At 34.1% G+C, this 72,089-nt stretch overlaps 1 protein-coding gene across 1 annotated transcript; it reads left to right on the forward strand.

Annotated features, from left to right (window-relative positions):
• Positions 1-20,449: 20,449 nt before the first annotated feature.
• On the forward strand, positions 20,450-21,029 carry LOC139891727 (uncharacterized). The gene is made up of 2 exons (XM_071874715.1): positions 20,450-20,820; positions 20,919-21,029. Exons 1-2 carry the CDS (start codon positions 20,472-20,474, stop codon positions 20,933-20,935), a joined length of 366 nt encoding a protein of 121 aa, XP_071730816.1. The 5' UTR covers positions 20,450-20,471; the 3' UTR covers positions 20,936-21,029.
• The last annotated feature ends 51,060 nt before the right edge of the window (positions 21,030-72,089 follow it).

The following is a 72,089-nucleotide window of genomic DNA, read 5'->3' on the forward strand; positions in this document are numbered from 1 at the left end:
ATGGAAGTTACGATGATATCTTAGAATATTTAAGATAAGAAGATGATGAAGAATATTGTCCGCAAGGGTTTTAGAGTAAGGAGCAAGGTATTTTCTACGGATTTTAGCAGACACCGAATCATTTGGATTCTTTGAAGGTAGATTTCATCCTTATCATTTGTCCACAGTCCCTTTCAGGGTTTGCTCAATCCGTTTTCCAGTTCCAAACCTTCTCTTTTTCTGTGCTTTGCTAACACAATATTCTTTATAATCAATTTTTGACTGTTATGGTTGTCTACAGTTTTTGCTGCTTCATTCAGCTTTTTCAAAACTTCATAGTACTGATTCGTAGGCTGGAGTGCTATTCCGGATTTCAGAATTATAATTCTAGGAAATAACGTTATATGTATATGCAGAAATGATGTGAGATTCAAGAGTAATTATTGATGCTTCATGGGGTTTGGTATGACAATTATTGTTACAAGATGTAGATGGGTACATGACAAGGTTTTATAATGATCTTTCAGAGAGATTTAAGTCAAAGAGCAATAAAGTTGCTGGAAAACTTACTACTAATGTGGTGGAATATAAAAGGTTCCCCAGTAACGATGGCGAAAAGACAACGTATATATCAAGGTTATAATAAGGCTACTCCAGATGAAAAGTCAAAGTTGTCTTTTTAGAGCTGTGACAAAATTTGCTATTTTGAAAAGGGATTGTAAAGTTATTTTAGGTAATAATAATGCTAAAGGATCTGACACGGATACGTGTTGAACCTTTGCTTAGGTTCAAGTGTCCTCCGAATGCATATCTATATGCATATATTCTTCGTATGTATCGTGTGATTGGTTCATTCTCTCGATTCTTCCTTAGTTGAGATGTTTTCAAGAATTTTGAAGGGTTTAGACGCAGATTGTCATCGTCAATATCCGTATAATGAATTCGTCATGAATCTTGAATGATACGAATATCTTTATGAGTTCTGTGAATGAAAGTGATGTTCTAGTATAGTTTGAATTTAAAGTATGATTTTGAAGGATGTAGGAATTTAAGATTGATGGCACTTCTTAAATCTTGACTTGGATTTTGATCTGTCAAAATCAAAATATGTAATTGAATTGGTATGGAAAATGGTTGCTTTAATTTTTTGAAATGATGTATATTGCTATGAAAGGAGAGAGTATAATTAACGATTATCGAAACATCATTGAAAATGTACAGTGTAACATATTAATGTGAACTTAAGTATTTCTCGGGTATTACCTACCCGTTAAAATAAAATTTCACAAGTAATATTTTGTACAAAAGAATTTTTATTACAGTCTTTATGAAAATATATGTATGTATATTTTCTTCAGATGTAATATAGATTTAATGAGTTAATATTATATTAATCTCATTTGGTTTACGGTTGGAACTAGAAATGAATAATCCCTAAAACTTTAGAGATTACATAATCGCCGCAGAATATTTCTTCAACATAAATGAAATAATGAATTAATACTTCATCACTCATTATTGTTGGTATCCCTCAGTGCCTGCGGTGCGTATGATGTTGATGCTCGTAATGCGGCTTGCGATGTTGAGGCTTGTGATGTTGTTGGTACTACTGGTGCTGGTGCTGGTAGTGGTTTGATGTGAGTATAGATGATGAGAATTTGTTTTGTTTTGTATTGTGAAAGAAGATGTTTAAAGTTTCTTGAATAAAAAGAGAGGCCAAGAGCTTTATAAAGGGAATGAAATGATGTAGGATGCACTTGCTAATGAATTTTGCTTTTCATAACATTAAATTTTTATTTTTTTTACGAAATTCACCATGCAATATACGGAGTAAAGGTAGGATAGCCTCAATAATATTAGTAATATTATACTCGTTGCGGCATATCCTGGAAAGGAGAGAGAAAATGGTGTTACGAACGGGTTCGCCGGTAAGTGCCTCATGTTCTCCACCGAGAGGTGAATTAGATTCATGAAACAGATCGCCTTCTTATTGTCTAAATTGATTAATTCGTCCACGAACCCACCCCCAATTCATCCAGAAGAGGTGATGACTAATTGGTTGGTTCATTACGGTTAGACTGCTCCCAGAGCTTAAATGAAATTCCATAACGGAATAGCTTTTAGAATTCGATGAACTCGAGCTTTGTGAAAAATCCGCCTTAGACGTTCAGAGGAATGACTGTTGATATGAAAAAGATTTAGGACTTAGATTGATATTCTTAATACATCATTTACATATGTATATTTAATACCAAAATCCCATAAGTTACAAAGGAATTTATGGAAGATGTCAGGCAAAGTCTGTAGTGACCCGAACTTTTCCATGTTTATATATATTAATTGAGATTGATATTTACATGATTAAATGTTTCCAACATGTTAAGCAATCAAACTTGTTAAGACTTGATTAATTGAAATACGTTTCATATAGACAATTGACCACCCAAGTTGACCGGTGATTCACGAACGTTAAAACTTGTAAAAACTATATGATGACATATATATGGATATATACATAGTTAACATGATACTATGATAAGTAAACATATCATTAAGTATATTAATAATGAACTAGATATGTAAAAAAAAGACTACTAACTTAATGATTTTTAAACGAGACATATATGTAACGATTATCGTTGTAAAGACATTTAATGTATATATATCATATTAAGAGATATTCATACATGATAATATCATGATAATATAATAATTTAAAATCTCATTTGATATTATAAACATTGGGTTAACAACATTTAACAAGATCGTTAACCTAAAGGTTTCAAAACAACACTTACATGTAACGACTAACGATGACTTAACGACTCAGTTAAAATGTATATACATGTAGTGTTTTAATATGTATTTATACACTTTTGAAAGACTTCAATACACTTATCAAAATACTTCTACTTAACAAAAATGCTTACAATGACATCCTCGTTCAGTTTCATCAACAATTTTACTCGTATGCACCCGTATTCGTACTCGTACAATACACAGCTTTTAGATGTATGTACTATTGGTATATACACTCCAAATGATCAGCTCTTAGCAGCCCATGTGAGTCACATAACACATGTGGGAACCATCATTTGGCAACTAGCATGAAATATCTCATAAAATTACAAAAATATGAGTAATCATTCATGACTTATTTACATGAAAACAAAATTACATATCCTTTATATCTAATCCATACACCAACGACCAAAAACACCTACAAACACTTTCATTCTTCAATTTTCTTCATCTAATTGATCTCTCTCAAGTTCTATCTTCAAGTTCTAAGTGTTCTTCATATATTCTATAAGTTCTAGTTACATAAAATCAAGAATACTTTCAAGTTTGCTAGCTCACTTCTAATCTTGTAAGGTGATCATCCAACCTCAAGAAATCTTTGTTTCTTACAGTAGGTTATCATTCTAATACAAGGTAATAATCATATTCAAACTTTGGTTCAATTTCTATAACTATAACAATCTTATTTCAAGTGATGATCTTACTTGAACTTGTTTTCGTGTCATCATTCTGCTTCAAGAACTTCGAGCCATCCAAGGATCCGTTGAAGCTAGATCCATTTTTCACTTTTCCAGTAGGTTTATCCAAGGAACTTAAGGTAGTAATGATGTTCATAACATCATTCAATTCATACATATAAAGCTATCTTATTCGAAGGTTTAAACTTGTAATCACTAGAACATAGTTTAGTTAATTCTAAACTTGTTCGCAAACAAAAGTTAATCCTTCTAACTTGACTTTTAAAATCAACTAAACACATGTTCTATATCTATATGATATGCTAACTTAATGATTTAAAACCTGGAGACACGAAAAACACCGTAAAACCGAATTTACGCCGTCGTAGTAACACCGCGGGCTGTTTTGGGTTAGTTAATTAAAAACTATGATAAACTTTGATTTAAAAGTTGTTATTCTGAGAAAATGATTTTTATTATGAACATGAAACTATATCCAAAAATTATGGTTAAACTCAAAGTGGAAGTATGTTTTCTAAAATAGTCATCTAGACGTCGTTCTTTCGACTGCAATGACTACCTTTACAAAAACGACTTGTAACTTATTTTTCCGACTATAAACCTATACTTTTTCTGTTTAGATTCATAAAATAGAGTTCAATATGAAACCATAGCAATTTGATTCACTCAAAACGGATTTAAAATGAAGAAGTTATGGGTAAAACAAGATTGGATAATTTTTCTCATTTTAGCTACGTGAAAATTTGTAACAAATCTATTCCAACCATAACTTAATCAACTTGTATTGTATATTATGTAATCTTGAGATACCATAGACACGTATACAATGTTTCGACCTATCATGTCGACACATCTATATATATTTCGGAACAACCATAGACACTCTATATGTGAATGTTGGAGTTAGCTATACAGGGTTGAGGTTGATTCCAAAATATATATAGTTTGAGTTGTGATCAATACTGAGATACGTATACACTGGGTCGTGGATTGATTCAAGATAATATTTATCGATTTATTTCTGTACATCTAACTGTGGACAACTAGTTGTAGGTTACTAACGAGGACAGCTGACTTAATAAACTTAAAACATCAAAATATATTAAAAGTGTTGTAAATATATTTTGAACATACTTTGATATATATGTATATATTGTTATAGGTTCGTGAATCAACCAGTGGCCAAGTCTTACTTTCCGACGAAGTAAAAATCTGTGAAAGTGAGTTATAGTCCCACTTTTAAAATCTAATATTTTTGGGATGAGAATACATGCAGGTTTTATAAATGATTTACAAAATAGACACAAGTACGTGAAACTACATTCTATGGTTGAATTATCGAAATTGAATATGCCCCTTTTTATTAAGTCTGGTAATCTAAGAATTAGGGAACAGACACCCTAATTGACACGAATCCTAAAGATAGATCTATCGGGCCCAACAAGCCCCATCCAAAGTACCGGATGCTTTAGTACTTCGAAATTTATATCATATCCGAAGGGTGTCCCGGAATGATGGGGATATTCTTATATATGCATCTTGTTAATGTCGGTTACCAGGTGTTCACCATATGAATGATTTTTATCTCTATGTATGGGATGTGTATTGAAATATGAAATCTTGTGGTCTATTATTATGATTTGATATATATAGGTTAAACCTATAACTCACCAACATTTTTGTTGACGTTTTAAGCATGTTTATTCTCAGGTGATTATTAAGAGCTTCCGCTGTCGCATACTTAAATAAGGACGAGATTTGGAGTCCATGCTTGTATGATATTGTGTAAAAACTGCATTCAAGAAACTTATTTTGTTGTAACATATTTGTATTGTAAACCATTATGTAATGGTCGTGTGTAAACAGGATATTTTAGATTATCATTATTTGATAATCTACGTAAAGCTTTTTAAAACCTTTATCTATGAAATAAAGGTTATGGTTTGTTTTAAAAAATGAATGCAGTCTTTGAAAAAAACGTCTCATATAGAGGTCAAAACCTCGCAACGAAATCAATTAATATGGAACGTTTTTAATCAATAAGAACGGGACATTTCAGTTGGTATCCGAGCGTTGGTCTTAGAGAACCAGAATTTTGCATTAGTGTGTCTTATCGAGTTTGTTAGGATGCATTAGTGAGTCTGGACTTCGACCGTGTTTACTTGAAAAATGATTGCTTAACAAATTTTGTTGGAAACTATATATTTTTAACATGTGAATAATATGTGATATATTAATCTCTTAACGCGTTTGATATTATGTGATAGATGTCTACCTCTAGAACAAGTCCCATTGACTCACCTAATAATAATGAAGAGTCAAATGTAAATTGGAATGATTCGTGGACTGATTCACAAGTTCCCGAAGAGGAACCGGAAGAAGAGTCGGAACCGGAAGAAGAATCGGAACCGGATGAAGAAATAGAACCGGTGGGGGAAATAATAAAACGGTTAAGTAAAAGAAAATCCTCAACCAACCGACCAAGGTTAATTATGGTCAATGGTGTTTCCGCTAAGGAAGCAAAATATTGGGAGGATTACCAATTCTCCGATGAATCGGATTCCGACGAGAATTCCGATGATGTTATAGAAATTACCCCATCTGAATTTAAAAAGGCAAAAGAAAATAATAAGGGAAAGGGCATAAAAATAGAGAAATCTAATTCCAACCCCGATGAACTTTATATGTATCGTCAACCCCCGAAGTCCTTAAGTTGTAACAATGACCCGGGAACCTCTAAACCACCAGGTTTTTCTAAACCAATGTGGAAAACGACGGCTCGTATTAGGGGAACATCATATATCCCTAGAAACTTGGCAAAACGAACCAAAACCGAAGAAGAAGAAACAAGCGAGTCGGAATAATATAGTTGTATTCGTGTGGTGTAATATATGTAATATAGTGTGCTTATGCTTTATGATATATGTAAAAATTGCTTGTATTAATAAGTATTTTTTTTTATGAATCTAACTCTTGTCTATTTTACAGTATAAAAACACAAAATGGATAGACAACCCAATATTTTAAGAGACCTACCCGGAGACATGATTGATGAAATCTTGTCTAGAGTCGGTCAGAATTCTTCGGCACAACTATTTAAGGCGAGATCAGTTTGTAAGACATTCGAAGAACGTTCCAAGAATGCCTTGGTTTATAAAAGGCTTTCGTTCGAAAGATGGGGGATATCACATTGGGAAATCCATAAGTTACGATGTGTTTACTTTGACGCATATATTCGGGGAACCCAAATGCTATTTTACGCAATGGGTTAAGAAATTATTTTGACTCAATATATCCGAATATTGGACTTCGTGATTTAGAAAAAGCGGCTAAAATGCAACATAAAGAAGCATGTTATGCTTACGGATTAGTAATGTTCGCTTCTCACCAAAGTGAGAACAAGAACATCGGCCTACAACTATTAAATAAAACGTTCCCATAATTGACGGAGTCGGTAATTGGGGTAAGAAATGAGGTTTTTAGATTGTTACGGGACTGTTGGACATTACGTAACCCTCGTCCCTTTGACGACGTTACAACACGCTGTCTTATCAACGGCCATAACGGTTATGTTCCACAAGACCAAGGATGGGAAGTAGTCCTAGTAAAACCAGAATGCATGACTTGTTTCTGGACGTATGAATTACGTGTCTTTATTGCCTTTGCTGAACGACTTGTGTACTAGCTAGAATTATCTTCACAACTATCTTGTATCAAAGTTATTGTGTGCTATATTTCATGCTTTATGTAAAATAAGCAGTATTGTAAGTTTGTAAAATATTGTATAAAAGTTTGAACGCGAAATATTATTATAATCAGTTTTTCATATAGAATTGTAGTAGTTGAATTGTATATTAGCTACTAAGTATGAACTTAACGGGTAGGTACTACCCGAATTTAAACTTATAAAACGCTAATATGAAGAAAAAGCTTTTATAAATGAGTTCATATTATGCTACGAAATACTATTAACTACTCTTAATATTCTGTATGATTAACTTGTTCCATTTGACTATTTTGAAGGAAATGGCACCGACTACTCGACACACCGTGAATATGAATGAAGAGGAATTCCGTACTTTTCTAGCTTCAAACATAGCCACAGTACAGGCTACGCTACATACCAACAATAACCTTGGATCTAGCAGTACAAGAAATCGTGTAGGATGCACCTACAAAGAATTCACTGCCTGCAAACCTTTGTAATTTGATGGAACCGAAGGACCGATCGGATTGAAACGGTGGACCGAGAAGGTCGAATCGGTGTTTGCCATAAGTAAGTGTACTGAAGAGGACAAAGTGAAGTACGCTACGCATACCTTCACAGGTTCTGCGTTAACATGGTGGAATACCTATCTAGAGCAAGTGGGACAAGACGATGCGTACGCACTACCGTGGTCAGCATTCAAGCACTTGATGAACGAGAAGTACCGTCCCAGAACCGAGGTCAATAAGCTCAAGACAGAACTTAGAGGGTTACGAACCCAAGGATTTGATATAACCACGTATGAAAGACGATTCACAGAATTGTGCCTATTGTGTCCGGAAGCGTTCGAAGATGAGGAAGAGAAGATCGACGCGTTTGTGAAAGGATTATCGGAAAGAATCCAAGAAGATATAAGTTCACACGAGCCCGCCTCCATACAACAGGCATGTAGAATGGCTCACAAACTAGTGAACCAGATTGAAGAAAGAATTAAAGAACAGACTGCTGAAGAGGCCAATGTGAAGCAAGTCAAAAGAAAGTGGGAGGAAAACGGTGATAAGAATCACCAATATAACAACAACAACAATTACAACAATAATCGCAACAATTATCCCAACAATCGCAACATCAATCGCAACTACAACAAACGGCCCAACAACAACAACAACAACAACAACAACAATCATCCCAACAACAATAATAACCGCAACAACAACAACAATCAGAAGCAGCTATGCCAAAGGTGTGAAAAGTATCACTCGGGGTTCTGCACCAAATTTTGCAATAAGTGTAAAAGAAATGGTCATAGCGCGGCGAAGTGTGAGGTCTACGAACCAGGGGTTAATAGAACGAAAGGAACAAATGGTGTCGGAACGAGTAATGGTGGAGCAAGTAGTGTCGGAGCAAGTTATGCCAATGTAGTTTGTTACAAATGTGGAAAACCGGGCCACATTATTAGAAATTGCCCGAACCAGGAGAACACGAATGGACAAGGCCGCGGAAGAGTTTTCAATATTAATGTGGTAGAGGCACAGGAAGACCCGGAGCTTGTTACGGGTACATTTCTTATTGACAATAAATCTGCTTACGTTTTATTTGATTCGGGTGCGGATAGGAGCTATATGAGTAGAGATTTTTGTGCTAAATTAAGTTGTCCATTGACGCCTTTGGATAGTAAATTTTTACTCGAATTAGCAAATGGTAAATTAATTTCAGCAGATAATATATGTCAGAATCGAGAAATTAAACTGGTTAGCGAAACATTTAAGATTGACTTGATACCAGTAGAGTTAGGGAGTTTTGATGTGATAATCGGTATGGACTGGTTGAAAGAAGTGAAAGCAGAGATCGTTTGTTACAAAAATGCAATTCGCATTATACGAGAAAAAGGAAAACCCTTAATGGTGTACGGAGAAAAGGGCAACACGAAGCTACATCTTATTAGTAATTTGAAGGCACAAAAACTAATAAGAAAAGGTTGCTATGCTGTTCTAGCACACGTGGAGAAAGTACAAACTGAAGAAAAGAGCATCAATGATGTTCCCATCGCAAAAGAATTTCCCGATGTATTTCCGAAAGAATTACCGGGATTACCCCCACATCGATCCGTTGAATTTCAAATAGATCTTGTACCAGGAGCTGCACCAATAGCTCGTGCTCCTTACAGACTCGCACCCAGCGAGATGAAAGAACTGCAAAGCCAATTACAAGAACTTTTAGAGCGTGGTTTCATTCGACCAAGCACATCACCGTGGGGAGCTCCTGTTTTGTTTGTCAAGAAGAAAGATGGTACATACAGGTTGTGTATCGACTACCGAGAGTTGAACAAACTTACCATCAAGAACCGCTACCCACTTTCGAGAAGCGACGACTTATTTGATCAACTACAAGGCTCGTCTGTTTATTCAAAGATTGACTTACGTTCTGGGTATCATCAAATGCGGGTGAAAGAAGATGATATTCCAAAGACTGCCTTCAGAACACGTTACGGTCATTACGAGTTTATGGTCATGCCGTTTGGTTTAACTAATGCACCAGCTGTGTTCATGGACCTTATGAACTGAGTGTGTGGACCATACCTTGACAAGTTTGTCATTGTTTTCATTGATGACATACTTATTTACTCAAAGAATGACCAAGAACACGGTGAACATTTGAGAAAGGTGTTAGAAGTATTGAGGAAGGAAGAATTGTACGCTAATTTTTCAAAGTGTGCATTTTGGTTGGAAGAAGTTCAATTCCTCGGTCACATAGTGAACAAAGAAGGTATTAAGGTGGATCCGGCAAAGATAGAAACTGTTGAAAAGTGGGAAACCCCGAAAACTCCAAAACACATACGCCAGTTTTTAGGACTAGCTGGTTACTACAGAAGGTTCATCCAAGACTTTTCCAGAATAGCAAAACCCTTGACTGCATTAACGCATAAAGGGAAGAAATTTGAATGGAATGATGAACAAGAGAAAGCGTTTCAGTTATTGAAGAAAAAGCTAACTACGGCACCTATATTGTCATTGCCTAAAGGGAATGATGATTTTGTGATTTATTGTGACGCATCAAAGCAAGGTCTCGGTTGTGTATTAATGCAACGAACGAAGGTGATTGCTTATGCGTCTAGACAATTGAAGATTCACGAACAAAATTATACGACGCATGATTTGGAATTAGGCGCGGTTGTTTTTGCATTAAAGACTTGGAGGCACTACTTATATGGGGTCAAAAGTATTATATATACCGACCACAAAAGTCTTCAACACATATTTAATCAGAAACAACTGAATATGAGGCAGCGTAGGTGGATTGAATTGTTGAATGATTACGACTTTGAGATTCGTTACCACCCGGGGAAGGCAAATGTGGTAGCCGATGCCTTGAGCAGGAAGGACAGAGAACCCATTCGAGTAAAATCTATGAATATAATGATTCATAATAACCTTACTACTCAAATAAAGGAGGCGCAACAAGGAGTTTTAAAAGAGGGAAATTTAAAGGATGAAATACCCAAGGGATCGGAGAAGCATCTTAATATTCGGGAAGACAGAACCCGGTATAAGGCTGAAAGGATTTGGGTACCAAAATTTGGAGATATGAGAGAAATGGTACTTAGAGAAGCTCATAAAACCAGATACTCAATACATCCTAGAACGGGGAAGATGTACAAGGATCTCAAGAAACATTTTTGGTGGCCGGGTATGAAAGCCGATGTTGCTAAATACGTAGGTGAATGTTTGACGTGTTCTAAGGTCAAAGCTGAGCATCAGAAACCATCAGGTCTACTTCAACAACCCGAAATCCCAGAATGGAAATGGGTAAACATTACCATGGATTTCATCACTAAATTTCCAAGGACTGCAAGTGGTTTAGATACTATTTGGGTAATAGTTGATCGTCTCACCAAATCAGCACACTTCCTGCCAATAAGAGAAGATGACATGATCGAGAAGTTAGCACGACTGTATTTGAAGGAAGTCGTCTCCAGACATGGAATACCAATCTCTATTATCTCTGATAGGGATGGTAGATTTATTTCAAGATTCTGGCAGACATTACAGCAAGCATTAGGAACTCGTCTAGACATGAGTACTGCCTATCATCCACAAACTGATGGGCAGAGTGAAAGGACGATACAAACGCTTGAAGACATGCTACGAGCATGTGTTATTGATTTCGGAAACAGTTGGGATCGACATCTACCGTTAGCAGAATTTTCCTACAACAACAGCTACCATTCAAGCATTGAGATGGCGCCGTTTGAAGCACTTTATGGTAGAAAGTGCAGGTCTCCGATTTGTTGGAGTGAAGTGGGGGATAGACAGATTACGGGTCCAGAGATTATACAAGAAACTACCGAGAAGATCATCCAAATTCAACAACGGTTGAAAACCGCCCAAAGTCGACAAAAGAGCTAGGCTGACATTAAAAGAAAAGATATAGAATTTGAAATTGGAGAGATGGTCATGCTTAAAGTTGTACCTTGGAAAGGCGTTGTTCGATTTGGTAAACGAGGGAAATTAAATCCAAGGTATATTGGACCATTCAAGATTATTGATCGTGTCGGACCAGTAGCTTACCGACTTGAGTTACCTCAACAACTCGAGGCTGTACATAACACTTTCCACGTCTCGAATTTGAAGAAATGTTTTGCTAAAGAAGATCTCACTATTCCGTTAGATGAAATCCAAATCAACGAAAAACTTCAATTCATCGAAGAACCCGTCGAAATAATGGATCGTGAGGTTAAAAGACTTAAGCAAAACAAGATACCAATTGTTAAGGTTCGATGGAATGCTCATAGAGGACCCGAGTTCACCTGGGAGCATGAAGATTAGATGAAGAAGAAATACCCGCATCTATTTCTAGAAGATTCATCAACACCTTCAACTGTTTAAAATTTCGGGACGAAATTTATTTAACGGGTAGGTACTGTAGTGACCCGAACTTTTCCATATTTATATATATTAATTGAGATTGATATTTACATGATTAAATGTTTCCAACATGTTAAGCAATCAAACTTGTTAAGACTTGATTAAGTGAAATATGTTTCATATAGACAATTGACCACCCAAGTTGACCGGTGATTCACGAACGTTAAAACTTGTAAAAACTATATGATGACATATATATGGATATATACATAGTTAACATGATACTATGATAAGTAAACATATCATTAAGTATATTAACAATGAACTACATATGTAAAAACAAGACTACTAACTTAATGATTTTTAAACGAGACATATATGTAACGATTATCGTTGTAAAGACATTTAATGTATATATATTATATTAAGATATATTCATACATGATAATATCATGATAATATAATAATTTAAAATCTCATTTGATATTATAAACATTGGGTTAACAACATTTAACAAGATCGTTAACCTAAAGGTTTCAAAACAACACTTACATGTAACGACTAATGATGATTAACGACTCAGTTAAAATGTATATACATGTAGTGTTTTAATATGTATTTATACACTTTTGAAAGACTTCAATACACTTATCAAAATACTTCTACTTAACAAAAATGCTTACAATTACATCCTCGTTCAGTTTCATCAACAATTTTACTCGTATGCACCCGTATTCGTACTCGTACAATACACAGCTTTTAGATGTATGTACTATTGGTATATACACTCCAATGATCAGCTCTTAGCAGCCCATGTGAGTCACCTAACACATGTGGAAACCATCATTTGGCAACTAGCATGAAATATCTCATAAAATTACAAAAATATGAGTAATCATTCATGACTTATTTACATGAAAACAAAATTACATATCCTTTATATCTAATCCATACACCAACGACCAAAAACAAATACAAACACTTTAATTCTTCAATTTTCTTCATCTAATTGATCTCTCTCAAGTTCTATCTTCAATTTATAAGTGTTCTTCATATAATCTACAAGTTCTAGTTACATAAAATCAAGAATACTTTCAAGTTTGCTAGCTCACTTCCAATCTTGTAAGGTGATCATCCAAACTTAAGAAATCTTTGTTTCTTACAGTAGGTTATCATTCTAATACAAGGTAATAATCATATTCAAACTTTGGTTCAATTTCTATAACTATAACAATCTTATTTCAAGTGATGATCTTACTTGAACTTGTTTTCGTGTCATGATTCTGCTTCAAGAACTTCGAGTCATCCAAGGATCCGTTGAAGCTAGATCCATTTTTCACTTTTCCAGTAGGTTTATCCAAGGAACTTAAGGTAGTAATGATGTTCATAACATCATTCAATTCATACATATAAAGTTATCTTATTCGAAGGTTTAAACTTGTAATCACTAGAACATAGTTTAGTTAATTCTAAACTTGTTCGCAAACAAAAGTTAATCCTTCTAACTTGACTTTTAAAATCAACTAAACACATGTTCTATATCTATATGATATGCTAACTTAATGATTTAAAACCTGGAGACACGAAAAACACCGTAAAACCGGATTTACGCCGTCGTAGTAACACCGCGGGCTGTTTTGGGTTAGTTAATTAAAAACTATGATAAAGTTTGATTTAAAAGTTGTTATTCTGAGAAAATGATTTTTATTATGAACATGAAACTATATCCAAAAATTATGGTTAAACTCAAAGTGGAAGTATGTTTTCTAAAATGGTCATCTAGACGTCGTTCTTTCGACTGAAATGACTACCTTTACAAAAACGACTTGTAACTTATTTTTCCAACTATAAACCAATAATTTTTCTGTTTAGATTCATAAAATAGAGTTCAATATGAAACCATAGCAATTTGATTCACTCAAAACGGATTTAAAATGAAGAAGTTATGGGTAAAACAAGATTGGATAATTTTTCTCATTTTAGCTACGTGAAAATTTGTAACAAATCTATTCCAACCATAACTTAATCAACTTGTATTGTATATTATGTAATCTTGAGATACCATAGACACGTATACAATGTTTCGACCTATCATGTCGACACATCTATATGTATTTCGGAACAACCATAGACACTCTATATGTGAATGTTGGAGTTAGCTATACAGGGTTGAGGTTGATTCCAAAATATATATAGTTTGAGTTGTGATCAATACTGAGATACGTATACACTGGGTCGTGGATTGATTCAAGATAATATTTATTGATTTATTTCTGTACATCTAAGTGTGGACAACTAGTTGTAGGTTACTAACGAGGACATCTGACTTAATAAACTTAAAACATCAAAATATATTAAAAGTGTTGTAAATATATTTTGAACATACTTTGATATATATGTATACATTGTTATAGGTTCGTGAATCAACCAGTGGCCAAGTCTTACTTCCCGACGAAGTAAAAATCTGTGAAAGTGAGTTATAGTCCCACTTTTAAAATCTAATATTTTTGGGATGATAATACATGCAGGTTTTATAAATGATTTACAAAATAGACACAAGTACGTGAAACTACATTATATGGTTGAATTATCGAAATCGAATATGCCCCTTTTTATTAAGTCTGGTAATCTAAGAATTAGGGAACAGACACCCTAATTGACGCGAATCCTAAAGATAGATCTATCGGGCCCAACAAGCCCCATCCAAAGTACCGGATGCTTTAGTACTTCAAAATTTATATCATATCCGAAGGGTGTCCCGGAATGATGGGGATATTCTTATATATGCATCTTGTTAATGTCGGTTACCAGGTGTTCACCATATGAATGATTTTTATCTCTATGTATGGGATGTGTATTGAAATATGAAATCTTGTGGTCTATTATTATGATTTGATATATATAGGTTAAACCTATAACTCACCAACATTTTTGTTGACGTTTTAAGCATGTTTATTCTCAGGTGATTATTAAGAGCTTCCGCTGTCGCATACTTAAATAAGGACGAGATTTGGAGTCCATGCTTGTATGATATTGTGTAAAAACTGCATTCAAGAAACTTATTTTGTTGTAACATATTTGTATTGTAAACCATTATGTAATGGTCGTGTGTAAACAGGATATTTTAGATTATCATTATTTGATAATCTACGTAAAGCTTTTTAAAACCTTTATCTATGAAATAAAGGTTATGGTTTGTTTTAAAAAATGAATGCAGTCTTTGAAAAAAACGTCTCATATAGAGGTCAAAACCTCGCAACGAAATCAATTAATATGGAACGTTTTTAATCAATAAGAACGGGACATTTCAAAGTCTACTGTGATAGATATGATAAGATATGAATATGTGTCTATACACTACCTCTGCAATAATTGCAGTAAGACGCGTCTAGACCTAAGATGTTAAACATGTAATTTCCAACAAGAATGATAAGCAAAACTTTTAATATGCAGATAAAGCCAAAGTCCAGACTCACTAATGCATCCTAACAACTATCAGTTAGACATATTAATGCAAGACCTGGTTCGCTAAGACCACCACTCTGATACCAACTGAAACGACCCGTCCATATTACTATAAACGCAGTACGTTCTCATTGGTCCCATAGTGAGGTATTTGACCTCTATATGATACGTTTTAGAAAATATTGCATTCTTTTCATAAAAAGCACATCATTATTATACATAATGCATGTTTTAAACACGTGGGCGATTATATAAGAAATAATCCCCAAAATACATCGGTTTCCAAATACTACACACGTGACGTAACAGTCAAATATAATACATGACAAAGATTTTATTGAATACAACACTTTATTTAAATAAAAGTACGAGACTCTATGCACAGCTTGCTCAGATAATGCAATAGCGAAAGACTTTCTTAAGGACCTGAGAATAAACATGCGTAAACAGTCAACACAAAGGTTGGTGAGATATATAGGTTTATCATCGATATAAATATAGACCACAAGATTTCATAGTTATAAATATATGTACACTCGCAAGTGTATAAAAGTATTCTATAAGTTATTGAGTGCTTCGGTAACCATACTTAACCATTAATGTGACATATTCCCTTTATTATGAAATCTCCCTACACTGTACCAAGTGTAGTAAAAACGAAGTACTATGCAACCGTTTACGATACTAGAGCGACTAGCCTAGTTGGGGTTGTCAAACCCGATAGATCTATCAATAGGATTCACGTATACATGTTCTTACAACATGTAAATATTAGTTACCAAGCTATTAGGGAAGATATTCAAATTGGTACAACTCAACGTAGAATATATTTTAAGTACTTGTGTCTATGGTGTAAAACATAAAATGCATGTATTCTCATCCCAAAATATTTATAGAATTTAAAAATGGGACTATATACTCACGGTAGTAAAAGTATATTAATAATAAGTTTTCAACTTATTAAAAATATGGCCGTCGTCCTTGGATTCACGAACCTATAATAATAATAACGATTCAGATAATAATATGACATATGAATAAAATAAAGTAAGTTCATAGAATACTTATATAATAATTTTTAACATTTTATGTTAGTAGTCCATTGGTAGAAGTCCAAAATAGTCCGAAAAGTCCAACAGTCCAATAATCGGTATATATATATATATATATATATATATATATATATATATATATATATATATATATATATATAATCTTAGAATTACCCCACGACATATTGTATACGTATTGTCTTTGCATCAAATCAGATACATATTGTATACGTATTATCTTAGAATTAACTAAGACGTATTATGTACGTATTGTCTTAGGATTTATCAAAACGTATTGTATACTTATTGTGTTAGGACGTACCAAGAATATTATTATACATATATACAATCACAGAATTAAGCAAGATTATAATATTTTGTTATACTACTGATAACATGTCTAAATATATATAGGATATAGGAAAAATTAACAAGGATATGGTTAATATAGTTTTTATAATATAAATTACGTCCATACAACGTTAAATTTAGCAGATTTTGTTTTGCTCGCTGAATATTCATTACAACTCCGTTTAAAGTGAATCAAATTGCTATGGATTCATTAAGAAGTAAATTTTACAAAACCAATTAGAAAAGTTCATCCTAAGTAGTAATTTTTAGAGCTTTACCCTCTTTTTGTGTCGGCGGATAGATTTGGAAAAATTCCGGCATCCACCCAATATATGATTTTTGATAAAATACTTCCACTTTGTCTAAAATTATGAAAAAAATACTGGAAGTCTTATTTACATATATTAACATATTTCCAAAGTCTTAGCCTCAAAATCTGAAGGTATTTCGTATGCCCGAGAGACATATTAAATTAACGTGGCTAACATGTTATGATCCAAGTCGGGTCATACCCAATAACAAACTTACCAACACCTTAAATGTATTTAATCTTAACGATTGGGTCGTTAAATAAATACGCGACACTTGAATTTTAGAAAAACGGTTTTCTAAAACATTATTACCTGAGATAAAATTATTTGGATAATTTATATGATAAGCATTCAATTATTAATAAGTTTAAGTAGTTATATTGTGATACATTTATAAAACAATTGTTTTATAAATGTAAGTAATAAAAGGGCATGGCATTATATGTTACAAGTTTAATTAAAAAAATGCAAGTGACAAATTTTGCAACACTCCCCATGGGGGACGGTTTTGTTGAGACCAAGGAGGTCTCACACATGCTCTTTTACTACTTTTAAGATGGCACAATATTACAAGAACATGCTTAACTTATATACTTATGCTTTGACTCAAGAAAGAAAGTAACATGCATTCAAACATTACCAAAAACAAGGAAAACACTCTCATTTCTTTTCTTGCTGCAGTCTGGCCGAAATTTTGAGAGTGAAGGGAGTGTTCTTGGGCTTGTTTGAAGGCTTATATTTCAAGTGTCAAAAATCCTAACCATAGTATTAGGTGTTGGGTACAAGTTTGGGGTATTACCTCTTGAGGTTTCATTGTTTTGAGACTCAATTCACCATCATCTCCTTCACTAGTTACTGCACCTTTTAAAAGTGCTGCTGGCCGATTTTTACAAAGAGAAGAAAAGGGCTTAAAGCTTGGTTTTAAGGGTGATTAAGGTCTAGCAACTTCAAGGTGCATTGGTACATTAAAGGGTTGGAGTTTTGCACACTTGTAGGTTCAAGTTGGAGCTCTTATCATCATCAACTTCATCAAACTTTCTGCCCATTTATTGCAGCCCTCAAACTTGCTTTGAGGAGGTATAACACTATTCTTTCTTGTTAATTAGTAAGTATAATTTCACAACTTGATCCATGGGATTTACATTTAAAATGGTTGAATGACTAACAAGTTAAATTTGATTTTACACGCTTCCGTTTATTATGATTCTTAAAAGGTTTTAAGATATATGAACTTGTTAAATCCCAACAATGGTATCTAGAGCCGAAGTTGTTGAAATATGCTTCGAATTGTTGTCTTTAAACCCACTATATTTGCATTCCAAGTACATGCATGAAAATGGAATACAAAAATTTTCGGGTTTGGGTGGGTTTGAGGAGATGGCCGAATTTTGGAGGTTCCAAAAGGGGTTTGGAACTTGCCATTTTGGTCAATTTTGGTTGCATGTTAATGTTCACAATCCTAGCCTTGACCTTGTGTTGCATGCATGTGTGTTTGGTTGATTTATGATTCATTTGGTATGTATTATTATTCATTCAAATGGCATGTAATAATTATTCAATTGGTTTGTAATAATTCATTCATTTGTTATGTAATTCATTTTATATTTGGTATGTAAAATAGAATAGGTTGTATTTCATTTTCTAGATAAAATGTATTAGGATACATATTTTGTAAAATGAAGATACAAGATGATGAAGACTTGAAGAACACAAGGAGCATATGGATGCAAGATTAAGTGGGAGATTTGAAATCTCCTACTTTGTATGATTAACCCTTACCCGGTGACATTTGTTTTCGGCTAAACAAATGTCCACCAAAATGGCTAGATTGTGAACATACTAATTTTGCATGTGTGGTTGTTTGTATGATTATTATTTTGTAGGTTTGGTTGATACAATTAATCACAAGATTACAACAAATAAAATGACAATTTAATGGGTTAAATTAGACGTACTAAGCACATGCAAAACGACAATTTAATTGGTTAAATTGAAAGCAACTAAAAACCTTAATAAATGGTTATTAAGAACAAGAAAAGGATAACGTATATAAAATGGTTTATATCAAGTAATTGGCTAAATTACAAGACATGAAATTGGTTTTTCATAAGTACCATACACTAAATGCATGTTAGTGAATGGCATAAAAGTTTTCTCAAAACTAGAATTAACGAAAACTCAAAATCCCTTTCACTAACAAGGTAAACAAGTTAAACGCCACCCTTTTGTGGAAACACTTAGACGTATTAGGAAACTCTTGATGGGATAAAGGTCACCTAACCGTCATGAGCGAACTAATATGAATAAGGTACACTTCGCATACATGTGGGATAAAGGTCACCTAACCACTTGTATGTTAAGTTTACACGTTTACACAAGTAGGACGACTTGATTTGGGAATCACGAACTTAGGGTCACCGAAGCATGAGGAACAAATAGGCGTTGATGGGATAAATATGCCATGCAAAAGGATTGCATGATCCCATACTCTAGAAGTTGCAAATGGATTGCAATTGTCATTTATTGACTACCTAGCTAAATCAAATTGCGGGATAAAGGTCACCTAACCAAAATTTGGTTTATCGTTGGATTCTAGAATTTAATAATTCAATTGGATTTAAAGGGTATTGAATGTTAAATTAAAATCGATACTTAAACGAACTTTGTTAATTTTGTAGATGGCCGCCAATAACAACAACAACATTCCTAACGCACCACTTAACCTAAACCACCTATCATTAAGGTCTCTCTTAGAGAAAGACAAACTCAACCATACAAACTTTATGGATTGGTTTCGCAATCTTCGGATTGTCCTCAAACAAGAGGATAAAATGTATGTGCTTGAGGACCCCATTCCCGATCAACCGGATGAGAATGATGTGGAGGCAATGGCCTCTTACGATAAGTATTGCCACGACTCCCTTCAAGTCTCATGCTTAATGCTTGGGACTATGATACTTGAACTCCAAAAGGATTTCGAACATCATAGTGCGTACGACATGATAACGCAATTGAAGGAGATGTTCCTTCAACAAGCGCGTGTCGAACGCTTCGAAACGGTTCGAGCGCTACATGCTTGTCGTATGGACGATACCCAATCGGTTTCATCTTATGTACTTAAGATGAAAAGCCTTATCGATCGTGCTAACTGTCTTAACCTAAACATATCTAATGAGTTAGCCACCAATCTTATCCTTAACTCCCTATCAAAAAGGTTTGATCAATTTGTAATTAATTACAATATGAATGGGATGGATAAGAGCATAGGTGAGCTTCACGGTATGCTTAGAACGGCGGAAACTAGCATGGGTAAAAGGGCTTTACCCGTGTTAGCAATCGATCAAAGTGGGTCCAAAGGTAACACCTCTAAGCCAAAGGTGGCTAAGAGAAAAGGACCCGCCCATCAAGGCAAAGGGAAGGGGAAGATGGTTACCCCAACCATCAACAAGGCTAAGAAGAAAAAGGTAGCCGAGAAGGCAAACCCCAAGGAAGACCCATGTTTCGGTTGCGGTGAGATGGGTCATTGGAAACGAAACTGTCCGGTTTATCTTAAGGAGTTGAAGGACAAGAGGGATGCAGGGCAAACCTCAGGTAATATATATATGGTATATATAGAGCTTAGTATTACTTCTTCTAATACATGGGTATTAGACACTGGATGTGGAACTCACATTTGCAATTCATTGCAGGGGTTCAAAAGAAGTAGCAAGCAAACGGGAACATCAAGTCTCTACATGGGTAATGGAGCCAAAGTGCAAGTGAAGGCTCAAGGAGACTTTGTGTTAAAGCTTCCAAGTGGTTTGGAACTTATTTTGAAAGATGTTTTGTATGCACCCGATTTATGTCGAAACATTATTTCCATTTCCCGTTTGAAACAATGTGGTTTTAATCTTAATTTTGTTAATGATGATATCCATATTTATTTAGATAATGTATTCTATTTCAAGGCTTCGCCTTCAAATGGAATTTATGAATTGGTTCATGATGACGCATCATGGAGCTCTATATACCATACAAGCACCAAGAAACTCAAAAGGGATTTGAGTGATTCCTACTTATGGCATTGTCGCCTTGGTCACATAAACAAGAACCGAATGCATACACTTCAAAGGAATGGACTTTTGAAATCAAATGAAATGGATTCATTTGATGTATGCGAATCTTGTTTACAAGGCAAGATGACTAAAGCACCTTTCAAAGGGACTTATGAAAGGGCTAAAGATTTATTGGGATTAATACATTCGGATGTATGTGAACCCTTTAAACCCATAACTAGGAATGGTGAAAGATACTTTATTACTTTCATTGATGACTTTAGTCGTTTCGGATATGTCTACTTATTAAGACACAAGGACGAAACGTTTGAAGCATTCAAAGAATATCAAAACGAAGTACAAAATCAACTCAATAGGACAATTAAGGTACTACGTACCGATAGAGGAGGTGAATACCTAAGCGATGCCTTCCAAGATCATCTTAGGAGTTGTGGGATTATCTCACAACTTACTCCACCCGGAACACCCCAACTTAATGGAGTTTCCGAAAGGAGGAACCGAACCCTAATGGATATGGTTCGATCTATGATGGCAAGAAGCTCGTTGCCTCTATCATTTTGGGGTTATTGTCTAAGCTCCGCGGCTTGTATTTTAAATATGGCCCCAACCAAGAAAGTGGAACGAACTCCTCACGAGATGTGGTTTGGTAAACCTCCATCTCTATCATACTTAAAGGTATGGGGATGTGAAGCTTATCCTAAGCGTTACGTCCCTAATAAGTTGAATGCTCGATCCACGAAGTGTATCTTCATAGGATATCCCAAGGATGATATGGGATACTATTTCTATGATCCATCCGAGCAGAATGTATTTATTGCTCGGAAGGCGGAATTCCTTGAAACTAAGTTCCTAATGGAAGGAAATAGTGAAAGGAAGATAGATCTTGAAGAGGTTCAAGATCAAGTAGATGATACACAATTGGTTGACACTAGCACTCAACATGAAAATGTTGATAGTGATCAAATGGATGATCAAAATACACAAGACATTCGTAGATCTGGTAGGATTAGCAATCCTCCTGAGAGATATGGGTTTCTCATAGATGGTTGCTATACGGTTGATTTGGATGAACCAACAAACTACCAAGATGCTTTATCAAGGATTGATAAAGATAAATGGCAGGAAGCCATGAACGCCGAGATGCAATCCATGTATGAAAACCAAGTGTGGGAACTTGTTGAGCAACCTCCTAGCTCTAAGCTAGTTGATTGCAAATGGCTTTTCAAAATGAAAACCGACATACATGGAAACTTAGATACATATAAAGCTAGACTTGTTGCAAAAGGTTTCACTCAAACTCAAGGGGTTGATTATGATGAAACTTTCTCGCCTGTGGCAATGCTAAAGTCTATTAGGATATTATTTGCCATTGCTGCTCACTACGACTATGAAATATGGCAAATGGATGTCAAAACCGCTTTCCTAAATGGATATCTTATGGAAGATGTCTATATGGTCCAGCCTGAAGGTTTTGTTGATCCAAAATATCCTAAAAGTGTATGCAAGTTAAAGAAGTCAATCTACGGATTGAAACAAGCATCTAGAATGTGGAATCATCGTTTTAATGAGGAAGCCGAGAAATTTGGCTTCATTAAAAATGGTGATGAAGCTTGTGTATATAAGAAAGCTAGTGGGAGCACTATCATGTTCCTTGTACTATATGTGGATGATATATTATTATTTGGGAATGATATTACCACAATGCAAGGAGTCAAAACTTGGCTAAAGAGTTGCTTCTCCATTAAGGATCTTGGAGATGCACAATACATATTGGGGATAGGGATCTATAGGAATAGATCCAAGAGATTGATAGGTTTAAGTCAAAGTACATACATTGATAAAATCTTGAAAAGGTTCAAGATGGAAAACTCTAAGAGAGGTTTGGTACCTATTCAAAAAGGAACCGTTCTCAGTTCATCTCAGTGTCCTACCATGAAAGATGAACAAGAGAGAATGAAGAAAGTCCCATACGCATCTGCTATTGGGTCTATCATGTATGCAATGATATGTACTAGACCGGATGTGTCATGCGCTCTAAGCTTGACAAGTAGATACCAGAATAACCCAGGAAATAGTCATTGGATTGCTGTTAAAAGCATATTGAAATACCTTAGGAGGACTAAGGATATGTTTCTAATATATGGGTCTGGTGAGGAGGAACTCGCTGTAAAAGGTTACGTGGACGCGAGTTTCCAAACTGATCGAGATGACTCTCGATCACAATCCGGTTATGTCTTCATGTTAAATGGTGGTGCGGTCTCTTGGAAGAGTTCGAAACAGGAAGTTGTTGCGTTATCCACTACAGAGTCGGAGTACATTGCCGCCTCACTGGCAGCTCAGGAAGCTGCATGGATGAAGAAATTCATCGACGACTTAGGAGTGGTCCCTTCCATTCAGGACCCTCTTGAGATCTTTTGTGACAATGAGGGTGCGATTGCTCAAATCAAGGAACCTCGTGCTCATCAAAAGACTCGTCACATTGAGCGGAGATTCAACTACATAAGGGATGAAGTTGAAAAAGGAAAGATATGTATTCGCAAAGTTCATACAGATCATAATGTTGCAGATCCACTCACGAAGCTTTTACATGGGCCAAAACATGAGGGACATGTTTGTGCATTAGGGCTTCGATATTCTAGTGATTGGATATGATCTATTTTATGTATTGTACCGGAACGAAATTATTCAAACTCATTAATATAACTATGGTGTTAATTTATTTGAGTTATGTTCCTATTTTGCATATTTCATCCATGAATAAGCAACTATTCTAAATTTCCGTAGTCGATCACATTTGTGGGAACAAGTGTGAGGTTTAGACTATTATGAACTTTGATTGGTATACATTCATAGGTTGAATGTGGGGCAAGGTTGCAACCAAGGTTCATAGATATTTGTGGGAAACAAATATTGGAAGACCCGCTCTCAAGAATTACTGTATAGAGCCTTTGTGGTTGATCACATGTAATCTTGAGTAAAGGCGAATATCATTGTATCCTCTGACCTGAGATACATATTGGGTTCGGATATTCACCAAGTACTGTGCCTTGATTCTTTCCTTCGCTATTCTGAAACATGGTAGTACATAAGGAAGAACTCAGGTATATTACAAAGTGTATATCTAGGACGTATGTAGTCAAGATGGAATTTGTCCCTCTTATTCATTGAGAGTCAGATGTCTAAGGCCTGAAAAGTTAAATCTATAAGAGAGTGATCACTCTGTATCTCTTGGATTTAACATGACATCTAGGACGAAAGGAAATAATGAAAGATTCACCTAATCATATTCGAGATGGGAACTCGAAAAGGATGATGTTATTGAATGGCACAAAGTCATAACATATTAGGGGTGATGGACGGTGTGTTAGGCTGTATCCATCACTTGCATTAATTTCTTATGTTTCTCGTGCAAGTGGGAGATTGAAGGTATTTCGTATACCCGAGAGACATATTAAATTAACGTGGCTAACATGTTATGATCCAAGTCGGGTCATACCCAATAACAAACTTACCAACACCTTAAATGTATTTAATCTTAACGATTGGGTCGTTAAATAAATACGCGACACTTGAATTTTAGAAAAACGGTTTTCTAAAACATTATTACCTGAGATAAAATTATTTGGATAATTTATATGATAAGCATTCAATTATTAATAAGTTTAAGTAGTTATATTGTGATACATTTATAAAACAATTGTTTTATAAATGTAAGTAATAAAAGGGCATGGCATTATATGTTACAAGTTTAATTAAAAAAATGCAAGTGACAAATTTTGCAACACTCCCCATGGGGGACGGTTTTGTTGAGACCAAGGAGGTCTCACACATGCTCTTTTACTACTTTTAAGATGGCACAATATTACAAGAACATGCTTAACTTATATACTTATGCTTTGACTCAAGAAAGAAAGTAACATGCATTCAAACATTACCAAAAACAAGGAAAACACTCTCATTTCTTTTCTTGCTGCAGTCTGGCCGAAATTTTGAGAGTGAAGGGAGTGTTCTTGGGCTTGTTTGAAGGCTTATATTTCAAGTGTCAAAAATCCTAACCATAGTATTAGGTGTTGGGTACAAGTTTGGGGTATTACCTCTTGAGGTTTCATTGTTTTGAGACTCAATTCACCATCATCTCCTTCACTAGTTACTGCACCTTTTAAAAGTGCTGCTGGCCGATTTTTACAAAGAGAAGAAAAGGGCTTAAAGCTTGGTTTTAAGGGTGATTAAGGTCTAGCAACTTCAAGGTGCATTGGTACATTAAAGGGTTGGAGTTTTGCACACTTGTAGGTTCAAGTTGGAGCTCTTATCATCATCAACTTCATCAAACTTTCTGCCCATTTATTGCAGCCCTCAAACTTGCTTTGAGGAGGTATAACACTATTCTTTCTTGTTAATTAGTAAGTATAATTTCACAACTTGATCCATGGGATTTACATTTAAAATGGTTGAATGACTAACAAGTTAAATTTGATTTTACACGCTTCCATTTATTATGATTCTTAAAAGGTTTTAAGATATATGAACTTGTTAAATCCCAACAAAATCAAAGTGTCAGATAGGTTTTTAATTCTCAACCCAAAACAGCCCGCTTTTTACCGAATGGAGATTAAAGGATATATGTTAAGTTTCAAGGTGTTCTTCATATGTATAAGTTATAAGTTCTTATATTAACTTAATATAACATCATAATACATATAAATAAGTATTATTAGAGTTAAGTTAGAAAGATTATATTAGTTTTTCAAACAAGTTTGGTGTTCACCAAAACAAGTTCTAGTTTTTACAAGTTTTATAAGTATAATAAGATAGCAACTATACAAGGAATTGAACAAGGATTTTGAGAAGTATTTTACCTTGATTATGAAGAGGAAAGTTACTGAGATTAAAGTATGATATGAGAGCATTCAAGTGTGTGTTTTTAGTTTAAGAAAATGTGGAGTAAAAATGACTTAAAATGGTCCTTATTTATAAGCTTATAATTTTGGCTTTTAGTGAAAATATCTAAGATAAGTTAAATTGTATTAAGTCATGGATGACATATTAAATTGATTAGGTCATGGATGACATATTACACAAATAATTGCATATTTCTATTGGTATATACCAATAGTAAATACTTCTAGAAGCTGTGTATAATACGGGTAAAAATACCGTATGAATGCGAGTAAAATTCTTGAAGAAATTGAACGAAAATACGAGTATAGCTATCCTTTTTATGTATTGGTATATTATAAAGTGTATTCAATACTTGTAAGGATGTATTTACACTTGTAATACATTATATATAAATACATTTTAACATAAGTTAATAACGTCGTTTAAATAGTAATATATATATTGTTTGAAAACTCTTTAAATTAGTAGTATGAAAATATATATATATAATACTTTGTTAATATACTTAATGAGATATTTAATTATCATATTTTCAAGTTAAATATATATATAAATCCATATATATACACAATAATTAAACAATTAAATCAAGTTATGACGTCTGAATCGTCGGAATAAAAGGGTGACCAAAAGCTTGTGTAAAACTCTTTCCGGAGGTTCAAGATTTATTAAAATACATTGCTTATCAAGTTGGAATTATATAAAGATTAAGTTTAAATTTGGTCAGAAATTTCCGGGTCGTCACAAAGAGTCTAGCTCTTTAGCATTTAGATCTTGTTATATCTTCTAGATTCAAACTTGGATTTGAATCCTTCAAGAACATGGAAGATTCAAGCTTTCTAGCTTTGAATCTTCACTTATTTTGTTAGATCTAAATCTTGTAGCCTTTAATCTCTTTATTTTGTTGTAATGATTCAAACTTGTGTTTGTAATCTTCATGTAACTTGAAGATCTAGCTTCATGCTTCAAGGATCTTCAAGAACAACCAAGATTCAAGCTTTCTAGCTTTGAGTCTTCATTTCTTTTGTTGGATCTAAGTTTTCTAACTTATGATCTCATTATTTTGTTATAAAGATCAAAACTTGTGTTTATGATCTTCATGTAACTTGAAGATCTAAGCTTTATGCTTCAAGATCTTCAAGAACACCAAAGATTCAAGCTTTCTAGCTTTGTAATCTCATAACTTGTGTGAAAAGGATCCAAGCTCTCTAGCTTACGGTTTTATTACTTTATTTGATCAGATTGTGTTCATACTTGTTTGATTGAAGGAAAATTTGTAGCTTTAGTTGTAAATAGAACTTGTATTTGTGTTAAGACTAAGAATATGATGTAACCTTGGTTCATCATCCTTCGAAAACTCTTAAGTGAGGTGTATTCTTACTTGGTCTTAACATATTGTGTGTTGATGATTGAATCTTGGTCGAAGTGATGCTAACACACCAATGAGTTGTACACTTGAAGCTACAAGCATCAAGGATGAGAACCGTGATGAGCATCAAGCACCAAGAATCCCACCGGAGCACTTGTTTACTGTTTTTAGGGGTCTGATCAGAATCCTAGACTTCGGAAAAATTGATTTTCAGATAGTTCGTTTCGAGTAGATGACTTTTCGTTTATGCCTCGCCTAAATCTGATATACGGTTTAGGATTTATAGCCTTCCGAAAAGTACTGCGCCTTTGTAACGTTGTGCTGAAATTTCTGACCTACTCGCACTTAAACCATCGCCACGGTCAAACAAAGACGAGTTAGGTTCTGAAAATTTGTCAGCTTTTAGAGGACTCACATACACAGCCTTGTCCACTGACTACGCATCTTTTCGATTTGTATAGAGGTCATAACAGCTGTCCAAAGTCAGCCTTTTATTTCGATCTCTATTCTTGTTAAACTTACCTTAGCTTTGATGAATGATGATGATGTTGATGATGACACTTAATCGTAATTTATTCACTTTCAAACTTTCGGGGACAAGATACTGACCTAGTGACCTTTGACTTAGGTTGACGACCTTTCGGACCGACTTACTACCTGCATACATTCATATCGACTTTTACGGCTTATTCACTGTGAGTTATAGAATCCCTTTACTATTTTTACTATTTTTGGGACCGAGAATACAAGCGATTTTTACGTTTTACATACTAGACACGAGTACTTAAACTTTATATATGTGTGGGTTACAAAACGGCACAAAGATTCCCCTTAGCTCAGTAACGTTTAATCATTGGTTTCCTAACCGTGAACGCGAATCTTAGATATGGATCCATAGGGTTTGATAACCCCACTCGGGCTAGTCGCGCTAGCAGAAAATGGGTGTTTAATACTTCGAGGACAAACACACTCGCCAAGTGCACTTTTAGAGGGTGATATACATACGTTAAGTCTAGTTACCGGGTGCCCACGGTTAAGCATATACTTTTCATACAGATTTAAACTGCTGGTTGAAGCACCGAAATCTCGTGGTCTACATTACTTTACTGATTACAAACTATAGCTCACCAACATTCGTGCTGACTTTTAAGCATGTATTTCTTAGGTGCTTAGACGATGTTGCTTTCGCTATTAAAATTGATGTCTTGGTGTTATAGACTTGCTATTATGGACCTGCTGTGTTAGATTTCCGCTGCATTACTTAGAGATGTCTCAATCATGAAACTTTTATCTTGCATTCGTAACTTATGTTATTTCAAAACAATGGCTTTGTAACGACCTTTGGGTCACATACTTATGTTAACGCTTCTATTCATAGGAAGCATGTTATCTTTTGTAAAACGCTATCTTTTTATGAATGCAAAACTGGTTTTTAAATAGCATATAGTGTTTGACCTTGTAATGATCCTGTTGTTGATGAACCGTACACGATGGTTTTGTACGAGGCGTCACATTTAGTATCAGAGCATTGGTTGTAGGGAATTAGGTTGCATTAGTGAGTCTAGACCAGACCTAGTAGGATTCACTAATAGGACTAATCTACAACTTGCTCATTTACTTGTTACTGCTTACTGCCGTATGATCTTGCTGCATGCTACTGCTTACCCTTACTGCTATGTGAACTTGCTGTATGCTATTGCTTATCCTCGTTACTGCATGCTATTGTCTGCTTTCGATTGCATGTTACTTTGTTTAGTACTATTGTTATTGCCATGCTATGTACTGCGGTACACGATCTAGGTTGCTGTAGTGCCTGATTACGTGCTTGCTATATGTCTTACTGACATGAAAAAAGTAAGTTTTCCTTGTTCAGATGTCGGTCATGGATGTCGGACATGTCGCCCATGATCTTTGACTTCGAGAGTGACTCAGATACGTCTGCTACCTTCCCTACGATTATTGCTGATTCACCGCTACCCACTGGCGACTCCGACGATTCTTCATCCGGAGATAGAAGATACGCGCTTGACCTGATGGACGTCTTAGAAGGAGACGAGGATCCAGAGGAGATTCCAGCTCCACCCAGCCCTAGACTCCCAGGGCCACAGCACCATTCCGGTGATGCTGTGATTCCTGGCGGAAATGGAGACGGTCCTTTCCGTAACGAGCATCGACTTATGACCTCTAGCCAGACGTTTTCTCCCGCTCTGATGATCCTGCATTACCTTCCGACGATTCAGACGGTTCATCATCCGATGACTCCAATGAGGAGGATCCCGAGGAGGATTCTGAGGAGGACCCTGAGGAGGAGCCCGTGCAGCTGCCCTCTACCCCGCTGAAGAAGCGGTACCGTTTTGATAGTACTATTATTCTAGGGGTTCACAGAGGTAGACCGTTCATGGACGCACATGGACAGTTGGTTAGGGTCACAGCCCGTAAGTGGATCATACCGTATCCTGCCGATCCATTCGTGCGTAAGACCGCCCGCACTGTGCCATCTACACCTGCATCATCTGAACCATCTGCACCACCGGTGCCACCTGCACCATCTGCACCACCTGCCCTACCAGCATCCCCCATCGTCGAGGAAATGACGAGGGAAGTGCATGCCCTCCGTGCTCGGGTAACTAAGCTCGAGGATCAGATGTCCCACCTGATGGACATCATTTACCCACCTTCGCCCTAGGACTATTGTATTAGTTTTCCTTATGTATTCCGTTTATAGTTTCCTATTTTTCATTAATGTAATGTACGAACCTCATGCCATTGTACGTAACTTTCTTATTATGAATGGAATTAATGTTGCTTAATTGATGTACGACGTTTACTTTAAGTTATTACATATTAGCTTTTGGTGCTATCTGCTGCTGTTTGCCATACTTAGTTATCGTGTATTGTGTTGTTTCCGTACTGTTTACCTTATGCTATGACGTTACCGATTATGGGATTTTGACTTAAGTCGAAACTTTTACTTGGAAGATCGATGGCTAACAGAAGAGGTCCGAGAGAAATCCCCACCGCAGCTCAAATTGAGGAGATGATAGCTACTCGAGTAGCTGCGGCTATAGTGAATGTCAACCCTCCTCCAGCTCCACCGGCTAACCTAGCTGTTCAGAACGGGTGTACTTACAAGGAGTTCCAGAGCTGCAAGCCCCACAATTTCAGCGGAACAGAAGGGCCAGTTGGGCTGATGAGATGGTTTGAAAAGTTGGAATCTGTGTTCCGTGTGAGTAACAGCTCCGAAGGGAATAAGACTAAGTTCGCATACTGCACTCTATCGGATGGCGCTTTAATTTGTTAGAATACGCTCTTCCAGGCGCGAGGAATTGATGAAGCTTATGCTACACCATGGGAAGAGTTTAAGAGTTCCATGATCGAGGAGTACTGCCCCAGAACTGAAATTCAGAAAATGGAAGCGGAGTTTTGGGAACTGAAAGTTGTAGGAACTGATCTTGATGGCTATAACCGAAGGTACTTGGAGTAAGATTTGATGTGCCCCACAATGGTTACTCCAGAGTACAAATGAATGGAGAGGTATCTATGGGGACTCCCCAAGGGCATTCAAGGAAATGTCACTTCATCGAAACCAGTGAATGTCCCAGAAGCTATGCGTATGGCGCACACCCTGATGAATTAAATTACCCGCCAAGAGCCAGAGAAGGCGAAATCAGAATCGGGAACTAGTAATGGGAAACGTAAATGGGACAGAAACAAGGGAAAAGGTTTTGACCAGAACCCAGCTAAGAGGTATGAGAATTTCAAAGGGAACAACGACTGGAGGAATCCAAACCCGAATCCTAGCTCAAACCCTAACTAAAAGGGCACCCTTCCTCGGTGTAAGAGATGCTATAAGCATCATAATGGACAATGCAACGTAGTGTGTGAGAAGTGCAAAAGGATTGGACACGTTGGCAGAGAATGTAAGAGCACTGCCCCAGTTGTGAGGATAAACCCAAATGGACCAAGGAAGTGCTATGAGTGCAGTCAACAGGGCCACTTTAGGAATGAATGTCCCAACAAGAATGCAAGAGATGCTCGCGAGAATCCTAACTTGGTTACAAGTACATTCACTATCAATAAACTATTAGCTTCTATTCTGTTTGATACTGGTGCCGATAGGAGTTACGTATATAGACACTTTTGCTCTAAGATAGATTGGTCGTTAGTTCCTTTGTATGAGAGTATGCTTGATGAGGTAGCCAATGGAAAACATGAGAAAGTTGACCAAATTGGCCGAGGAGGTATTATAAACCTAGCTGGAGTGGATTTTGAAATTGATCTAATACCCATCAAATTGGGAAGCTTTGATGTGATAGTCAGTATGGACTGGTTGTCCAAAGTAAGAGCCGAAGTTATTTGTGGTGAGAAGATTCTCCGTATACCACGCGAGACTGGAGATCCACTGATTGTTTACGGAGAGAGATGTAGTCCGAAGTTGAACCTTATTAGTTTCTTGAAGGCACAAAAGGTTATGAAGAAGGGCCGTTTTGCTATTCTGGCACATGTGAAAAAGCTAGAAGTTGAAGAGAAGAGCGTGGATGATGTATGAATTATGAATGAATTTCCCAATGTCTTTTCAGAAGAGTTTCCTGGAATACCATCGCCGTGATCAGTGGAGTTTCAGATTGATCTAGTTCCAGGAGCTGCACCCGTAGCTCGCGCACCTTATCGACTTCCACCTTCCGAACTACAAGAGTTGCAGAGTCAACTGCAGGAATTGCTAGACCGAGGGTTTATCCAACCGAGTTCATCGCCTTAGGGCGCACCTGTTTTTTCGTGAAGAAGAAGGACGGATCTTTCCGCATGTGTATCGATTATCGAGAGCTGAACAAGTTAACGATCAAGAATCGGTATCCCCTTCCTAGAATTGACGATCTTTTCGACCAGCTGCAAGGATCCAGTGTTTACTTCAAGATCAATTTGCGATCAGGTTATCACCAGTTGAAGGTGAAGGAGAGCGATGTGCTAAGGACTGCGTTCCGAACTCGTTATGGTCATTACGAGTTTCTGGTGATGCCATTTGGCTTAACTAACACACCTGCCGTATTTATGGATCTCATGAATCGTGTATGCAAGCCATATCTGGACAAGTTTGTTATCGTCTTCATAGATGATATCCTCATCTATTCCAAAAGTGAAACAGAACATGAGCAACATCTTCAACTCGTGCTAGAACTCTTGAGACAAGAGCAACTTTATGCCAAATTCTCTAAGTGCGAATTTTGGTTGAAGGAAGTTCAATTTCTCGGTCATATCGTGAGCGATCAGGGTATCAAAGTCGATCCTGCAAGAGATCGAAGCTATCAGCAAGTGGGAAACCCTGACTACTCCGACTCATATCTGCCAATTCTTAGGCCTCACCGGTTATTACCGAAGGTTCATTGAAGGTTTCTCTCTGATTGCGCGTCCTTTGACTGAATTAACTCATAAGGGGAAGAAGTTCGTTTGGGAGACCGAGCAAGAGTCGGCATTCAAAACCCTGAAGCAGAAGTTGACCACCACACCTATTATGTCCCTTCCTAAAGGCAGTGATGACTTAGTTATGTATTGCGATGCTTCCCGACAAGGCTTTAGGTGTGTATTGATGCAATGGAAGAAGGTTATTGCTTACACCTCTCGACAACTAAAGATTCATGAGCGAAACTACACAACTCACAATCTCGAGCTTGGAGCCGTTGTGTTTTCACTCAAACTGTGAAGACACTATCTGTATGGAACTAAGAGCACTATCTTCACCGACCACAAAAGCCTCCAACACATCTTTGATCAGAAGCAACTGAATATGAGACAACGTTGATGGATCGGGACGTTGAACGACTATGATTGTGAACTTCGTTACCACCATGGCAAGGCAAATGTTGTAGCCGATGCCTTGAGCCGAAAAGAGAGAACGGTACCTCTTCGTATTCGTGCCTTGAACATCACCATTCAGAAAAACCTCAACAGTCAGATCCGCATAGCTCAAGATGAGGCTCTCAAGGAGGGGAATATTTCTCAAGAGCACTTGAATATTCTCGTTTCTCGATTTGAGGTCAAGGAGACTGGACTCCGATACTTTATCGGAAGAATCTGGGTGCCTAGTTATGGAGATTTACGGGCCTTATTCTAGACGAAGCCCATAAGTCAAGGTATTCAATTCATCCAGGAGCTGGTAAGATGTACCACGACCTCAAGGTTCAATATTGGTGGCCAAACCTCAAAAGGAATGTTGCAGCATATGTTGGAACGTGTTTAACTTATTCCAAGATCAAAGCCGAACATTAGAAGCCGTCTGGGATACTTCAACAACCTGAAATCCCGCAATGGAAGTAGAAAGGAATAACAATGGACTTCATCACGAAGCTACCGAAGACGGTAGGCGGTTATGATACCATCTGGGTTATCGTTGACCATCTTACTAAATCTGCACACTTCCTAGCCATGAAGGAAACTGATACGATGGAGAGACTGGCGCAGTTATACATAAAGGAGATTGTATCTCGTCACGGTGTACCCTTATCAATTATCTCAGATCGCGATACCCGTTTCGCTTCTAGATTTTGGCGTTCTTTACAAGAAGCCTTAGGAACACGTCTAGATATGAGTACAGCGTATCACCCGCAAACCGATGGACAGAGCGAGCACATGATCCAAACCCTAGAGGACATGTTACGTGCTTGTGTTATTGATTTCGGGAAAGCGTGGGAGAGACATTTGCCGTTAGCCGAATTCTCTTACAACAACAGCTATCACGCAAGCATTAAGGCCGCACCTTTTGAAGCATTGTATGGCCGTAAATGTCGTTCTCCTATCTGTTGGGCCGAAGTAGGTGAAAAACAACTCACCGATCCCAAACTCGTCCATGAAACAACCGAGAAGATTGTCCAAATTCAAGCGAGGCTCAAGACGGCCCGTGATCGTCAAAAGAGCTATGCCGACCTTAAACGTGGAGATCGCGAATTTCAAATCGGCGACCGCGTTATGTTGAAAGTCGCACCTTGGAAAGATGTAATCCATTTTGGAAAGCGTGGGAAGTTGATTCCACGATATATTCGTCCTTTTGAAGTATTGGAGCGTGTTGGACCCGTTGCTCACAGTTTGGATCTTTCGACTCAATTGAGCACAGTTTACCCCACTTTCAACGTGTCGAATCTAAAGAAATGTCTTGCCGAACCAGAACTCGTCATACCTCTCGAGGAGCTTACGATTGACGACAAAGTTCATTTAGTGGAAGAACCTGTCGAAATTATGGACCGTGAGGTCAAGACCTTGAAACGCAACAAGATTCCAATCGTTCGAGTCCAATGGAATGCAAAACGAGGACCTGAGTTTACTTGGGAGCGAGAGGATCAGATGAAACAGAAATATCCTTACCTCTTCACAACTCTACCATCTACCTCATCTTCAAATTTTGGGACGAAATTTTCATTAACAGGGGGTAATGTAACGACCCGACTTTTTCGACTTGCTTTTCTGCTTTATGCTTTCACGAAACTGCGTATTTGTGCGTTGAAACAACCCAACCCGTATTCCATACGATAATTTTTTTTATAATACACATTTACACGCCAATTAAATATGTAAACCATTCCACAAGTTCCATTTAAACGTACATCAATTTAAATGTTTACAAAAGGCACGAAGGCCATTAATTAAGTTTTATACAAGTTTAACCCACTACAATGATAGTTTATAATCCAAACGACACTCGAGCATGGTTTGGGGCTAAACTACCAAAAACCTTAGGCCAACTTCAAAAATCTAACACCAAAAGCACCCCCCGACAACATAAGCAGGAGACCACTAGTCCAAACGTATGCCCTTACCCTTGTCCAAGCCGGAACCTATAAAATGGTAAACAACGAGAGGGTAAGAAAAGCTTAGTGAGTGCAATAATTATACATACATATATATAACCTACTTACTTGCAAACACTTACCAAATCCGCATACATACTAGTTACATAATTAGCATACCCTTCACATGTATAACGCTAAGTACCACGATAACAAGACTACTATAACAATAGCATATAACACAACAAAACAATATGCTAAAACACAAGTATAACGATGATGTTCACAACATCCATAGTACTCAAGATCTCAAGGCTAGCCCAACGAATGGTATCGTCAACATCGAACTTAAATCCCATTCAGCTATATTAATGTGGTATCGTCAACACCGAACTTTAAACCCATATATGAGGTATCGTCAACAACGAACTTTAAACCCTCATCAACGTCACTATAATAATCGTATGGCATCGTCAACATCGAACTTTAAGTCCATACGTATGAGGTATCGTCAACAACGAACTTTAAACCCTCATCCACAACATAATATACTCTAGGGTATGGTATCATCAACATCGAACTTTAACCCATACCCCACAAGCAAATAAATCATATACATGCATATATAATTATTCCACTCACCTTAACACTTTGGTGGTGATTCAAATGCTTCCGTACACTTCGAGCAAAGTACCTAATACATAGGTACACATTCAATACACAACTAATGGCTTTTACCACATTACTTATACTTTGAGCATTTAATGACCCATTAGCATTTATTAGCTCACTTACACCCAACACCGCCCATAAATGGTCAAAACTCATGTTAAATCACTAAAGCTAATGATTTAAAGTCTATTATCATTAATTAGCACAACCTAGGGTAATTCATACCCATCTCACCCAAACTAGGTCAACATTACCCATTTTGACTCATTTTAACACTTTGACTCACAACTAGTCATACTTAGTTCATTAACTATTTTCATCATCATTAACAAGTGTATTAGTGACAAAGAACCCATTTAACACTTTCAACTTCAAATCTTAAGTCCAAACCCTAGATTATAGTTACTTAGGGTTTCCTTTCATCAACACAACCCAAGTTCACCCATTTTAACCCCAAATGGGTCACATAAGTTCCAAATGAACCAAAACCCTAGCATAACTAATTAAAACTCGAAACATAGAGTTAGAACTTACCAAGACTATCTTCTTGTAGCTAACAACAAAGAGAAGAACTTTAATTCTTGCTCCTAGGTTTGATTCACAAATCTTCACCTTCAAATCTCAAGATTAAACTAAGTGGGTTTTGTGTTTTGGGAGAGAAATTGGAAAGAAAAGAGAAAAGGAAAATGAAATAAATGGATAAGTGGTTGTGATTTAATGCACCAATCTGATCTACACGCAACAAGACCAAATTACCCCTAAACCCCTTTTAAATAGAGTAGAAATCGGAGTCAGAACTGCAGATATGCCGCGGCGCGGCTCCTTTGTCGCGGCACGACATAAAGAAGGAAAAACGACCCCTGTTAACTTGACTTCTGATCTGGAATTGCTTTATGTGTCGCGGCGTAGCCCAGTTTGTCGTGGCGGGGCATTAGCCGTCACCTGGATACCTCGACAACCTTAAACAAATTTCGATTTTATTTAATTCGTACACTTAAATCCCGCTTCCTATATTTGCATAACCTTCAACAATGGTCTCACAAGACTTAACGCTATCAAAACCCATGTATAAACTTGTATATGCACCCATTATCAAGTGTATATATATATATATATATATATAATATATATATATATATATATATATATATATATATATATATATATATATATATATATATATATATATATATATACAATTACGCATAATCTGGCGAGTTACAAACGTACAATGATTAAGTATGTACCTTTCAATACGTACGGGAAAACGGGATGTTACATGCGTACTGAGCTATATTATACTCTGGGATCTTACTACATGTGGATTACTTTCGTTTATATGTTAAAATGTGCCTTTAAGTACGTAGAATACTTAACTTGATCCCCGGAAGCCTTTATAACCGTTAGTGTCACTTGACGTTTAGAACGAACTGCGTACTGTGTACACGTTTGACTTTGGTCATAATTGGAATATTATGACTACGAAATACTAATTGTTATTTTATAATAACAATTACTTGGGTTTTTGGATGCTTAATTACGCTTAGTAATTTACTAGAGCACACTAGTTAGTCTTGTTGTACTTTCTACCTTGTTGGACTTTAGCCCACCCTACACTAGCTAGTGGACTATTTAATTAGCCCAATTTTAATAAGTTAGTGACCCATATTAATGTAAGACAAATGCCCATTTATTAGAGGGAACATACTAGCATTTTTGTTAACCATAATCCATAATATTGCATAGGATCCTAACATAAGCACCAACTTTAGACAACAATTAACCAAAAAGTAAAAAGGTGTCCCCCTTGTCCCTCCCATAACCCACGGCCACCACCACCTCCCCACACCCTCACCTTCTATAAATACCAAGCTTATTCATCTCATTTCACACTTGATCTCGTTCACAAATTACACACACATACTCTCTAATTCTCTCTCTAGTCCTTCTCACTCTAAAAGTGTAAGTTTTAAACTTTATTCTTCTTTTTCTTCCCTTCTCATTCACAACATCATCATAATCGTCATCAAAGGGTCTAGCTCTTTAGCTTTTTAGATCTTGTTATATCTTCTAGATTCAAACTTGGATTTGAATTCTTCAAGAACATGGAAGATTCAAGCTTTCTAGCATTGAACCTTCACTTATTTTGTTAGATCTAAATCTTGTAGCCTTTAATATCTTTATTTTGTTGTAAAGATTCAAACTTGTGTTTGTAATCTTCATGTAACTTTAAGATCTAGCTTCATGCTTCAAGGATCTTCAAGAACAACCAAGATTCAAGCTTTCTAGCTTTGAATCTTCATTTCTTTTGTTGGATCTAAGTTTTCTAACTTATGATCTCATTATTTTGTTATAAAGATCAAAACTTTTGTTTATGATCTTCATGTAACTTGAAGATCTAAGCTTTATGCTTCAAGATCTGCAAGAACACCAAAGATTCAAGCTTTCTAGCTTTGTAATCTCATAACTTGTGTGAAAAGGATCCAAGCTCTCTAGCTTAGGGTTCCATTACTTTATTTGATCAAGATTGTGTTCATACTTGTTTGATTAAAGGAAAGTTTGTAGCTTTAGTTGTAAATAGAACTTGTATTTAAGACTAAGAATATGATGTAACCTTAGTTCATCACCCTTCTAAAACTCTTAAGTGAGTTGTATTCTTACTTGGTCTTAACATATTGTGTGTTGATGGTTGAATCTTGGTCAAAGTGATGCTAACACATTAATGAGTTGTACACTTGAAGCTACAAGCATCAAAGATGAGAACCGTGATGAGCATCAAGCACCAAGAATCCCACCGGAGCAAATGTTTACTATTTTTCGGGGTCTCGTCAGACTCCTGAACTTCTGTAAATTTGATTTTCAGATAGTTCATTTCGATTATATGACATTTCGTTTAGGCCTCGCCTAAATCCGATATACGGTTTAGGATTTATAGCGTTCTGAAAAGTACTACGCCTTTGTAACGTTGTGCTAAATTTCTGACCGAATTGCACTTAAACCGACACCACGGTCAAACGAAGACGAGTTAGGTTCTGAAAATTGGTCAGCTGTTAGAGGACTCACATACGGAGCCTTGGCCACTGGCTACGCGTCTTTTCGATTTGTATAGAGGTCGTAACATCTGTCCAAAGTCAGCCTTTTGTTTCGATCTCTATTCTTGTTAAACTTACCTTAGCTTTGATGAATGATGATGATGTTGATGATGACACTTAAACGTAATTTATTCACTTTTAAAATTTTGGGGACAACATACTGACCTAGTGATCTTTGACTTAGGTTGACGACCTTTCAGACCGACTTACTACCTGCATACGTTTCATATCGACTTTTACTGCTTATTCACTGTGAGTTATAGCACCTCTTTACTATTTTTACTATTTTTGGGACTGAGAATACATGGAATTTTTACATTTTACATACTAGACACGAGTACTTAAACTTTATATATGTGTGGGTTACAAAATGGCACAAAGATTCCCCTTAGCTCGGTAACATTTAATCATTGATTTCCTAACCGTGAACGCGAATCTTAAATATGGATCCATTGGGTTTGACAACCCAACTCGGGCTAGTCGCGCTAGCAGACAACAGGTGTTTAATACTTCGAGGACAAACGCACTCGCCAAGTAACCACCACACACCACCACCACCTACCACCACAACCACCAACCACCAACCACCACCACCTCCCACCACCACCACCCACAACCACCACCACCATCACCCACCACCACCCACCACCAACCACCACCACCACCACAACCAACCACCACCACCAATACCAGCAACCACCACCACCACCCACCACCACAACTACCAACCACTACAACCACCAACCACCACCACCACCAACCACCACCACCCACCACCAACCACCACCACTACCAACCACCACCACCACCATCTACCACACCCACCAACCACCACCACCACCAACACCAACCACCACTAACCACCACCAACCACCACACCCACCAATCACCACCACCCATCACTAACCACCAACCACCAACCACCACTTACCATCACCACTCACCACCACAACCACCAACCACCACCACTAGTACCACCTACAACCACTACCAACAACCACCAACCACCACCACCAACCACCACCACCACCAACACCAACCACCACACCTACTAACCACCACTACCACCAACTACCACCACCACCAACCACCACCACCACCAACCACGACCACCACCCACAACCACCACCGCCACCAATCACCACCCTCCACCACCCACTCGATGGAGATGATATAATCGAACGAACTGCAATTGAAGTTGGAAATATAAATTGAAGGATATGATATCATGTTATGGGATGCAATTGACCGATCAATTTTGATCTGAAGCTTCGTTCAGCCAGAATTTGAATCATATATATGTAGGGATTTCTATTTTCCAACCTTAAATCGGAAGTAGTTGGAGTTTTTTTTTTGGGAAGGACGTTGCAATGTTGAAGAAACCCTAGTATTTATCAGGGACACGTGTATTTTTATAAGAATTATTAATTTTAACTTTGTTAATCGGAGAGATGGGACACGTGGCACTGTATTTAGCAGGGTAATCCCTTGCTTTATCTTGGTTAATAACTAAATGTTACAAAACAAGAAGATATGCAAACCATCAGTAGGCATGCATAATCAGAACACGATACAATACAACAGCATCACATTATGTACAGTATAGCATCACACCATTGTTATCATAGTATATATGGGACTCAATGTGATGAAACCACATGACTAAGATAATTCGTAAGTCCCCTGTTAGTTATCAACTTTTTGAAGTCAAAAGAAGCAGCTTAAACCATATGTGAGTAGTTTCATGGTCAGAGGTCATATACAAAGTAAACACTAAAACTAAAGTCAATAAATCAAAACAAATAGTTTTTGTTGCGCTTTTCTTATCTGCTTGCAACTGCTTCAATCTTCAAACAATTTCAATCAATCACTGCTCTTGATCAATTAGATCATGGGTGGTAATTGTTTTACCCATCTTAATGAATATGGCTAGTATCATATTGTTCTCAAAAAGTCTAAAAACGAAAAATCCCAACCTTTTAAGGTTCAAAAAGATGATGTTACATCATTTTATGTCCATTTGATTCTAGATCATGTGGATGCAAATACCTTTGGCAACTTTGTGAATCATATGGTCATATCATGGATGCTTTCATTCCTTTCAAGAAAGCAGACAATGGCAACCGATTTTGATTTGTTCGTTTCAAAGATGTAACCGAAAACGAACAGTTTGCAAGAGTACTCTTTACGATTTGGTTTGGCAATCACCGTTTGAATTTTTTTGTTGCCAAATTTCAGAGAAAAGTTTACAAACCAATGATAGAAAAGAACCATAATGATCATAGGGTTGATAGTAATACAATTTAAATATACTTCTCTTACGCCTCAACATAACGTTAACAAGAAGAATGATTCTTCTTATGCATCAGAGGTTGAGGGTAATAAATAAGATAACCATAAGACATATTGTTGGAAATATGTTCTCGGGTTGGCTACGGTTTGACTGTGGTTTGACCGTGGTACATATATTCCGAAGATATGGTCATGAAATTAAATAATAAAAGTCCATTTATCATATTCTGTCATACACAAAGGCCAATCGTAAATTATTTGATATACAGTCTAATCGGAAATTAATTTATTAATCATTAGTTAATGGTTTAATAAATTAAGTAAGTTTTTTTTATGTGTATACATATACTTACATATCTAAATATGTAGAGATTTGATTAGATTTTGCAAATCATATTTTATATAAGATATAAGAAGATTTGATTTGATTTATAAAATATGATTTGATTTTGTAAATCTTATTTTATATAAAGATTTGATTTTGCAAATCTTTCCAAATCTTTATTTATTATATTTGTACTAGATGTATTATTGTATCAATAATGTACTTTGTTCTATATAATACCATGTTTTGGTATTGGAAAAGTAGATGTTACAAAAGATACAAAACACACATACAAAAATGTTATTTCTCTTTCTCATTTTCAAGTAACCAAAATACTTGAAATATATAATTGGGTTCGGTTTTTGGAGTAAATAAGAAAGAAGAAAAGATCCGTTAAGTAGAAGGTATATATCGAATCAAGGTTGGAACTTTGGGAGTCTACCGTTTAGAGGAAATCTTCTTTGGGTTTTCAAATTCGATCTTCAGAAGGCTACAAAGGTTGTATTATAATCTTCTCTTGTTCGATTTCATTAATTTGTTTTGTTTACTAAAGTTTTGTACAATGATCCGTGGAAGAGTATGATCTTGTAAAGTTTTAAAACTGCTTCCGCTCGCTTTGAATTTGTATCATACTCCAACAGTGGTATCCGAGCCATCTTGTACAAGTTTTAACAAACTTTTCTTATGAAATTTAGTTTTGATGGATGCGTTGTGCATGATTCTTGGAGATGATCATGCATAACAAACATGCAAAGCAAGTATCATGATTTATGTTTTATGTTTCCTAAATACTAATTTGAATCTTGGATTTTGGAAAAATGTAAAATGGGTTAAACTCATTTTTTTTCATTTAAGATATTTTTTCAGCTTGGACAGTCCATCTTTGATTGACTGTTTCGGGGCTTTAATCTCAATATAATTATATGAGACCAATTGCATTTGAAACCTAACTGAAAGAACTTAAATTTGAAAAAAAAAATCATTGAAAACGGATTAGAAATGAGTAAGATATGACCATTTAAAGTTGCATATATGAATCTGCCAAAATTCGAAAATTTTATTAGTAGCTTGCATGTTGACTATTAAAGATTCAATGTTTAGGAAAATAAAGTACATAAATTATATTTATGTTTTACATGAAATGAGAAAATTAAAATTGTTAATTTTAGACTTTATGCCTTGTTAAAAAGTGAATAAATCTCCAACATATTTTGATTCACTTAATATGTTTGTTTGGATAGTTTTGGCATGAAAATCATACTTACAAATATGAAGTGGGTTTACATACATACATAAGTTATGTAAATAAGGATTGATTATTTTGTGTGCCATTAAGTGTTTAAATCAAACCTTATCGAAACAAGTTTCATAAAATGGATGTTTGGCACTCCATTTGTAATGTATATGATTGTTGTATGAAATTGGTAGTATTTACCTCTATAAGACCCTTGTGTGAATGTTTGGTTGTGTAATTTAATTTATTATTTATTCGGGATGAATGTAATAATTTATTAAACGACTTGCATGTCGTCTTTCTTATTTATTCGGGATGAATGTAATAATTATTAAACGACTTGCATGTCGTATGTCTTTTTCATATTGTATTTGTAGTAGTATAGAAAATAGAATAGTTATTTTGTAAAATAATGCAACCAAGATTGAAATCACGAAGATGATGTTCACAAGGCGGTCCGTCCAAGCATTTCATGGAGATGGCGGTTTTAGTGGGAGCCGATTCTCACACATGGTTTTGTCCCTAGTTGACCCCGTTTTTCGTCTATTGGCTCACCGAAAAATGCATAGTACTCGAGGCATAGTACCGATAATTGCGTGTCATGATTATTATTGTGTTCTTATTTGTCTATGCCATGATAGCTAGAAAATTAGTATAGAAACAAAAGACAATAATCACTTAAAATGGTTTGGTTAAAATTAGTTTAACAAACGCAACACGCGATACATAATTAGCAAAATTTTTAAAATGGAATAAACTACTTTTGCTAAAAGAAAACAAAACCCCGTTTTAAATGTAAACTTTACGCTACCCATGAGTAGTACACACATCCGAACCTTCTACCTGTTAGAGTTTGCGATACCCAAGAGTCTTGGGCCGGACTTTAATTGGGTGTTGGGAAGGGTGAGGTGAATTTCGCGATACCCGAGAGTCTTGGACCGAATTTCACGTGTATCTATCATGGACGGTTTACAATCTGAAATCGTGGTTCGTGGCAAACCCGCCATGTGGAAGGATTAGGGTAGAAGGGATTAAACATGCCAAGTGAAATAATTGATTATCACTAAATCCCGTAAAACCTAAGAATTTCATAATGGATGAAATTGGTAATATAGTTACCTACCTAAATAGCTTATGATTGGCGATCCGCGGTAAACCTGTCGTTAACATAAGTGAAATATGGATCTTAGCCTTGTTAATTATAATTGTTTGAATATTGAACACACTTGGGTAATTATCTTAACAAGGATTAAACATATCAAACTAACTAATACAACTTACTTTAAAAATATGATAGATGTCTGCAACAAACACAAATCCTACTTCGTCATCAATCACTAATTTCTGCCTTAAAGGGCTCCTCGAAAAGGACAAGCTTACGGGCTTGAACTACATGGATTGGCTTCGCAACCTAAGAATTGCTCTTAGGAAGGAAGGAAAGATCAGGGCAATTTAGGAACCCTTACCGGCAGAACCCGGATTGAGAGCTACTCAAGCGGCTAGGGACGAGTTTGAAAAACGTCGTTTTGAGTCTAATGAGGTAGCATGCTTGATGTTGGCGACAATGTATCTGGAGCTCCAAAAGGGCATGGAGAGCTTAGGGACGTATGACATGCTTAACCAACTCAAGGACATGTTCCAACAACAAGCAAAGCAAGAAAGGTTTGACACCGTGAAAGCTCTCGTATCTTGCAAAATGGCAACGGAAAGTAGTGTGAGTGTCCATGTACTACAAATAAAAGGGTACATAGACCGACTGGAGTGCCTTGGTTTTTCCATAAGTCAGGAGCTTGCAACGGATTTTATCCTGAACTCGCTGACTAGTGCATATGAAGGATTCATTATGAACTATAATATGAACAATATGGAGAAAACAATCATAGAGCTCCATGGTATGTTAAAAACCGCTAAGGCTAACATGGACAAAGTTAAACCCACAACTACTGTCCTAGCCATTCGTGAAGGTGGGATCAAGAAGAAGAAAAACAAGAAGAAGAAAAACAAAACAAAGGGCAAGAACAAGGGCAAGGGTAAGGTTCGCACGTCCAACTTCAAACCTAAACCTAAGGGCATTGCTAACTCTTCTAATTCAAAGATCCCACAAACCAAGTCTCCTGAAGAAGCAATATGCTTCCATTGTGGGGAAAAAGGACATTGGAGGCGCAATTGTACCAAGTACTTGAAGGAACTTAATGAACTACAGGCAAAGAGAGTCGCCGTACCTTCAGGTTTGTTCATGATTAAACTAAACAATACTACTATTTCTAATTCCTGGGTATTGGACACCGGATGTGGTACTCACATTTGTACAAATGTGCAGGGACTCATAAGAAGTAGGAAGCTGAAGACCAGAGAGCTCAATCTAATCATGGGGGATAAGAACGTTGCCTCTGTTGATATGATTGGAGAATATAAGCTCACTTTTGATTCTGGTCTATGTATTGTTTTGTCTAATGTTTGCTACAGTGCTGAAATGGAAAGAAACATTATATCATTTGATGCTTTATTTAATGATGGTTTTGATTTTATTTTTGATAATGGATCAATACTTGTTTACAAGAATGGAATATTTTATTTCAAAGCTAGTCTTTATAGAGGTATCTTGGAAACAACAATAAAGCTAAATGATAGTTCAATCTATAATATTGATTCATCCAAAGATGGTTTGGATAAAACGTATCTATGGCATTATCGTTTAGGCCATATAAACAAGAAACGCATAGCAAAACTCCAGTCAGATGGAATTTTAGAATCATTTGATGTTACATCATATGACGAATGTGAATCTTGCATGTTAGGAAAAATGACAAAAGCACCTTTCACAGGAAACTGTGAAAGGGGTAAGGATCTATTGGAGTTGGTACATACTGATGTGTGTGGTCCATTCATATCGCCTACTAGACACCAGGAACGATACTTCGTTACATTTATTGATGACTTCAGTAGCTATGGTTATGTTTATTTAATTAAACAAAAGTCTGAAACTTTAGGAGTGTTCAAGGCATACCAAAATGAAGTAGAAAATCAACTGAACAAAAGAATTAAGATTCTCCGATCTGATAGAGGTGGTGAATATCTTAATGATGAATTTCATGATCATCTACTGGGTTGTGGGATAATCTCACAATTAGCTCCTACTAGAACACCACAACATAATGGTGTGGCTGAAAGGAGGAATGGAACATTACTTGATATGATTCAATCCATGATGAGCCGCACAAAGCTTCCAATCAGTTTTTGGGGTCATGCCCTACAAACTGCCGCAAGGATCCTTAACCTCATCCCAACCAAGAAAGTTTCTAAAACACCTTATGAGATATGGCATGGTAAAACTGTGTCTCTCTCATATCTAAGAATTCGGGGTTGTGAGGCTTACGTTCGTCGTGAAGCTCAAGATAAACTTGAACCCAGATCCGAAAAGTGTTTATTTGTTGGTTACCCGACTGATTCTTTTGGATATTTGTTTTAAAACCCTACTGAGAACAAAGTCTTTGTGTCCCGAAGGGGAGTCTTCCTTGAAAAGGATCTCATATCAAAAGGAACCAGTGGGAGAAAAATTGACCTTGAAGATTTTCAAGGATCAACCGACATGGAAACCGATATTAGAACCGATTCTCCTCAAGAGGTCGACAAGCCTACAGTTGAAAGAGAAACTGACCTACAGCCACCACCCATACGTAGATCTGATAGAGTGCATCGAACACCAAAGAAATATAGTTTACACATATTTGAGGGTGATGACAAAAACATAGATTCTGTTGAACCTATTACCTATCAGGAAGCAATGACAGGCCCCGAGTCTGTCAAATGGAAGGAGGCTATGGATAACAAGATCCAATCCATGCATGATAATCAAGTCTGGACCTTGATTAATCATATACCAGGTACTAAAATCATTGGGTGTAAAAAGAAGACCGATATAGATGGAAATGTACACACATTCAAAGCCAGACTGGTGGCTAATGGTTACACGCAACAATATAGTGTAGACTATGATGAAACTTTTTCACCAGCAGCTATGTTGAAATCCATTAGAATACTTCTTGCCATAGCTGCATTTTATGACTATGAGATATGGCAAATGGATGTAAAAACAACTTTCCTTAATGGTAAGCTAATAGTGTGTACAAGCTTCAAAATTCCATTTATGGACTTAAACAAGCTTCTCGTAGCTGGAATCTTTGCTTTATTGAGAAAATCAAAGAATTTGGTTTTATTAGAGGCGAAGATGAGCCATGTGTCTATGTTAGGTCTAGTAGGAGTGTTGTAGTCTTCCTTGTACTATATGTCGATGACATATTACTCATGGAAAACGATATCCCGACATTGAAAGATGTCAAAGCTAGGCTAGGGAAATGTTTCTCCATGAAAGACAGAGGAGATGCATCATATATTTTGGGAATAAAGATCTATCGAGATAGGTCAAGGAGATTAATTGGGCTAAACCAAAGTGCATATATAGATAAGGTACTGAAGAAATTTGGTATGCACAACTCCAAGAAAGGGTGCATTCCTATGAACCCTGGAATGATATTGAGCAAGTCTCAATGTCTTAATTCTGACTTGGAGTCGGCAACCATGAGTCGGACTCCATATGCTTCAGCTATAGGATCGATCATGTATGCACTAAGCATGACGTGTCGTATGTACTAAGCATGACTAGTCGTTATCAGGCCAATCCTGGTGAAGCTCATTGCATGGCAGTCAAGAACATTCTAAAGTATCTTAGGAGGACTGAAGAGATGTTCTTGGTCTATGGTGGGAATGACGAGCTGAGCATCAAAGGATACTGTGACGCTAATTTCCAATCAGATAGAGATGATTGTTCTTCACAATCAGGATTTATATTTATGTTGAATGGTGGAGCCATCACGTGGAGAAGTGGCAAGCAAAGTACTATTGCTGATTCTACGACAGAAGCCGAGTATATAGCAGTAAAAAAAGCTGCTAAAGAGGCCTTGAGGATAAAGAAATTCATCGGGGATCTGGGTGTGGTTTCTACAATCCATGATCCCGTTGAGATTTTCTGCGACAATGTTAGTGCGATTGTCTTGGCTCAAGAATCGAGGTCACAAAAGCGCACATGGCACATACTCAGAAAGTACCATTACATCCGTCAACTTGTAGCAGAAAATGACATATTATTAAGTAGAGTAGACACGACTGAGAACTTGGCTAATCCTTTCACCAAGCCTTTGCCACAGACTAAGCATGATGCTCATAGCTTGTCTATTGGCATTCGTGTCATTGATGATAACATTTGATTGTATTTTTATGTTAAGTTTGAAACTTTAAACATTGGGCGATAATATGTATTGCAATTGATCTGATGATTAATATATTGAGATTATATTATACGCACGATGCGATCATTTCATTGTATATTGTCATGTTTCATTTTGCATGTATTAACTTCTAATGAATATTATTTCATAGACTTCCACAGTCGGTCATTCTCTAAGGAAGAGAGAATTGAATTAAGGCTGCTATGAAGTGTAGTAATATAGGCTTATATGAAACTACATTCATGAGGAACTTGATAGTTGATTCAAGGTTCTGGAATAACCACACTTAGACATTACTTCATGGTTTAAGTCAAAATGTAAGCTCTAAGATGGCAACATCATTTATCCTAGATTGGATATGTATGAGAAATCTTGACACAAACTATGTTATACTTTGACCTGTTTCTAACGCTGTGCGTAAATGCCGGTCATAAGGGAGCAGATTGGATATATCATGGAATGTGGTTGATGTCTATACAGTTGAAGCAATCTGTTCCTTCTTCCTTAAGCGAGTTTAAGCGATATCTCTGGGCCCCTCATTGATTTGTGCTAAATTAAATGCATGGCCATGCTACGACTGAATTAATGCAATTGTAGTCTATTTGATTACCACAAATCTCCATCGGGAAACATAATCTTGAACGATGATGATTGAAACTTAACCATGTCACACGTTCATATAGATAACTTGAACAAAAGGATGATTGATATAAATCAAAATATAGGAGTGTAACGTAGCAGACTAGTTGTTATACATGGTGTGTCTTTTAAGACAGGCCAATATTATTAATGTCAGTGCAAGTGGGAGTCTGTTGGAAATATGTTCTCGGGTTGGCTACGGTTCGACCGTGGTTTGACCGTGGTACATATATTCTGAAGATATGCCCATGACATTAAATAATAAAAGTCCATTTATCCTATTCGGTCACACACAAAGGCCAATCGTAAATTGTTTGATATACCTTCTTATCGGAAATTAATTTATTAATCATTAGTTAATGGTTTAATAAATTAAGTAAGTTTTTTATATGTAAATATGTAGAGATTTGATTAGATTTTGCAAATCATATTTTATATAAGATATAAGATTTGATTTGATTTATAAAATATGATTTGATTTTGTAAATTTTATTTTATATAAAGATTTGATTTTGCAAATCTTTCCAAATCTTTATTTATTATATTTGTACTAGATGTATTATTGTATCAATAATGTACTTTGTTCTATATAATACCAAGTTTTGGTATTGGAAAAGTAGATGTTACAAAAGATACAAAACACACATACAAAAATGTTATTTCTCTTTCTCATTTTCAAGTAACCAAAATACTTGAAATATATAATTGGGTTCGGTTTTTGGTGGAAATAAGAAAGAAGAAAAGATCCTTAAGTAGAAGGTATAGATCGAAGCAAGGTTGGAACTTTGGGTGTCTATCGTTTAGAAGAACTCTTCTTTGGGTTTTCAAATTTGATCTTCAGAAGGCTACAAAGGTTGTATTCTAATATTCTCTTGTTCGGTTTCATTAATTTGTTTTGTTTACTAAAGTTTTGTACAATGATCCATAGAAGTGTATGATCTTGTAAAGTTTTAAAAATGCATCCGCTCGCTTTAAATTTGTATCATACTCCAACACATATGTTCCAATCACTGATCAAATCACTTTGGATGAGGAGGACCTTCGTCATATTGAAAATCCTTTGGATGTGGTTTTGGTTAAAGTTAAGGATGTTGACACCATGAACAACATTCATCGTGTTTTTATGCAAGAAGGTTTCAATAATATGACGATTTCTAATGTTGGTGGTCCATGGTTATGGCTTCGGTTTAGAAATAAAGAATCATGCAATAATATGACGATTTCTACTGTTAACTTCAGTGTTCTCAGTTGTTAAATCATATATGGATGAATTTGTGGATGATAAAGGATGGAATGGATTAAAATATCCGGACTATAGCTTGTTGTTTGGAACTCAAATGTCTATAAGAAAGTTTCTAATATGGTGGGTAAGCTTATTTATTTTGAGAATATCAACACAAAAGGGTTAAGTATCAGTAAAATTTGTATTTCTATCAAACTTAAGAACCATATTTCCGTTAACAAAGAGGTTATCATTCAGGTAATACATATAACGTTCATATCGAAGAGTATGGGTCCTGGAGTATCAAATTAATTGATAATACTAAAGATGATAATGAAGAGTTATGTAATGAGTCTGACTTCTATGAAAATGAAGATGATAAGGTTGATGATTTTCTGAATACTCACCAACAACAAGATGATATTCAAGAATTGGCAGATAATATTTCTATGGCAGATAACATATCGGATTGATTCAATCATCAGAGCCAAGTAAACCTACTGTAGGAGTTTGTATTAAATTACTTAAACCTATTTAGCAGCGGAAGCATGTACAACAATTTTTAAACCTTTCAAAAACTCTTCACCAAGGATTCAATTGCATGTTGTTAAGAAAACTAAATAATAAAGAGGGGGTTTAAAGACTACAACCTTTGAAGACTTTGAACTTAGAGAAGTTTTGAATGCTAAGAATGTAGGAGCCAAAGTAGTCTCCCTCTATCGATAATCCACACTTGAACAAATTCCAAATACCAAATGGATGATAGTCCTTCTTCAATCCTTCCAAAGTAACAAGTTGATGAAACTTATTTCACCAACTTATGTTCTACGGTTTCTTATGTATGTTTTAAGTAGTTTTCTTTTGAAAACTATAAGTAATAATATCAAAGAGAAAGAGACAGAGAATCAAGTCATAAGTATTCTCCTTCCAAATTTTTCTGTCCGAAAAAAATGAAGTATCAAACTTATATTAACTAACAACTATAATAAAGATAAAAGATGGCTTCTTTTTAATTCATACTTTATGTATAAAATACAACATGTAAGCTACATCTAAGCCTCTCTTATATGTTAATTATTCCTCCACTTAAACAAGGGTCCTACTGTAGACACCCGTCCTAATCCATCTGGACGAAGTCTTCAACAGTTGGTCCCATTGCGAGGTTCTAACCTCTATATGCCATGAACGACTCCATGTAACAAGAGCAAATGCATAGCGAAAGATTTCTTTCATACCTGATAATAAACATGCTTTAAAGTGTCAACCAAAAGGTTGGTGAGTTCATAAGTTTATCATAAAACAATAAAATTCATCATTTTGATAGACCACAAGATTTAAATGATGCATGGTACAAATGGGCCTGAATCCTATACCCACCTGTAATGTACATGCGATATCTTTTAAATACAGTACACCTTTCTCTTGTACGAAATCATTTTTCATAAATCTTAGTAACCGTACACATATCTCGTGCACAAAAATAACATACACATAACTTGTGTGTAACATTCACTTTTCATTACTTTCATAGCTTGGCTTGGTAACTGACCTTAACATATAATGCGCATAATAATATCCCCAAAACAGAACATCTCGTCTATATAATAATCATATAAACATTGAAGTACTAAACACCACGCCCACTAGCCCTTCCATCTAGTGAACATTCTGGGTGGGGGTGTTAAACCCGGTAGCTACCTTTAGGATTCGCGTCAATTAGGCGTGCACTAATTCTAAAAATTAGTGGTGTTCCCTAATTCTTAGGTTACCAAGCAATAATAATCAGGGGGAAAATATTCATATCAATTGTGGCAATTATCACGTCCACATAATTCAATTGTGGCAATTATCACGTCCACATAATTCATTTGAGGAATGTTTTACTTGTGTCTATCTCGTCAAACATTTATAAAACCATTTCATGTATTAGCAGTTCAAAATGTATTTCAAAAGCATTTAATAAAGCAATTGTAAAAGTAGCGCATGTATTCTCAGTCATAAAAATGTAAAGAGTAAAAGGGAATCAAATGAACTCACAATACGATATTTTGTAGTAAAAATATGCATACGACGGAACTGAACAATGCAGGGTTGGTCTCGGATTCACGAACCTATATCATTTATATATATATTAACACATATAATTAACATGTAATAATAATCAAACCCGTTTGTATATGTTAATTATATATTACTTATTTAAAATAATAATGTAATATTTATATAGTTATTATATATGTATTTGATATATTTTTATATAAATAACTTTTGGTTTATTAATATAATGACTTTAATAATATTAAAATAGTGTTGGTAATAATAATAATTAGATTTAATAATGAAAATATTAATTTTTAATAATAATACTAGTCATTTTATTTGTAGTAATAATAATAATGATAATAATAATATATTAAAAATAATGTTACTTATAATAATGATAATACTAGTAATAAAAATATTGATAATAATAATAATAATAATAATAATAATAATAATAATAATAATAATAATAATAATAATAATAATAATAATAATAATAATAATAATAATAATAAGTTTAATGATAATACTACCTTAAGTGTGTAGCTTCCATGGTTAGTAAAAATAATATCACTACCCAGACTCGAACCCATGACCTCTCGCCTAGAGACCACCCACTAAACCAATGGACTGCTTATTACATTCGTGAAATAATTCTCAGATTTAACAATTTAACATGTATAAACCTGTTTGTTCTTCTTATTAAACCTAAAACCCAAATCATCTTTTCCTCGTCATTATAACCTTAATCATCTAATCATTATCACCATCGTAAAATCATCATGCATAATATATCGATCCCGTTAAAATCATATTATCATCACCATTTAATTAACTTAACATTATCCTAATCATCTTCCATAGTCATCATCAATACATCATCAACGAATTTGCCACCGTCATTGTTTTAAATCATGATCAGAGAATCATCATCCTCTTATCCATCTCCTCATCTTTCTTTAATCTTAACATCGTCATAAAAGAATTAGAAACAGATGTAGAGCAGAAGAGAACGGCATCTAAGGCTTCTGTTTTGGCTGTGATCTTCGAACAGAAAAAAAGAAACAGCAGTAGCTGTTATTTTGGGCTGTTGTTGTAGCTTATAAAAGTATGCTGTAGTTCAAAGGCCCAATTCATGAAAGGAAGCATCCAGCCTGTTTTAAAGAGAAACAAAATAGCGTAGCCCATCAATGAAAACGATTAATGTTTAGGGCCAAAGAAATTTTAATAGCCGATGGTTTATCATATGTATCATAGCTAGAAAGTTATAAATTTGATGTGGGGTTGTGAGAAGGGCAACTGTCGGCCATAAAGAAAAGAAAACAATACGCAATTGCAGCAGTCTTTAAAAGGTAAGCTTTGGTTCAATAATTCGCTTATTCATGATTATTTGTTTATGAATCATCTTTAATTAATAGAAACAAGGAGAGCAGCTGTTGACTGGATCGAGAGAAAATATAGCAGCAAGCAGAAGCTGGGTAGAATTAGAAAAAAGAAAACACATCACGTACCGAAATCGTTTCCTTATTGTTCATCGTCTTCTTCGATTCTTAATATCTATTAAATGTTTTTTTATTAAAATAAACTAACAACGGCTGCAGAAAAAAATGGTTCGATTTCAAATGGGTTGTCAAATGTGATAGGTTTTATAATTGTTTTAATAGGTGTGGAACATGGTGGTATTGAGTGGTTTCACAAGAGTGACGAAGTGGTGGTGATTTGTTTCGGTTTCAAAACAGGAAAAAAAGGAGAGAGAGAGAGAGAGAGAGATGAACATGATGGTTAGTGGTCGACGGTTTGAGAAGAGTGATGATGGTTTCGAGTTTCAAATGGTGATCACAGTGTCGGTTCATCAAGAAGACAATAAAAAAAAGTATGTACTTATCTATCATGTATGTGTATGTATATATATATCTTATAGAAAAAGAGATTGAGAGTGAAAGTGAATTGGTGGCGAGGATGTTGATGATTTATCTTCTCTTCGTTTATGTTTGCATTGAGATTGGATTGTGACGTGTAACATGAAGTCAGACAATAAGGACGATCGGAATAAAAGATGATTACGATTGCTAATAGATTCTTGGAGTGTTCTTGTGATTTGATAAAAGTGGTAGTAAGTTGAATGTGTTAATATCCTTGAGAGATTCGTTTGTTTTGTAGCAATTTGGATCGACAGCAAAATAATCCCCCATCGTACAGAAATTTGAATAAAAAAATAAAGTCTGAACATGATTTACACTGATTTGTACTAACGATTCTGTTGTTTAACACTTTAGAAGATTCAAACAAAAATCAAATACAGTGGTTGATAAAGATGTGAAACAGAATTTGATCCTCTATGCATATATACGTATTTATGAATATTTTAGATGTACATACCAGTATTTATATGTATATATTTATATACTATACATATCTGTATATGTATTTAGGTAAATCTGTACTTGTATAAGTGTATATCGCTTATTTTTATATCTGTGTATTAATTTTTATAAATAAAACATAATAATGTTAATTATACATGTATTAATTTTTAATATTAATTTTGTTAATAATAGTGAAACTAATAATAATAATATTGTTAATAAAAAAAAATAATGATAATAATATCAATAATATTAATAACACTAATCAATTTTTATATATATTAAAAATAATAATAATAATAATAATAAGTAACAATGATAATAATGAAAATGATAATAATATTATTAATGCTGATAATAATAATAATAATAATAATAATAATAATAATAATAATAATAATACTAATATTATTAATGTTAATAATAATATCAGTAATAATAATACTTCAATCATTTATATATAACAATTTCGTATCACATATATATATATATATATATATATATATATATATATATATATATATATATATATATATATATATATATATATATATATATATATATATATATATATTTCTACTAGTACATATTTAATTATGTTTCAAATAGCAAGTAACATAAATATATTAATTATATATATTGAAACAATAATCTCAGAGTACATCTTTAATACTTTGTTACCATTGACAAATTATGTTTAAAGTCATTATCATTCAATATACTCTCAATAATTAGTTAGACATTTTAAATAATAGTTTTTAGATTATCTTAAGTTATATTTCATAATAATTAAATCGCATAATAGTTTAATTTATAATATATATTTATTTACATATATTCTTATTTATATATATACATTTCTATTTACAATTAAAGGTTCGTGAATCGTCGAGAGCAAGGTAAATGAGTTCATGAACACAGTTCAAAGTTTTTGAGATTTTAATATTACAGACTTTGCTTATCGTGTCGAAATCATATAACGATTAAGTTTAAATTTGGTCGGAAATTCTCGGGTTGTCACAGTACCTACCCGTTAAAGAAATTTCGTCCCGAAATTTGAGTGTAGTCGTCATAGCTAACAATAATTATGTTTTCATGACTCATACGAGTTAGAAATCTGAGTTTTACATCAGTGAACAATATAGATAAAATGTTTTGATTTTGTGAAGAGTATGAGTGAAGCTGTCACAAAAAATTGAGATAGAGAATTAACTTTTTACCTAGTCACGTTTGAATTCCGGAATTCAAGGGATTTAAAGAAAATCTTTGAAATCTAAAAGATTTGATTCTTCGACGAGTAAGTAAATTAAGATCCCTATAATTAAATGTGGTGATCTGTCCCAATTACTACGTCTGATATTTCCATTATAAATTTACCTTTTCCATCCCATTAGTTTTTACCACTTCTATACTCAATTCTCAATTTCAAAAGATTGTGAAAATGCTTAATCTAGTTCTAATCCTTGTCCTTATCCTTATTATCGCAACATTCATTCTCCTTTTCCAACTTCTATCGGAGGAATCTGTTTTCTTCTACTTCGCCCTTGGGGTTATAGTGTTTTTAATTCTCCCGTGTCTTTATGTTGCGATAAATATTGATATACACGGTTTGTAATTTATGTGTTGATGTTGGGCTTTATATTTTTCCTTACATTTTGAAGCTTCATGCTTTTGTTTCTTCTTCCCGACTTTAAATCAAGCGAATAATGATCCAGAATTTGTATGTATGGAGTTTTGAATGATTATAATATTCTAAGCAGAAAGGAATGTATTAGCACGATTTGATTTGTCAAATTACCAGAATCCCTGAGGATAGAACTATCAAGAATATATATTTTCTTGATATGTTTGGAGATTAAGTAGAATGAAAGAGTTATGTAACATGGTACATGATAAGAGTATGATCTGTGAACCATCATCAGGTTCCATTAGAAACTCAGCATGTCTTACTGTAATATAATCACGTTGGACGGGCGTCATTATATTATACTAACCCATGCTTCAATTCCCAACACTTCTCCACAATTCATTCATAATTTATACTTAGATTTTACAGAAGTTTCCAATATAATGGAGTATAGAAAACACGAAGAAGTAGATAATTTCGGACAAGAATATTTATGAAAATATCCTCAGAAATATCGAAGATATTTATGAAGATATTTTGGAATTTCTAAGTTCGAAGGTTGATGAAGAAAAATTTCCCGCAAGATTTTAACATGACTTCGGAGCAAGATATTCTCTAAATATTTCATCGGATCCAGAATTACCTAGATTCTTTGAATATAGGGTTTGGTCCTTGTATTTGTCCGTGGTCTCCTTCATGGTTAGCTCAATCCGTTTTTCAGTACCAAATTTTATATCGAGCGTTCCCAACACTCCATTCTTTATCATCAAACTCTTGGTCATTTAGGCCATCTACAATTTTACAGTTTCCTCTGCATTTAATGCAGCCATATCTGAATCGTCGATTATCACTTCGAGGTGGCTTCAAGAGAATTTTGTTTTTAGATGATTAAATGCTGATGGTAATCATCAACATACGAATGATTGTTTAGGATGAAATCAAGTGGCAAACTTGTATATCAAAGTTATAATAAGGCTAATCCGAATGAAAGTCGAAGTTGATTTGCTGGTGCTGTGACAAAATTGGCTAATTTTGGAAAGGTATTGTAAAGTTATTTTCGGTAATAACACGCCAATGGATCTGGCACAGTTTTAAATTTAAAGTATGGCTTTGAAAGATGTAAGAATCTAAAAGTGATGTATTCTGTTAAATATTGACTTGGATTTTGATCGGTCAAAATCCGAATATGAAATTAAATTTGAATGAAAATGGTTATTCTTTGGTGAACGGATACGTATCTCTGTGGTTGTAAGTAGGATAGTAAATGATCGTTGAATCGGATTTGAAGAATGTACAGTGTAACTTATTAATGTGAAATCTAAATATTGCTCGGGTATTACCTACCCGTTAAAATATTTTCACCATTAACAGTTTGTACAAAAGAATTTTTTAATTACAATTTTTATGAAAACATATATACATATATATTTTCTTCAGATGTAATCATGGATTTAATGAGTTAATATGATATCAAACACATATGATTTTCAGTTTGAGCTAGAATAAGTAATCTCTAAAACTATTAGGAACCACATATTCTTCGTATAATATTTCTTCAATGAAGTTATGGATCAATACTTCATCGTTCATTGTTGTTGGTACTCCTTGGTATCTATGGTGCGTATGATGTTGATGTTCGAGGTATAGATTGTGATTTCGAGACGTGTGATGTAGATGTTGCTGAAGCTGGTACGTTTTGCACCATATTTTTCAAGGCTACAACTCGGGCGCGAAGCTTGTTGGCTTCTACTATTACTCCGGGATGATTGTCAGTCAGAACGAGCGGATGAATAAGATCTACAATTCTAGATAGTATATAATCATGTCAAGATACTCTGGAAATGAGAGAGAAAATGGTATTTCGAACAGGTTCGCCGGTAAGTGCTTCAGGTTCTTTGTCAAGAGGGCAATAAGATGGGTGGAAGGGATCGCCTTCTTCTTGTCTCTAATGATTTAGTAGACTACGAACCTCTCAGATGAATTGGGGATGGCTGATTGGTTGATTCATTCTGGTTACACTGCTTTCGGAGCTTAAGTGAAACTCCATATCGGAATCCGAGGGACTTGAACTAGTGGAGAGTTCTATCTTGTATGGTTAGATAAAGAGTTTTCGATATGAAATGATTCTTGGATATCGGATGATATTCTAATTACATAGAATACCTAATATAGTACAGAAGATCCCGTAGATTACTGAGGGAATTTAGGAAACGTGTCAGACATGGTTTAAAGTAACAGATACGCTAAGATATAAATTTTGTCTATACACTATTCATGCAATCAATGCAGTAAGATGTGTCTAGACTAAGAATGATAAGCAAATGATTCCCTAAGAATGATAAGCAGGTAATTTTCGACACGAAATGATAAGCAAAACTTTTGACATGCAGACACGGTCGAACTCCAGACTCACTAATGCATCTAAATAACTATCAGTTGGACACACTAATGCAAGACTTGGTTCGCTTAGACCACCGCTCTGATACCACCTGTAGAGACCCGTCCTAATCCATCTGGACAAAGTCTTCAACAGTTGGTCCCATTGCGAGGTTCTGACCTCTATATGCCATGAACGACTCCATGTAATATGAGCAAATGCATAGAGGAAGATTTCTTTCATACCTGAGAATAAACATGCTTTAAAGTGTCAACCAAAAGGTTAGTGAGTTCATAAGTTTATCATAAAATAATAAAATTCATCATTTTGATAGACCACAAGATTTAAATGTTGCATGGTACAAATGGGCCCAAATCCTATACCCACCTGTAATGTACATGTGATATCTTTTAAATACAGTACACCTTTCTCGTGTACGAAATCATTTTTTCATAAATCTTAGTAACCGTACACATAACTCGTGCACAAAAATAACATACACATAACCTGTGTATAAAATAATTCTCTCGATACATAACATTCACTTTTTATTTCTTTCATAGCTTGGCTTGGTAACCGACCTTAACATATAATGCGCATAATAATATCCCCAAAATGGAACATCTCGTCTGTACAATAATCATATAAACTTCGAAGTGCAAAACACCATGCCCACTAGCCCTTCCGTCTAGTGAACATTCTGGGTGGGGGTGTTAAACCCGGTAGCTACCTTTAGGATTCGCGTCAATTAGGCGTGCACTAATTCTCAAAATTAGTGATGTTCCCTAATTCTTAGGTTACCAAGCAATAATAATCAGGGGAAAAATATTCATATCAATTGTGGCAATTATCACGTCCACATAATTCAATGGTGGCAATTATCACGTCTACATAATTCATTCGAGAAATGTTTTGCTTGTGTCTATCTCGTCAAACATTTATAAAAGCATTTCATGTATTCGCAGTTCAAAATGTATTTCAAAAGCATTTAATAAAGCAATTGTAAAAGTAGCGCATGTATTCTCATCCCTAAAAATGTAAAGAGTAAAAGGGAATCAAATGAACTCACAATACGATATTTTGTAGTAAAAATATGCATACGATGAAACTGAACAATGCAGGGTTGGCCTCGGATTCACGAACCTATATCATTTATATATATATTAACACATATAATTAACATGTAATACTAATCAAACCCGTTTGTATATGTTAATTATATATTACTTATTTAAAATAATAATGTAATATTTATAAAGTTATTATATATGTATTTGATATATTTTTATATAAATAACTTTTGGTTTGTTAAATTAATGATTTTAATAATATTAAAATAGTGTTGGTAATAATAATAATTATATTTAATAATGAAAATATTAATTTTTGATAATAATACTAGTCATTTTATTTGTAGTAATAATAATAATGATAATAATAATATATTAAAAATAATGTTACTTATAATAATGATAATACTAGTAATAAAAATATTGATAATAATAATAATAATAATAATAATAATAATAATAATAATAATAATAATAATAATAATAATAATAATAATAATAATAATAATAATAATAATAATAATAATAATAATAATAATAATAATAATAATAATAATAATAATAATAATAATAATTTTAATGATAATACTACCTTAAGTGTGTAGCTTCCATGGTTGGCAAAAATAATATCACTACCCAGACTCGAACCCATGACCTCTCGCCTAGAGACCACCCACCAAACCAATGGACTGCTTATTATATTCTTAAAATAATTTGCAGATTTAACAATTTAACATGTATAAACTTGTTTGTTTTTCTTATTAAACCTAAAACCCAAATCATCTTTTCCTCGTCATTATAACCTTAATCATCTAATCATTATCACCATCGTAAAATCATCATGCATAATATATCGATCCCGTTAAAATCATATTATCATCACCATTTAATTAACTTAACATTATCCTAATCATCTTCCATCATCATCATCAATACATCATCAACGAATTTGCCACCGTCATTGTTTTAAATCATGATCAGAGAATCATCCTCCTCTTATCCATATCCTCATCTTTCTTTAATCTTAACATCGTCGTAAAAGAATTAGAAACGGATGTAGAGTAGAAGAGAACGGCATCTAAGGCTATTGTTTTGGCTGTGATCTTCGAACAGAAAAAAAAGAAACAGCAGTAGCTGTTATTTTGGGCTATTGTTGTAGCTTATAAAAGTATGCTGTAGTTCAAAGGCCCAATTCGTGAAAGGAAGCATCCAGTCCGTTTTAAAGGGAGAAAAAAATATCGTAGCCCATCAATAAAAACGATTAATGTTTAGGGCCAAAGCAATTTAAATAGCTGATGGTTTATCATATGTATCATAGCTGGAAAGTTATAAATTTGATGTGGGGTTGTGAGATTGGCAACTGTCGGCATAAAGGAAAGAAAACAATACGCAATTGCAGCAGTCTTTAAAAGGTAAGCTTTGGTTCAATTATTCACTTATTCATGATTATTTGTTTATGAATCATCTTTAATTAATAGAAACAAGGAGAGCAGCTGTTGACTGGATCGAGAGAAAATATAGCGGCAAGCAGAAGCTGGGTAGAATTAGAAAAAAGAAAACACATCAGGTACCGAAATGGTTTCCTTATTGTTCATCTTCTTCTTCTATTCTTAATATCTATTAAATGTTTATTTTTATTAAAATAAACTAACAATAGCTGCATAAAAAAATGGTTCGATTTCAAATGGGTTGTCAAAAGTGATAGGTTTTAGGATTGTTTTAATAGGTGTGGAACATGGTGGTATTGAGTGGTTTCACAAGAGTGACGAAGTGGTGGTGATTTTTTTCGGTTTCAAAACAGAAAAAAAGGAGAGAGAGAGAGAGATGAACGTGATGGTTAGTGGTTGATGTTCTGAGAAGAGTGATGATGGTTTCGAGTTTCAAATGGTGATCACAGTGTCGGTTCATCAAGAAGACAATAAAAAAAGTATGTACTTATCTATCATGTATGTGTATGTATATATATCTTTTAGAGAAAGAGATTGAGAGAGAAAGTAGATTGGATTGTGGCGTGTAACAAGAAGTCAGACAATAAGGACGATCGGAATAAAAGATGATTAAGATTGCTAACAGATTCTTGGAGTGTTCTTGTAATTTGATAAAAGTGGTAGTAAGTTAAATGTGTTAATATCCTTGAGAGATTCGTTTGTTTTGTAGCAATTTGGATCGACAGGAAAATAATCTCCCATCGTACAGAAATTTGAATAAAAATAAATAAAGTCTGAACATGATTTACACTGATTTGTACTAACGATTCTGTTGTTTAACACTTTAGAAGATTCAACCAAAAATCAAATACAGTGGTTGATAAAGATGTGAAACAGAATTTGATCCTCTATGCATATATACGTATTTATGAATATTTTAGATGTACATACCAGTATTTATATGTATATATTTATATACTATAAATATCTGTATATGTATTTAGGTATATCTATACTTGTATAAGTGTATATCGCTTATTTCTATATCTGTGTATTAATTTTTATAAATAAAACATAATAATGTTAATTATACATGTATTAATTTTTAATATTAATTTTGTTAATAATAGTGAAACTAATAATAATATTGTTAATAATAATAAAAAAAATAATAGTGATAATAATATCAATAATATTAATAACACTAATCAATTTTTATATATATTAAAAATAATAATAATAATAATAATAATAATAATAATAATAAGTAACAATGATAATAATGAAAATGATAGTAATAATATTAATGCTGATAATAATAATAATAATAATACTAATATTATTAATGTTAATAATAATATTAGTAATTATAATACTACAATCATTTATATATAACAATTTCGTATCTATAGATTATATATATATATATATATATATATATATATATATATATATATATATATATATATATATATATATATATATATATATATATATATTTCTACTAGTACATATTTAATTATGTTTTAGATAGCAAGTAACATAAATATATTAATTTTAATTATATATATTGAAACAATAATCTCAGAGTACATCTTTAATACTTTGTTACCGTTGACAAATTATGTTTAAAGTCATTATCATTCAATATACTCTCAATAATTAATTAAACATTTTTAAATAACAGTTTTTAGATTATCTTAAGTTATATTTCATAATAATTAAATCGCATAATAGTTTAATTTATAATATATATTTATTTACATATATTCTTATTTATATATATACATTTCTATTTACAATTAAAGGTTCGTTAATCGTCGAGAGCAGTCGAAGGTAAATGAATTCATTAACACAGTTCAAAGTTTTTGAGATTTTAATATTACAGACTTTGCTTATCGTGTCAAAATCATATAAAGATTAAGTTTAAATTTGGTCGGAAATTCTCGGGTCGTCACACCTACCCTCATCATTAGACTTGCCATCACATATGGAATATCATCATTAGATTTGACCATTATATATGGGTAAGTGGTAAGTTAGTTGTACATGGACTCTTTTATGATAAAATATGTAATATTCCTAGAAAATGTATATATCTACATTTCCATATAAACAAGATAAATTACAAGTAACAAAGTTTACATGCAAGATAATAATATCATATATATTAAGGTTGATCATATTAGATCATATCTAAATATGTTATTGGTATTTATTTATTCTATGTGTGTGACCCTTTAGGTTCATATGATAATAGTAGTATTGTGACGACCCGAAAATTTCTGACCAAATTTAAACTTAACCTTTATATGTTCCGACACGATAAACAGAATTTGTAATGTTGAATCTCAAAAAGTTTGGAACTACATTCATGTTTTATAATATTTTCCTCGTGACCTTGATAAGATAACTATGTTAACTTTCATTTTATTTAATATGAAATAAAAACGTGGAGTGTAAATAACTTAGATGTTGGATATCGACAAGTTAAGTAACTCGACATTTTTCATTAAGATGATTTCATACACTTATTTAACCTTTGCACTTTATCCCATGCTTCACCAACAGACTGTAAAAACTTGAAACCTATTATGAATATATATAATTCTAATTTTCTAAAATGTTTTATGATATAACGATTTAAATTAATATTATATATATTTATACACGTATTATACGTACATAGTTTTATACTTTTACTATACTTTAACATTACATTTACTTTACTTTTACTTTACTTTAACTTTAATAATTGATACTTAATAATTCACTTTAATAATACATACTTTAATAATTCACTTTAATAATTCTTACTTTAATAATTCACTTTAATAATTCATACTTTAATAATTCACTTTAATAATTCATACTTTAATAATTCACTTTAATAATTCAAGAATCTATTATAAATAGAATTCAATAGGTTTCATTATTTCACAGAAACTTAAAAATATATTTCTATAAACTCTCACAATCGATTTACATATATATATATATATATATATATATATATATATATATATATATATATATATATATATATATTTGCTCTGTATTATTTCAAGATATTATTAGTATACATAAAATATTACGACGGAGTGATGTCCGAGTGATTTCAAAATAATTTTTTAAATGAGTCGAAGCTAAGGAAATTATGGGTTATAGCTATGGACGTGATGGGTATGGTTCATGGGTATGCTCGTGAGGTCAATCTAGTGTTTATCATCTCCGTTGCGTCTACGTACTATCCTGCAATATTGAATCTCAATATTGATAAGTGAGCACTCATAACTTAACTTTTATATATCAATAGTGTATCCCTGACTAGTGCTCGAGTATATAGGATTATGCATGCTTGTACATTCGATATTGTCCTTAGATAGGTTTGTTGAATCCTGAATTAGATACATATGCTACTGAGATAGGGTATATGATATGCATATCATTGGAAAGCTAGCGAAAAATTAAGAAGTTTTCATTTAGATATTGAATGGTTTCGATGAACGGATTAGAAGTTATAGTCAAATGAATTTTAGTATTATTGTTAAAATGATTATTATTACTATCGTCATTATTATTTTAATAGAAATATCATTATTATTATAAAATATCATTATTACTATTATGTTAGTATTACCATTTTATCATAATACCATTTTTAGTAAATATAAATATTGTTATTTTTTATAGAATAATAATAATAATTATTACAAAATAATATAACTTTTACTTATTATTATTATGATCAATATTATTTTGTCAAATAAATAGGGGATACAAAGATATTTTTCACCACGCGTAATATATTTACATTAATAATACTTACCACTATAGTTTTACGATATTAAGTGAACTTTATAAATTTTACTACTTAAGATATATAAAAGTATATTTTATCATATATAAACGTTAATATAAATTTTTATTAATAAATGACTTTTATTATTATAAAGTCTAATAAATATATTTAAATATATAAAACGACTATAGTTAAGTTATATAATAAACACGTATAAAACTAATTCTACGTGGGTTTAAACCAGAAATATACCCTTAGCTTGGTAACATTAAACTACTTGTCTATGTACGGTAGGCGCGAATCCTAAAGATAGATCTATTGGGCCTGACAAACCCCATCCTGACTATGGGATGCTTTAGTACTTCGAGGTTATTTTAAACACACCTGATCTGGTGTACTTCAGAGGGTAAAACATGAACGTTAAGGCTTGTTACCGGGTGCCTACAACTTATAGAATACTTTTATACACTTGCGAGTGTACATATATTTATAAACGGAAATCTTGTGGTCTATTAATATATTGAAATGATTGTTATGATAAACCTATAAACTCACCAACCTTTTGGTTGACAATTTTAAAGCATGTTTATTCTCAGGTATTAAAGAAATCTTCCGCTATGCATTAGCTCATTTTAAGGATATTACTTGGAGTCATTCATGGCATACTTTGAAAGACGTTGCATTCGAGTCGTTGAGTTCATCAAGATTAATATTAAGTCAATTATAGTTGGATGTAATATGAAATGGTATGCATGCCGTCAATTTTTGATGTAAAGAAAGTTTGTCTTTTAAAAACGAATACAATGTTTGTAAAACGTATCATATAGAGGTCAAATACCTCGCGATGTAATCAACTATTGTGAATCGTTTATAATGTATATGAATGGGTCCTTTCAGTTGGTATCAGAGCTGGTTTAATTCCGTTTATTAGCGGGTTAATCGTAGAGGGGGTTCTCATAGTGTTACCTGTGATGAAGCATTGGCTCTTACTCCTCGCGGTCCCTATTAGGGTTGGCTGTACTGCCGAGAGGCGGGCCGTAAAATCAGTGTCTGAGGTACGCTCAGTGGTCACAGGCGGTTAGCTGAGAAGGCACTGAGTGGGATGCGTCCCCAACTTTCAGTTGGTATCAGAGCGGTGGTCTTAGCGAACCAGGTCTTGCATTAGTGTGTCTAACTGATAGTTGTTAAGATGCATTAGTGAGTCTGGACTTCGACCGTGTCTGCATGTCAAAAGTTTTGCTTATCATTTTTAGTCGGAAATCATCTACTTACCATCCTTAGGAAATTACCTGCTTATCATTCTTAAGTCTAGACGCGTTTTCCTACATTTATTGCATAATAGTGTATAGACGAATTCTTATCTTAGCATATATGTTCCTGTGAACTTTCCTCCGTAATTTATGGGATTTTGGTATTATATATACATATGTAAATTATGTATTGAAGAATAGCAAATCTAAATTCTACAATCTTTTCATACCAAAAATTCTTTCCCTGATCATACAAGATGGATCCCTCAACCAGTTCGAGTTTCTCGGATTCCGATAGCTATGCCGATATGGATTTCCACATGAGCTCTGAAAGTAGCGTGATCGGAATGGATCAACCAATTAGCCATCATCTATTCTGGATGAATTGGGGATGGATTCGTAATCTACTTAACCATTGGAGACAAGAAGAAGGTGATCATTTTCATCCACCACATTGCCCTCTTGGCAATGAACCTGAAGCACTTACCGGCGAACCTGTCCGAAACACTATTTTCTCTCTCATTTCCAGAGTATCTCGTCATGATTATATACTACACCAAATTCTAGATCTTATTTATCCGCTCGTCCGAACCGACAATCACCCCGGTGTAATAGAAGAAGTCAACGAGCTTCGCGCTCGGGTAGCGGCTTTGGAGAATAAGTTGCAGAGGTTACAAACACCAGCAACAGCACCTGCAGCATAACCAGTACCACCATCATCAACGCCAATAGTACCATTACCACCCCCAACCACAACTGCGTCATAAACCTCAACTTTACAATCTGTCCCACGAGCACCAATGTCATACGCTCTGTAGATACCAAAGAATACCAACAACAACAACAAACGATGAAGTATTGATTCATAATTTCATTGAAGAAACATTATGCGACGATTATGTAGTCTCTAAAGTCTTAGAAATTATTTACTCTAGCCCTAACCATAAATTAGATGAGTGAACCAAAATGATAGGAGGAAGAGTAGAAACCCTGACAAGAATGGTGCGTGATTTACTTCTTTTACCAACAGCATCAGCAGTACCATTAGCATCACCAGCATAGTCACTGCCGTCAGCATTGTCAGAATCAGCAGCACCTATAACATCACAAGCTCTGTCAGTTTAAGAATCACCGTGGACATCATTACTAATCAACAACGCGTATAATGAAGTATTGATCACAGTAGTAAAATACTCTGTGAAGATTATGTAATCTCTAATGTTAGAGATTATTCATTTCTAACTCCAGCCTAAGATCAAATGAACTTAATTTAGTATTAATTCATCAAATCTGTATTACATCTGAAGAAAATATACACATGTATATTTTGATAAAGACTGTAATAAAATTCTTTTGTACAAAATATTAATTGTGAAAATTTTTTTAACGTGTAGGTAATACCCAAGAGATATATAAATTCACAATTAATATGTTACATTCTTCGAATCTGATTCAGCAATCATCAACTATACTCACTATTATCATAACAATATACATTCTTTTATAGAAATCAAAATAATCATACTCATTCAAATTCAATTACATATTCTGATTTTGAAATCACAAAATTTAATTCGAGATATAGCCAAAAATCATCACTCTTAAATCCTTACATCTTTCAAAGCTATACTTTGACTTCAAAACTGTGTTAGAACATCATAGGTATATTAACGATTACAATCTGTGTCCAACCCCTTCGAAATTCCTGAAGACACTTCAAATAATGAACAATCGAGATGATGATCCAACCACATGTTACCCACAGTATACACCTGAAAAACTCTCGAAACTAAAGTCATAGTTTAGCACGTATCCGTGTCAGACTCTTTGGCATTTATTAGCTAAAATGACTTTTCAATTAAAACGGTCTTATTATAATCTCGATATATACGATGCCCTTTCGCCATCGTTACCGTAGAACCGTTTATGTCCCACCACATTAGCAATAAACTTACCAACAATTTCACTGATCTTTGATTTTTTTCAGAAAAATCGATATATTCATTACAACCCTATCATATACTCATCCGCACTTTGTAATAAGAATTGCCATACCAATTATTGAGAATCAGCAATCAGTATTTTGAAATCTCGCAGCATGTCTACATCAACAGTTATATATACATATAACGTCTGCCTCCAAGACTTGCATACTTCGAATGTGAAGTTTCTGAAAAACGCCTAAACTGCGAACTAGTTCTCGAAATTTTAAAAAATGCTGATGAAGCAGCAGAAACTGTCAACGATCTTAACAGTAAAAAGTTTGATGATAAAGAATAGTGTGTTGGAAAAGCTCAGAAAAAGAGAAGGTTTAGAACTGGAAAACGGATTGAGCAAAGTATGAAGGAGGCTGTGGACAAATCACAAAGACTAAACCTGCCTTCAAAGATTCCAAATGATTCAGTGCCTGCTAAAGTCATTAACGAATACCTTACTCTTTATTCTAAACCTTTACAGACAAATCTTCATCATCATCCATCAATATTAGAAATTTTAAGATATTATCATATCTTTCATTATAAATATCCGCAATATTTCTGAAGATATTTTCAAAACTAATCTTATCCGAAGTCATTTATCTCTTTGAGCTATCAGTGTTACATCATATAAGAAACTATTAGTTTCTATATTCTATAAACTTTCGAGTTTAAATTATGAATGTTTTGAAGTAGTGTTGGGAACTGAAGCATGAGTTAGTATAATATAATGACACTTGATCATCGTGATTATATTACAGTAAGTCATGCTGAGTTTCTAATGGAACGTGATGATTCACAGATTATAACGTCATCATGTGCCATGTTACACGACTCTTACATTCTACCTAATCTCCAAACATATTGAGAACATATTCTTCCTGATAATTCTATCTTTTCTCTTGAATTTTGGTAATTTGACAAATCAAGATCGTGCCATTTCAATTTTACTCTTAGAACATTAACTATGTTCATTCTGAAATTCATATTTACGAATTCTGGTACATTATATACGGTGCTTAATCGCAAGAAGAGGAAATGAAAGAATGAAGCTCTGAAATAGAAATGGGAGTATAAATCGCAGCAAATAGAATGGAGCATTAACTGTAGATGATAATGATTATAGAAGACAGAAGCAGGGACTTGGAAATATAAGGGAAGATATAAAGCCCAATGACAACCCGAAAATTATAAACCATATATATCGATGCATATAGCAATATAAAGACACGGGAGAACTAAAAACACTATAAAACCAAGAGTATAGTAGAAGTAAATAGATTCTTCCGGCGGCAGATGAAAAAGAAGAACGACAGATATGAAAGTGAGGAGTATATCAAGAATCGGCACTGGATGGAGCATATTGACAAATACTTTAAAATATGAGTTGAGGGAGAAAGAATAGAAGGTGTGAGTTGTAAGGAAACGAAGATGGTGGATTTATAGTGAAGTACCAGACAGAACAATCAGGACAGATCATCGCATTTAACCAAAGAGGATTCTAATTTATTTAATTATCGAAGAACCCAAATCTTATGACGAAGATTTCCTCTAAATTCCTTAAAATCCGGAAATCAACCGTGACTACGTCACTGGTTAAAACGAATATGCATTTATTCATTTCACTCTTTTATGATAGCTTCACTTATACTCTTCGCGTAATCAAATTGTTTTATCTATATTACTCAATGATTATAAAACTCTATTTATCAACTCATATTCGTCATGAAAACATTTTTATGGTTAGCCATGACGACCTCGATCAAATTTCGGGACGAAATTTCTTTAACGGGTAGGTACTGTGACGACCCGAAAATTTCTGACCAAATTTAAACTTAACCTTTATATGTTTCCGACACGATAAACAGAATTTGTAATGTTGAATCTCAAAAAGTTTGGAACTACATTCATGTTTTATAATATTTTCCTCGTGACCTTCAAAAGATAACTATGTTAACTTTCATTTTATTTAATATGAAATAAAAACGTGGAGTGTGAATAACTTAGATGTTGGATATCGACAAGTTAAGTAACTCGACATTTTTCATTAAGATGATTTCATACACTTATTTAACCTTTGGACTTTATCCCATGCTTCACCAACAGACTGTAAAAACTTGAAACCTATTATGAATATATATAATTCTAATTTTCTAAAATGTTTTATGATATAACGATTTAAATTAATATTATATATATTTATACGCATATTATACGTACATAGTTTTATACTTTTACTATACTTTAACATTACCTTTACTTTACTTTTACTTTACTTTAACTTTAATAATTGATACTTAATAATTTACTTTAATAATTCATACTTTAATAATTCACTTTAATAATTCACTTTAATAATTCATACTTTAATAATTTACTTTAATAATTCATACTTTAATAATTCACTTTAATAATTCATACTTTAATAATTCACTTTAATAATTCATACTTTAATAATTCACTTTAATAATTCATACTTTAATAATTCACTTTAATAATTCAAGAATCTATTATAAATAGAATTCAATAGATTTCATTATTTCATAGAAACTTAAAAATATATTTCTATAAACTCTCACAATCGATTTACATATATATATATATATATATATATATATATATATATATATATTTGCTCTATATTATTTCAAGATATTATTAGTATACATAAAATATTACGACGGAGTGATGTCTGAGTGATTTCAAAATAATTTTTTAAATGAGTCGAAGCTAAGGAAATTATGGGTTATAGCTATGGAGGTGATGGGTATGGTTCATGGGTATGCTCGTGAGGTCAATCTAGTGTTTATCATCTCCGTTGCGTCTACGTACTTTCCTGCAATATTGAATCTCAATATTGATACGTGAGCACTCATAACTTAACTTTTATATATCAATAGTGTATCCCTGACTAGTGCTCGAGTATATAGGATTATGCATGCTTGTACATTAGATATTGTCCTTAGATGGGTTTGTTGAATCCTGAATTAGATACATATGCTACTGAGATAGGGTATATGATATGCATATCATTGGAAAGCTAGCGAAAAATTAAGAACTTTTCATTTAGATATCGAATGGTTTCGATGAACGGATTAGAAGTTATAGTCAACTGAATTTTAGTATTATTGTTAAAATGATTATTGTTACTATCGTCATTATTATTTTAATATAAATATCATTGTTGTTAGAAAATATCATTATTACTATTATGTTAGTATTATCATTTTATCATAATACCATTTTTAGTAAATATAAATATTGTTATTTTTTTTATAGAATAATAATAATTATTATTACAAAATAATACAACTTTTACTTATTATTATTATGATCAATATTATTTTATCAAATAAATAGGGGATACAAAGATATTTTTTACCACGCGTAATATATTTACATTAATAATACTTACCACTATAGTTTTACTATATTAAGTGAACTTTATAAATTTTACTACTTAAGATATATAAAAGTATATTTTATCATATATAAACGTTAATATAAATTTTTATTAATAAATGACTTTTATTATTATAAAATATAATAAATATATTTAAATATATAAAACGACTATAGTTAAGTTATATAATAAACACGTATAAATTTTAGAAGTCATTTTGGGCCAAGTTGACTTTTGTTGACTTTTGCATATTAGTCTCGAGCATTAGGATTGTGGTACACTATGACTTGACCAAAAATTGTTAGACAAATATTGACCAACATATAAATATATATAATTAATATAGGTTCGTGAATCCGAGGCCAACCTTGCACTTGTTAAATGACGTTATATGTATTTTTACTACGAAATACAGTATGGTGAGTTTCATTTGCTCCCTTTTATATATATTTTTGGGACTGAGAATACATGCGCTGTTTTTATAAATGTTTTACGAAATAGGCACAAGTACTAAAACTAATTCTACGTGGGTTTAAACCAGAAATATACCCTTAGCTTGGTAACATTAAACTACTTGTCTATGTACGGTAGGCGCGAATCCTAAAGATAGATCTATTGGGCCTGACAAACCCCATCCTGACTATCGGATGCTTTAGTACT

Source organism: Rutidosis leptorrhynchoides, chromosome 2 (genome assembly GCF_046630445.1).
Source record: "Rutidosis leptorrhynchoides isolate AG116_Rl617_1_P2 chromosome 2, CSIRO_AGI_Rlap_v1, whole genome shotgun sequence".
NCBI classification, from domain to species: domain Eukaryota; kingdom Viridiplantae; phylum Streptophyta; class Magnoliopsida; order Asterales; family Asteraceae; genus Rutidosis; species Rutidosis leptorrhynchoides.

What these genes read in the sequence shown, in the direction of transcription:
- LOC139891727 (XM_071874715.1), top strand. Translation starts at nt 20,472, where the DNA reads ATGAATGGGATGGATAAGAGCATAGGTGAGCTTCACGGTATGCTTAGA.